The following is a 71085-nucleotide window of genomic DNA, read 5'->3' on the forward strand; positions in this document are numbered from 1 at the left end:
GAAATGAAGCCCTAGTGAGAAAATCAGGGTTTGTTCATTCAGCAAGGATGGATGGGAAGTAAAAAAAGCTTAAATCATCTGTGTACCCCAACAAACAGAGCTCTCTGCTCCTCCAAAAAAAAAAACCAAAACCAACCTTTTTTTAACCTCAGAGATCCTCAAGGTTTTGATTATTAGGTCTGCAACTTGAAATCTGATTTCTGCCAGTGTGCTGAATTTCCAGTGTTCCCTGGAATTAGGTCCTGATAAATTAACCCTAACCTGGCCAGTTCAAGACTGGGCATCAAAGCTGAATTTGGAAATCATATCCTGAAGTGTGGTATGCAACTTGTAAGGCTCTGTGCTCTTTGGCAGGAGAGGCAGAAAGTACTTACAGTCCCTCTGGAGCTGTACTGATGTGAGAGATGATGCTGAGTGTGTTACATGCGCCTGTGGTTTGGTTGGTGCAGCTGAGGAGAACGGATTCAACAGATCTTGACAGGTTTCTGCAAAAAATCTTGTCAAGAAAAGAAGACCCCTGAATCCCTAACTATTTTTTTGTCTTACAGGTGAGCCTTGAGGACACCTGGGTGACTATAGTTCCTGAATGCATGACTTTCCCCTGAGATTAGAAGAAAGCCATGGGGAAAGACAAGAAAAAAGAGGAGGCTGTCTTTCTGAGGAAAAAGATAACTTTGGTGAGGGCTTTCTCACTCCTCATCGGCAGCATGGTTGGCAGCGGCATCTTTATCTCCCCAAAAGGAGTACTGAAAAACTCTGGCAGCGTGGGTTTCTCCCTGGTTGTCTGGTTTGCCTGTGGGCTCCTCTCAATGTTCGGTGAGTTGTGGTGAGCTTTGCCAGCCTTTGCTTAAGCACCTGGGAGGTGAGGGAAGCCAGCACGTTTTTATGTATAAAAAGTTGAGAGCAGAATAGACCAAAATTTTCCCCTTCATACTGCAACAGAAACAAAGGTTTAAGAAACCTGGGGGGATCACCAGGGGTCTTTAGTTCAAATGATTCCCTTGTGGTGACCGAGAAAATCCCAGCACTTACGGTCTGTGAATATGAAATCTTGTGTGAGTCCGGGGCAGAGGAGTAACAATGACTGCAGATGGAGATAGCGTGGTCTCTGCCAGGAAACCTGGGAGAAGATGAGAGGGCTCATTCTGTGAGGTGGAAGGGAGACGTAGGCATCCAAAAAGCACTTGTGAGTCCGGGGGCTGTGCAGTGCTTTTCATAGACACTGTGAAAAGGGCAAGAAGTGACGGTCTTAACATGCCGTAAGGGACCTGTCAGGGAGGAGTATAGAGAAGTGCTAGAGCAGATTGCCTGGGGAGCTGCAGAGTGTCCACCAGCCAGGGGTGGGTGTCTGGATGTCTGTCAGAAATGTTTTGGATGTGCCTGATGCTGCCTTGAAGCAGGAGATGCAGCAGATCAGTTCAGCCCTGTTTTCTGTGTGTTACCCTTGGCTTGGTTTCTGGCATTAATACCAGTATTTTCTCACAAAGGGTGGACAGTTTGATGACAGTTTCATTCTAGTTCATCTAAAATAATGTAGCTTTTAAAGTTCCAATGGATAAAATGTATGGCTTTTAGTTTCCTTCATTAACTGTATAAAATCACCATCTCGGAAACACTCTAAAGGTGCTGTTAGGAGAATTGCAAGATCTCTCTGCACTGGGAAGAAATCTGATGTATATTTCAGTGGGTGACTTTAAAGTTCTTATTCTATATTGACTTAGGAACAAAAAAACAAGAAAGGAAAAATACTCCATGTGGGACAAAACACTTTGGCACTGTGACATGTACACACAAGCTTAGAAATCGAGGCATTACATTGTTAATATGGCAACAAGTGTGGTTCTTGCTTTTAGCATTTCACTGAATTTCACTGAATTTTTAGAGTTGGAAGGGACCATAAAGATCATCTAGTCCAACTCCCCTGCCGAAGCAGGATTGCCCAGAGCATGTTAGAGCATGTTACTCAGGACATGTATGTACTGATATTTCATGTTGCAGCCTATGTGTGGTGATTTGGCAAATTATGTACTCTTGCTTAAAGAAAGTATTAAAATATAATGTGACCATCGTGTTTCTTTTAACTGAGCAGAGCAATAAACGATGTGTGTGCTGATCACATAGCCCACGCTCTGCACTTGGAAAGGTTTCTCTCTCCATTGCATCCTTTGACAGATTCTGCTGGAAGGGCCTTGGGAGTCTCTTTATCAAGTTATTGTATTTTGCAGCCAATTTTTTTTGGTTTTTTCTTCCCTTTTATCAGCTTGATGACCTCCCCTGATCATTTCTCTGACACTTTTTTTGCAGTATATTAAAAAGGCCTGCTTTCTTATATGCTTTTTTTTTTTTTTCTTTCAAGTATGGCATTTATAGAAGTCCCCTACATGAGTTCAGCAAAGCGCTTAAACATATGCTTAAAGTATGCAAAGAGACCCACTGGAATAAATGGGACGAGGTGTCTGCCTGTATTAGACACTTTGAACAGGGATTCTGCACAAATTTGCCAACAGAGAGGCAGGAAAAATTGAGGTCCTCACCATCGGCATGACCTGAATATGGTACTATTGCCATGGGACTTGGAGGCATGGCCATATCACCACTGGGTTCCTCTGCACTCTCCCTTCACAGCCACCTGAGCTGGGCAAAGAAGTAGACAGCACAGCTAGAGATGGTCTTACCCCCCAGGGTCCCATCCCAACAGCGCTCAGCCCCGCTGCAAGGCGAGTTGTGCTCAAAAAAGTGAAGTGTTCTATGATTTCTTTTGGTGAACAAAGGATGTTTAACCTGGCAAGCAAATCCAGTGTAGACAGGGCTTAAGATTCATACTTAGACCCATTCAGACGGCATGATGAATTGCTCTATAGAGAAAGCACAGATGTAAAGATCTGTTTTTGGCACAGGAGGAGGTGTAAAGGTTTCTATCCATTTGCTTGAAAGTTTTAAACTGCCTTCTCCGGCACACCTCTCCCAGGGTTTCTCCTTGTGCCCTGGCTCAGGGTCAGGGAGGTGCAGAGGCGCTTGTCGAGGCAGGAGCAGGCAGTCCCCAGGCCTATCGGGGTACATGAACACGTGAGAAAAGACCAGCTGAGCCTCTCACACAGACGCTTCCTTTGCTCTGCACCATGGGAGCCATGTTTTCTCTGGTGGCAGGTCTTCCCTCTCAGAGGAGATGCCCTGCTAGGTCTTCTGTCTGGTGTCTTCGAATGAAGGAAAGGATTTATGTGAAGATGCAAGATAAGGACACAGAAACGTGGTCTGTAATAAAAAAATGTGATTGAAACGACCAGTTCAGTGATTGCCTGTTGGCTGAGCTGCTGTAACTGCCTTGTAAGCAGCATTTCACCAGTCTAACTGTGAGGAGAAGAGAGAACCCAAATCTCCAGGACGGTTTTTGAAGGAAACCTGTTGTAGCTTAGTGCAACATTTCTATCACACACCTTTTCACATAACTTCCATGGGAAAGTTGTGTCATTAACCAGAAAATGGAGAATTTCTTCCTGTCTGACAGAAAAGTCAATTACTTCAAAACTTAATTCAAAACACCGTAGCGCACAAAAATAGGGAATAGTGGTTCTGCTAAATCCCCTTTTCTTCCTCTAATTCATTACTTATTTTAAACAGATTCATTCAGTCCCTATACAGTCACACAGAAGAGAGAAAATCCATGGGACGATTTACACAGTGCTTTTCTACCTGAACTTTTCCAGGTGCCTTGTGTTATGCAGAGCTTGGAACAAGAATCACCAAGTCTGGAGGACATTATATCTACATTTTGGAGACATTAGGGCCTCTGCCAAGTTTCTTATTCCTGTGGGCAGAGTTTTTTGCTATCAGGTAAGGGCTTTTGTTTGTTTGCCTTTTGCTGGATGCTGTGACAATTTAAAAAAAAAGCAAGTTATGGTGCCAGGTAACAGTCTAAGCAGTTTGTAAAGGAAAGAGAAGAAACAATCTGAACAACTCCTAAAGATTTTCAGTGATAAAAGGAAGAAGGCACAATGACTAAATAGCTACACATGTTCAATGTGATCTGTACTTGAAGAATATCTCTCTTCTCCCTTGGCAGCTGGTATCTTCCAAGAGCCACAGTATTTTTCAGAGACTGACAATAGATGTCAGATTTATTTCAGATCTTCTGTTTTCATTGTGAAGCTTTTTCAGGTTCTCTTGTGTAGACAATTTTCTGGCTTATCCCTGAGTCAAATAATATTTTAGAAAATTGTGAATTATTTCTTTTTTAACTTTAAAAAAAAAGTCCTCACCTCTCAATAACCTGTGCTCTTCATATAAGCTGAGATGAAGCAGGACATATGAACCATTGCTTAGTACAATTAATCTCAACTTTTGCTTTCAAGTTGGGAATGAATCTTTTTTTGCAGCATGTGATTTTTAACCCATTTACTGAGAAAAGCCTGTGAAAAAGACTTTATGGGAAATTTATCATCTGCATGGGAGAGCAGGATTAAGCTGGGTGGGGAAAATTCCTCCCCTCCTGAGTTTTGTGCAGTTTTACATCATGCCATTTTTTGGCTGTCTGCAGACCCCAGTTTGTGCTCGGTTCCCCCTCCCAGGCCTGCCAACAGTGCTGTGGTTTCTTTGGCGTTTGGACGCTACATTCTGGAGCCGTTTTTTGCCCCCTGTGCAGCCCCTGTCCCTGCCGTGAAGCTGGTGTCCCTCCTGGGGTACTGTAAGTACTAACTTTTACTGGAATGCTGACCTCGGAGCCTCTCTGCCCTAGACCAGGGGCACTTACTGGGTGTTATCTTCTGGGATAACTATGGGATTGGAGCCCCATCTTACCTCCTTGGCTACCCAAAGCTTCCTGATCCAAGGCACTGGTTTGGAGCCATGATATTCTCCAAGAAGGTGCATGGGCCTCCCTGTTGAGCAGCTGGAGCCTTGGGGGTTGTGCCAAGTATGGGAGTAGAAACTCTTCATATATAATTGTGCAAATTCCACCTGGGTGGAGGGTGTAAGGCTCAAGCTTTTGAACTCCTTGCCTGCTGCCTGCAAAGCTGTTCTGCCTGCTCTGGGCTGGTGTGTGCTGGTACAGGGGCTGCTGTGAAGGGGGCTGCTGAGATGTCCTTGCAAACTCATACCTTCCTCCAGGCAAGTGTGGGTCACCCAACAGGAACCAGGCTCCTGGTCCCTCTTAGGAGCATAACTCAGCTCCCCCTTCAACCACTGTACGCTGGGCCACACCTGTAATATTTTCTGATATCTCTTGCCCCGGGCATCCTCTCTGTAAAGATGCAGCCTTCTCCCTGGCATCCCTAGAGCAGGGAGCACTGCTTAATTTTTTCCTGCATGTGTCGACCTGTAGCAGTGTGGTCTCCTCTCCAGACACAGTCCTCACCCTCAACTCCTGGAGCGTCACCTGGAGTGCCCGGCTGCAGACGGCTCTCTCCATCGTCAAACTCCTGGCTCTGGCACTCATCATCGTGCCCGGGATGATGCTGCTGGCCCAGGGTAGGTGTGCTGCTGGGTGACTGAGGGAGGGTGCTCGACATACTCACCTGTCACGGCCTTTTTATAGGTCCCTAGTGACAAGTGTGGTACTCCTTTAGCTGGCAGGATGTGAATTAGCTGGGAGCTGAGACCAGGGTAGTTGGCACTAAGCTGCATCATTGCACTGGGCCAATGCACCTGGCTCAGCTGCGATTTCTTCAAAACTGAGGGAGAGCCTTGGTGCTTGAGGTTTGAGCCTACCCAGGGTCATACAGGCACCTTCCTCTGTGGATGGTCTTTCTTTGGTATCAGACTTGCCTGATTCCAGCTTGGCTTGAAATCCTTCCAAAGCAGCACAAATTTGATGGACATCAGTGATGTGTGACAGCATCCCGTGGTGACCCAAACCAGTCACGGCTGTGCAATGTGTTACCAGCCCTCAGCTGAGCCCTGGTAACTGCATCTCTAACCGTTTTGTGGCTGAAGCTCATGTTTTTTACCTTCTAATAGAGATGGGCAGTAACTTAGACGTATGATGGACTCACACAGGATTGTATACTCACATCCAGAGTGGGGGAAAAAACCCCTGCTGGTAGTATCTTCTGGGAATGGTACAAGAGCGTTGGCTTTAATCCAAGCCTCAGTTTATAGAAAAACCCAAGGCATTCCCACTCAAGGGATGAAGCCTGTCCCCTTGTCATGCTACTACCTTCCTCTGCAGAGAAAACAACGCAGGCAGGAGGCTACACGTTCATGTTTCTTTTTGATGTCTGGAGCTGGCTCCTTTGAACGTGCGAAGATCCCCTCCGGCTGGCAGCACTTCTGAACTGAAGGACTGCCCTGCAGCTAGAAATCCTAAGCCATTATTGTTAGGAATGCCTTTAAATGATAATCTGGAGCCCTGGCACCCTTCCTCCAGTGAGGAGGATAAGTACTGGTGACATCTGGAGGGAGAATTCACCAAGAGACCCCAATATGACAGGTTGTATTTAATTTGACTCATGGGAGACTGTAAATCACTCATTAATGTATTGCAGACAATAAATCCTTTTTATGCGCCATCACTTATCAGCAATCATTTTAAAACATAAAAAGACTACCCTGATAGGCCCACTCCCATATTTTGGTTTAGTTTTCTTCAAATCTGATTTCTTTTTGACCTGTTTTTTGTGCTTAAAAATCAGTTTTGTGCTTTTAAATCAATTTGCCTGATTCCCTTGCCTTGTTCTACTTTCTCTGGTTATACTCTTGTCCTTTCCTCTGCCGTTACCTTCCCTTTGGCTCAGGTTTTTAGAGACTTGCTGGGCCAGGGTTGCAAACCCTAATGTCCAAATCTTGTCACAGAGCTCCTTGCAGAGGCAACTCCATAGAAGCGGCCTGACTTTCTCCATGTGTCTTGTGCCATTTCATCCCTTTCCTGGCAAAGCCCAACTAGGCAAGATATACTCCTTTTACTTTTAAAGATACTTTGACAGGGAGAACTGAATATAGATCTGGAACCAAACCTTGGGCCACCCAGATTTGGAAACGCTGGAAATGCAACTCCTTTTGACTGTGTTTCCTATTGGTCTTCCTTTGAATGAGAGGCCGTTAGGTGTTTCTCCCTTCCCTAGGTTTGTTTGATGTTTGATAAAATGTGGTTCATATCCAAAATCCTGACTTTGATTATTGTTTATTTGTTTGTTTGTGGGTTTGTGGTTTTTTTTCTGTTGTTATCTCAAGCAGAGAACTTCTAGGAAAATTGGGAGAGTTGGTAAAATGGCATCTTTATCTGAACCACCTCTACTTTTAAAATTTTATTTGCTTTTTCCTCTGTGTCCTCATTCCCTCCTCCTGCAGGTGAGTTGCAGTGGCTGGCAGGGATTGTGCCTGGAGTGGGGGCCAGGATGGCAGTCCCTGCTCCCTGTTCCCTCCTCTGTCCCAGTTCCCATGCTCCGACCAGCATGGGGCTGGGGTCAGCGCTCCAGCAGCGGGATTGGGAGGGAGCACAGCGAGAGCTGAATTAGCTGCCTCGTTGGCTGCACCACATCAAAGAGGAGTATTCATCCAGCTGCTCAGGGAGCTGGGAAGGGGAAAGAGGGGGGCCAAGTCAGCGAATTAATTTTGGGCCTAAAGAAAGGACAGGACAACTTGGGTCCTCTCGTCTCCACAATCTCCCGTTCCCACAGCAGGCTCTGTCTGAAACAGAACCAGCTGCTGCCGTTGCCCTTCCTGAAATGTCTCCCGTAGCTGGATGGGGGACAGATTTGTTCTGTCACTGTTTGTGAAGTAAATGCATCAGCACAGCAAAGCAAATTAAAGCAATGAAACAAATCTGAATACCTGGCTCCAGGGAAGTCACAAACATTCTTCCCAGGTCTGGGCAAGAGGTACAGGGGGTGTTATCCCGCAGGAAGGAAGCCCATCTCTGACATTTCCCTGCCCCGTGTCCATTTGTTTATCTCTTCTGCAGGCCACACCGAAAACTTCCAGGGTGCTTTTGACAGGCAGTCACTGGCTTTGGATAAGCTGCCTCTGGCTTTTTACGCAGGCATGTTCGCGTACTCAGGCTGGTAGGTGCGACAGGAGGGTGCTTCATGGGCCAGGAGGCTGGTGGCTGAGACATGGCTCAAACTCTATCCCTGTCTCTTCCCATCGTGCAGGTTTCAGACAAGCTTTGTGCGTGAAGAGTTGGTCAGACCAGAGCGGTAAGGCTGGGAAGAAGTCGGTTACCAGCATCTGGGGTACCGTGGCTTTCCCAAATGCAGTATGGGAGGAAATAAGTTTGTGTGTTCACCTAACCAACTGCAGTAATAGTGTGCATAACAAGGGATAACAGCTTGTTCTTTGTGTGCCCCTCTTCCTCTTTCTTGTAGAAATATCCCCCTGGCTGTCATCGTGTCTGTGATCACGGTAATTGTGGGGTACATGCTCACCAACATCTCCTATTACACGGTCCTGGGAACGCAAGACGTTCTGGCTTCTCCTGCTGTGGCTGTGGTGAGCCATCACCCCTACTGTTATCTTTCTTCAGTGTGGTCAGCTGAAGGGAGGGGCGGGGGGGTCACGGCAAGTGCTTTGGAGATGATTTTTCCAATAAAATGCTTTATTGCTTTGTCATTTCTCTGGATTACTGGGCAACAGTAACTTCTTCTACTCTTGCCTAAAAGATAATGAAAAATAACCTACAGATGACAATAGAAAAGGCAAGATTTATGATTTATACTTTACTCCTTTGATAGAGGAAGTTGTCTTTGTCTTGAATCTGATGTTTAGAGATCACCACGTTTTCCTAAAGTCACACTTGCTCTTCCTTCAGAGCTTTGTGCAGCGAGCCTTCAAAAGCCTGATCTCCGTGGTCCCTGTCCTTGTTGCGCTGTCCTGCTTTGGAACCATGAATGGAGGAATCTTCACGTTTTCAAGGTCATGTTCCTAAGAATTCATTGCTTACTGAATTGGAGGGGAGCATCAGCAACTTGTGCAACTGCCTACCCACGTGATGGCATTTTAGCCACTCTTGTGGGAAAAATAAGGCCTTTGACTCCCAGGATGTCCACTACAGGACAATCCCTGTAGGCTAAGAGATGACCCTTTCTATTTCTGGCTAGGTTCAGACTTTGGTACCTAGGGCTGGTCACAAACAAAGATTTTTATCTTCTTCCCCCTCTCCCCCTCCCTTTCAGTTTAAATCCCCAGTTTAAAGTGAAATGTCAATGCTTCTGGTAAACTAGAGGCTTTGTTGACGTTGGCAGCTACTCAGTGAGACCAAGTCTTCTTTCGCTGGGTTCACCCAGCTGCTCTGCTACAGGGCATGGGGCACCCTCTGTTGTGAGGATCTCTGGCCAAAGGCAAGCTCTCCCTTGAGGACTTTGCTTTAAGGTCAGTGAAATGTTATTAGGGACGGGCCATTCCTAAAGCAGTAGCTGAGGCTTAACAAGTCTGGTTGTAGCAATAATAAAAGCTTTGTTCCATGGAAAAATTATCTTGCCAGCTTCACTGGCTACTACACTGCATGTCTTTACGGGAGCCTTGAAATTGGAGAGGAGGGCAGAGCGTACGGAGAAGCACGTTGTGCTGGTCCCGAGGAGCTGAGTGAACTCTCTAGAGCTGGTTCTCTTTCACAGCTCTGATTGCAAAAGGAAAAATCAGTTGATATGAAAGGGATGTTTCATAGTGTGAAAGCTAATGCGTTATTTGATCCACTACCCTGAAGTCCTATATTAAATACAGGTGTGGAGAATCCTCCCCTTTAGCTCCTCTAGACAGTGGTTTTCTTTGAGGATGAGAAGTCCCTGGACAGCACAGAGTTTCTGCGTGTCCCTATCACTTTTCTCTCCCCAATCCTGGCACCATTAACATAATCACTGCAGAAAGGCCATATAAACAGTGATGGGGCCTCCCTGGCTGCTGGCCAGCCACACCCCTGCAAAACCACAGAGACAGCAATAAAACCAGTTTTACACTCATGCCCCAGCTGCTTTGGGCCCTGCTCCAGCCCAGCTGATGCTCTGGCATGGTTTGTTTGTGAATATTAAATTTATAAAATTGGATGCAGTGCCTTCTCCCTAATTGCCCTTTCATGAGTCAAAGGAGGGATGGAGGCAAGGAGCTCTCTGCTGTCATTTTGTAGCTGGTCTGGTGTGTAGCTGGCCTCTGGGCAGTACGCCAAAATATATTTTCCAACAGCTGGCCGAAGGATTGAAAATCCTCTATTATTTGAGGAAATTGCACTTTATTTTTTATATATACATATTTATATACATATATATGTGTATATATGCATATATATTTTTAATATATATACTTATATAAGTGTATATATATAAGTATATAGATATATATTAAAAAATATAGGCATCAAGACTGACAATCCACTTTCATTAACTCACCAGCCTGTCTTATAAAGAATCGAAGCTTGTGACCCTTCCACTTCCTACCGGAAAGATTAACCCCTTCTCTGATGGTTTCTTGCTTCTGTTTCCAACTTGAACTCATTCATGGTCACTTTGGACTTGCCCAAAGGTCTCTGCTAATAGGCTGCCCAAGGGGATGCTACCAGTGGTCCTGCTGGTGGGCTCTGCACTGTGTTGAACTAACTGGTCCTGGGAGAGCTATGGGAACTCAACATTGATTTTTTCTTCCATATGCCCCAAAAGTGCAGCTAAAGGCAGAACTGTGGCCTTGAATAGCAGACCTGTGCTGGGGAATGTGCCTTGCGGCCTCAGGTCAGTCCAGCAACTGATCTTCTAATTTCCAGTCTGGATGTGGGATACTAATGCATAGGGCTCCCTGTCTTTTCCTAGGACTCTGTTTGTGGCTTCCAGGGAAGGACAGTGGCCTCCTCTCTTCTCCATGATCCACATTCGAAGGCATACACCCCTTCCTGCTGTCATGTTAATGGTAAGGAGATCTGGCTGTGCGACATGCCCTCTTCTTGCAGTCTTGGTTTTCTTGCAAAGCCTGGAGAAGCTGAGGAGTGTTAAAGGGTGTTGAGACACTAAGTCAGCCTCTGAAAAATAAAGAGGGTGGAATACTGGAAATGGCTGCAAAGTATTAAGTCCCCTTGGGCCAGTAGTGGTATCCAAACCCACTACCTCAAAGTCCGTGCCTTATAGCCTTGGACATCTTTTTTTAAAAGTACTGTCCCTACCATCTGCCATGGCTGCTGCTCAGTATTGTCCTATGAAAACACCTCTGCCAGGCTTTGGCTATTTGGAAAACTGAAATCCCCAGGTGTGGTGGGAATGACTGTTTGCAGAGATGCTCTCAGTTTTTGTTTTGTTTTGTTTTGTTTTTTCCTCCGGCTATGGTCCAGCTCCATCCTAACTGTGCTGCAGTGCCTCTTGCAGGTCAGTCAAGCTGCTAAAAACTTAGCAGATAACTCTGTAGGTAGCCTTTGTAGTGACAGCACGGGCTTTTGGATCACACATGTTTTAATTGCCCTGCCCAGGACATAAAGCATCAAAGATGCTGTTGATCTTGAAAGGATTGCTCCTTCCTGTGGCACATCGTAATAGTGAGTTTAGGCCTTTTGCCTTCAGTCTGTGACACTGTTTTGTAAAGCTCACTGACCTCTGAAATGTTGGGGCTGTGAAGTAGCTGCCTGTGATTGCAGGGGGGCTGGAAGAGGTGATCCACATTACCCTTTCTTGTCCGAGGACCGTAGTAAGGCTTTAATGACTGTATTTCATCTTCACAATGCTCAGTTCCCTTTGGTTACTGCCATGGTGTGTATCGGAGATATCTACCATCTAATGAACTTCTTCAGCTTTTCCCGATGGCTCTTCATAGGATTAGCCACCCTTGGACTCATTGTCCATCGCCACCGACACCCGGAGCTGCACAGCCCATTCAAGGTAACGCGTGGCGTGTATCTAACAGCCAGGAATGTGCCGGCTTGTGATTTCTCTCTCTTACTTTCTAATAATTATAGCATTACATGGCCATGATTGCCTTTAGGCAGTCAGGGGTCTTGATCCCTATTCCTCAGTAAGGGATGCAGGGAGAGCCCCTGAAATGTGCCCAAACAGCCAGATGTGGCAAATCCTATATAGTCAGTTCTACATGGTGTCACCAGCCACATCTGTAAGAATGGCAGCCTGCTCCAGGGGACAAAATTTCAGGCTGGGAACTGGGATATGTGCAGAAGGCAGTTCCCACACGCATCTCATGGGCTGCAGGGAGAGACCCTTGCCTGGATGTTGTTTCAGTGGTAGGTTAAGTCTCAGCTCTAGCTGAGAACCAGCAGGGTGTAAGGCTTGGGGGAAAAGAGGATGGTCGGAGGGATCCTGGGAGCAAACCTGACTTACGGGGAATCATCTACTGGCACAAAAATACCATATAGTGTAAAGCAGCTCTTGTGCAACTATTGCTGCTGTAGGCCCTGAGGATGTGCACAGCACATGGATGTGTACCACAAAGTGTAGGACGCCTTGTCCTCTTGTGCCCTTCCCTAGCCTCCAGCAGTGGCTCTTCTCACGCAGCTGGGTGCTGGGATCTTCCTTGTGTTGATGGGGGACGTTGGAGTTGGTGCTGGAGCAGCTTTCTTGTGCTTGGAGCACCTTTCCCACTGCTGGGTAATGTGCAGAAGGTGCTAGGCTGGGGTGGTGCTTGAGGTGTACAGTTTGCTCCTGTCTCCAGTTGCTCCTGCCTGGTGCCTCCAGCCAGCTCCTGGGGAGGAGAGGGGACCTCTGAGGCCACAGGCACTGGGCAGCCGATCAGCGAGAAGCTCAGGGGATATAAACGCTTCCCATGGCTCCCAGGGCTCCTCCCTGAGCCACATGAGGCCCCATGGGAAGTTTGGGGTCATTTTTCTTCTCTGTCTTTGCTGGAGACTCTGTGTTTGGCAGAGAGCTTGAAGCTTCCCAGTTCGTTGGCTGGATGCACTTGTGTACTCACCCAGAACCAGATTTTAAATATGTTTTCTCTTTTTCTTTTAAACCAAGCTTCTCAGGGGAAGTTTATTGGTGGATAGCACTGGTGATGTTTTCAGCTGCTAAGATTTTGCCCCATTTTGATTTAGGCTTTTAACGGCTCCTAAAGGCAGAGTAGGTGAGGGAAGGAAATGCTGGGCTTTTGGTCAGTTTGGTTGATTTATTTTTTTTCCCTGGTCTCCCTAGTTTTTATAACCACTTCAAACCTGAAGCCCAGTTATCAGTAAGAGGGAAGGGCTGCGCGCAGGTGGTGTGGGCACGTGCTGCGCTCTAGTGGCCAGAGAGAGGTCGTCTTCTGCCACCAGTTTATGGAGAACAAATCGTACAATACATGTGATTATGCTGGTACTACTTCTCCCCAGTAGCATTTTGGGTTAGAAATAGTGAGAAAATACCAGGAAGAGGAGGAAGCCGTCCTCTTGCTCACCTCTCAAGCAGATGTGCAGCGTGAGTGCGTGCATGTAGGAGAGGCTGGCAGGGGATGCTCTGGCTGGAAAGACTGCAAGAACACATAAGTTTGGTGGCTGGAAGGCTGCCATCGCTAGAGCAACTGATGTCTTCCAGCTCGGCATGGTCCGCATCCAAAATAGGATCTGTTACCAGAAAATAGGATCTGTTACCAGAAAAGAGATTGTCACCCTAGGTGAGACCAGCAGCTCCTTCATCCTATCAGCCATGGTGAGGAGTAACTTGGCTGAGGTTGGATCCAAAGACTGAGGGAATGTTTCACAGTTTTATTGTTTATTGCAGTCTTCTGATTTACTCTCCAAATAACCCAGATGAATTGGCTCACCCAACAGGGTAAGGCTGAAGTGCTGACTGCTTCTTTGGTCTTTCATCAGGGTGTTGTTGAAGCTTATGTTCTTGATGTAGGTGCAATGGAGATAGGAAGTCTGGTTCATCCTATTTTGGCTGCTATAAGTCTCAGTCAAGTTGGAGGAAGGTCAGAATAAGCCATGAGTGTTACAACCAAAGAACACTTTAGTTCGAAGTGCTGCTTCTACTCTTGGCTTCAGATTTTCCACCACCAGTTGTGACAGGTGGCAAGTAGGTGCATGTGCGTGCACAGGACCGGTACATTCAGAGAGCAGTGGGGTATAAGTGACTTCTCCCCCTGCTTGGCTTCCAGTTGCAAGTGAAGTTTATATTTTGATGCACATGAATATAGGAGGCATGCCCCTCACAGGGCACACTGGGCTCTGAAGATGGTACAAGTCAATTTTTGCTATGTGCATTCTACTCATTCACAACTGATTGTACAGAAACACTGTGCAAGACAGCTGTATGGTTTTTCTCATCTTCTTTAAGATGGAGAAGTGAATACAGTGTGTGCCGGCATGTGTGGAGGCTGATTCGCTACAGCCGTCAGTTTTGCATGAGCGTCTTCTGTGCTCTTTTCCCCAGGTTCCCCTGTTCATTCCTATCTCTTTTACCATCATCTGCCTCTTCACAGTGGCAATGTCTTTCTACTCAGACCCTGTGAACATTAGCATTGGATGCACCATGGTTTTAAGTGGTTTTCCAGTCTACTACCTCATAATCCATGGGCAAATGTCAAGTCGTTGCCGTAGATCATTTTGTAAGTATGCGTTTTGAGTTTCAGTATTGTGGACCTACACAGGCTCAGGGCTGGGGATGTCAGTTTGTTCCCTGGGCTCATCTCTAACACAAATTGCTCCATGACCAACAGACCTCATGAAACCTAAATCATGACCCCTGCCACCCCTTCAATGGCTTTCCCAAGACACAGCCTCCGCAGCCAAAGAGACCAGGGGTAGGCTGTGCTGCGGGTGGTTGGCAGCCAGACACGGGCCGTGTCTGCCTGGCTTCTGAATATACTGATAAGCCAGCCTGATGCTTTGTTTTAAAAAAGACAGGGCTGAGGTCTGCCAACGGGGGTGGGGGAGAGGAACAGAGAGGGTCATTTTTGCACCCCAGCCCTGGTTTCTGCTAAACTTTATCACAACTTTGGGATCACCACCTCTCTCTCAAATTTGGCTGACAATGAGCAAGGAGATCAAAAGTTAGGATGGAGAGATTGACAGGCAGACACTGTAACCCTGTGCACAAACACACTTGCTGAAAGGCTGCGGGGAGGACTGGTGGGAGAAGATGGGACTACCTGAGGGCTATCTGTTTGGTGAAGAGGCCAGGATGGTTTTGGGCATAGATGTGGGTGTGTAAATGAAATACATCTCCACTCTATGCAATGTCTAGCACAGATTTCCTTTGGATGTGGCACAGTGGTTGCCCTAGTGGCACAATGATTTACTCAGAAACAAGAGCCTAATTTTGAGTTTAATTTATAATTTCAGTTATGAATCTTTTTTTCTTTTGATTTGATGTTGGGCTGAGGGGTGTATCAATAACCATTGAACAGAAGAAAATATACAGCAAGAAAGGAAAAGGTTACAGTGATCAGCTAATGTAGTGATCCAGCCATCACTGCTGATGGTCTGATTTTCAGCCATATCTCAAGATTTCCACTGGACTAAACTTTCCTCCTTTTCCTTCCCCCCTTTCAGATTATCTTACACACAAACTACAGTTACTGCTGGAAGTAGTCCAACAAGAAATCAAGACTTACTGAGAAAACCATCAGAACTCACAGGAGAAGATAAAATATACGTACTCCGTTTCTGATACCTTTGATCCTACCAAAGAGAGGCCATGCTCTTATTCTTTTAATCACTGCAAATGAGGATGAGCCTGAGCCAAAACCTTGCTGCAAGTGTTCCTAAGCCTGGCAATCGGGATCAGCATGAACGTGGCACATCTGTTTCTGCCCTTTTCTTCTTTAGCAGAACAAGCTAGTTCTCCACTCTGTAGGCAAAGCAAGCTCATTTTGTCTTCGAAACCAAGATCCTAATTTTGCAGCCTAGCCCAGTCCTAAGTAAAATTGTGTGTGTGTGTGTAAATATATATATATACATGCAATTTTTAAATTTCCTAACTTGACAAATAGAAGAAGGGAGTATGTTGCAGAACTTAAAGAGTCCAGTACATGGAAGCCAAACGCAGGTTTCAAACTGAAGTGTTGTAGTAGCCATGCTGTGGACAAGCGTTATGAAAGGAAGTGGGTGGGAAGAGCAAATTAGAAATAAGGTAGATGAACTGGAAGGAGGAGGCAGGGAGCTAAAAATTCATTCACCAGAAAGTGCAAATTCAGTTTAATGGGAAGATATTTTAAAACTCTTTGAAATTCAAATATTAACAAAGTCAAGTCAGAATGTTTTACTTTGATTATTATATAAGCAGAATAAGTTTATTCTCATTTGAAATAATATTTCAATTTTGAATTTTATTTTTCTGAAATGACATTTCAAAATGTACAAACACATTAAAAAAATTAGCTAAACATCAACAAGAATATGGCAAAATAGATCCTGATCCCTCCCTCAACTCCCCAGCCCTGCTCCTCACCTAGTCCTACCAGTGAAGTTGAAAATTTAGATTTCAGACCAAGTCCAGTGAAATACAATTTCTTCTTTAGTTAGACAAGATCACTGATGAGGGCAGATTCCTGAAAAAGTGCATCTTTTGGTGCTGTAAGAAGACATGAAAGACTTCATGTCAGAGCTTTAACTTTAAATCTGCAGTCAAATGACTTGCTGAATTGATATGTAAATGCTCATTTGAACTATTGACATAAGAAAGATTTCCATTACTGGATTGCTTTGGTTTACGTAGTGAATGTGGAAATGTTATGTCCACGTAAAACTGCAATTAACTTTTTCCAATCACTTAATTGTTAATCTTCTCCTAAAAGGTGGGAAGTAGTATGCTGAGACTCTAATGACCACTGGAGAGAGGAATCACAGAATGTGGTGCATGCTTTATCTTTTGTATTGAGCATTTATGTACTTGGAGTAAAACCAAAGTAACATTTACAAACCCAGTGTAATTTACCGAAACTTGTAAAATTCACCATAAAGATTTGGAAATAAATAAGTTGTTGGTTTTTGTTTTTTTTTTTCAAAGCAATTGACAGTTATTTTTCTTGTTATGACTGCTTCCTGTTCCTGCACTACATTAAGCTGGGATAGCAGCTGCGTGGTTGCAGGGTTCATTCCCCCCCCTCCCCTCCCACAGTTTAATTTACAAGCTGCTGGACATTGTCCAACAGGAAATCCAGTCTTACTGGGAAGACCATCACAACCTACAGGAGAAGGTACTGACTTTAAATGACAGTGTAGTTTCAGGTGAGATCTTGAAATGTTTCCAGCCTTCCAGACGTGGATCAGTCCCACCTTGTGCCAGGCTTTACTGAAGCTGAACCCCCTGGCACACCTTCCTGCAGCACCCTGCAGCCAGGCTCTGGTGTGGGTGGCTGAGGAACCAGCCCGCAGAAGACCTTGCAGAACCAGGTGAGCCCAATCACACCAATACAGCCTGAGTTCACCCCTTTAGGTCCTGGTTTGGGGCATTTTTCACACCTTGAGGTAGAAGCATGAGGTGCTGCCAGTGTGTTCCTGTACTGCAAGACCTCTGTGAACGTGATGTGCCCACACTGTAGCATCAGTACTTGCGCATCAAACCTTGGCGTGCTCTGAAATAGCAACAGAGCTGCTGTGTGTCCGCAGATAGACACACAGAGAGGGTGAAACATCACTTTTTTTTTTTGTCCATTTCCTCTGAAGAGAAAAAGGGAACAAGAATTGAATTTCCTGGGGGGAAAATAAGTAATCCTACCTGCTGGACCATGTTTTCTTTATACATGATAAATCATTTGACATATGCCAGGAAACCACACTTGGATGCTTCTGCTGACTCTGCAGGAATATGATCTCGCAGGGCTATATATAGGATGTCTGCTCCAAGACCTGTCAGATACTGGAAATGCAGACAGATATAGTACCACGGTTACATTGACAGTTAGAAATCAGAGGTTTAACAGCTCCACAGATGACATTGCAATTAAAAGTTATAAAAATAAAAGATATGGTGTTCAGAAGTGTCATTTTACAGTGAGCTCAAGTTTCCAGTTTGTGGTGAGTTGTTTGTTTTTAGAGAGGATGGTATGTTGCTCCCAGCAAAGCTATGTAATACCTTCTACTAAGCCAGAATGTTTTTCCTAGAGCTGACATCTTATGCCTACTGAAGCGCTTGGCTTCAGTTCAGAAGAGTATTTTACTAGAGAATTCACATATGCAAAAATGAACCTTCAGGACCTGATCCTATAAATCTCATCAGTCAAAGGGATGCATAAAAGTTGTGCAACTATGGAGATAAGAGCCAGATACTGTAAGGAAGGTCAAAAGACGCAGACAGGGAAGAAACAAAGTTCAACTTCATAATCACATTTGTGGTGTTTTGTTCATGTTTTTTTTCAATACTACATCTATAAAATGCACTCAGAGAGCAGCCTTTCCCAAAACTAAACCAGAGATTTATGTGTTTCAGCCACTACAGATCCAGTCTGACTAGATCATCAGGAAATAAAAATGTTCTGGGCAATTCAACTGAATGTAATTTGTGTAACAACTAAAAAAAAAGTTTGCATCTGAACAAGTTTATGTAGTTAGTACTACTTGACCTGTCGTTAAGCTTTATGCTTCGGAGCTCTGCTAGGAAATGCTCTCAGCCTTTTAGAGTGAAAGACTGGAGGTCAGACAGGAAAGCTCCTAACTCTTTGATTTCTGTGGGGAGTAACAGAGCGGAGGATCAGACTTCGAGGTAAAGGAATGCAGATCCTCATGCAGATCCTCGGGATGGCGTGGAGCTCTGCGTGGGCTGATGGAGCCTGCCCCCCAGGTCTCTGTGCTTGGTTTGCACTGGTTTGTACCGCAAACCCCCAAACAGCGTGATGACCAACACAGAGAGCTGTGTGTTGAGATTTGCACCCGCTTTCTGCATTGAGATTTGGGGTTTGCTTTGCAAGGCAATGTCAACTTCTGGCTTTCAAAGAATGATGTTCAGCAGAAGCTGCTCCTGGCAGGAATCTCGAAAGGAGAAGGTCCTGAATATCCCCAGTCACTGGAAGGATGGCAGGAATCGGCTCAAGGTAAGTGCTGGTGTGCGACAACAGGAACCAAGCAGTAGGGATAAACTATGCTGTTTTGTACAGATGTTGATTTTACTGATGCATCTGCCAAAAACATAAGCTGTCCCTGGCTGCTCTGCTCATGCCTGGCAGACGCGCGTGCGTGTGTGTGGCGCAATAACCAGAAGGAAGCGTTACGCTGCTCCGCTTCCTAAGGGCTAGCGGAGAGTCACCCGTGACGTCCTGCGGAGAGAGACTCCGAGAGAGGCAGCGAGGTACAGACGTGCCATTGGAAGTTCACAGGGAGCTCAGACAGGCCAGTCATATTTTATTTCTGAAGGGTTTACTGCAGCCACAGGACTTTTCCCATGCGGAGCAAGTCTTTGGGGGGCTCATCCCACCGGCGAGCAAGTGGCTGATGCCCTTGACTCCCGGGGGTGGTGGCTGGGCGGGACTGTAAGGGAGCCGGGGAGGTGGCATGTGCCGGGCTCTGACAGCTTTCCTGGGGTGCTGCTGAGCTGGGAGGGAGGAAGTTGGGCATTTCATGGTTTGTGGGCTTGGCTGTAAGGTCTGCTGGAAGGATAACCGCTTGCAGTCAGTCATACTGTAAGCTGTGTTTATGTCTTCATTAATTCACCCTTTTTTCCGCATGAGGAGGAAGTGTTTAAGAGAAAAGGTGGCATGAGGTTACGTTGTATTTGTAAAATTTCTTCTGTATAAAGCTATTCCTGTGGAGATACAAAAAGCGAATTTACAGGCTCTCTCTCAGTTGCACAAGACCACATAGCAAAATCTTCAGCAGAAGGTGAAGGATACTACCTGCCTTGCCAGCGAAATATTTCCATCTGCTTTACTAAGTGTTTCACCTCAGTTTCTTTATAGTTGTGGTTAGTTGGTGAGTGGAAAATCCCTGCAACGGGCAGAAACGCTTGGAAGTGAAAGTGAAAGTAGGGCACAACTGGACATTTTGGAGAGCTGATGGGGTTAGGGCTAACTGGGAGCCCTGGATCTCCACAGGGAAGCCTGCAGGAGTTAGCATTCATTTGTGGTGTGGGGAGAGAGGGAACAGGGATGGGGGGAGCAATGGAGAAAAGCTGCCTGGAAACATCATCCCACCCCACTCCTTTGCTTTCATCTCCATTTCCCCTCCTCTCCCTCAAATCCCACACTTCAAATCCACAAACTTCAAATCCTTCTGCTGTGGCAGCAGTAGCAGCACACTGCTGTGCAGAGGGGAGAAAAGGGACAGCCACATACAAAAAAAAAAAAAAAAATCTCCCGGGAGTGCTGGATGTTATGAATCTCCTGCAATGGGACTTGAGAGAAAATGAATTGGGAGCATTTTTCTAGGAACAGGCCTGGCTGGTGTTACTGTGTACAAAGAGCAGCTGTGGTCTGAAGACAGCACTGGAACAAGCTAAGGCTGCGAAGGAGACTTGAGTCCTTCCTCGCGCTTTGTCCTGGCAGTTCAAGGGCTGCCAAGCCTTTGTTTGTGGACCTTTGTACTGTAACCAGCTCTATAAGGGAGCTCCTCCTATGATGATTTCCTCTGGTCAGCCTGCTCTGAATACCCATGATCCCTGCCAAAGCATGAAGGATGTCAGAGCTGGATAAATGATCATTTCCAGTTTCTCTGAATAGTGTGTTCTTTGGGCCAGCCACGGACCCTTGCAAACTCCACGGCAGGCAGGTGGGCAGCTCTCGGCTGTGTGTATGTGCTCCACAATGGGGTAATGTTGTAGGAGCAGCAAAGTGATGAGATGTATAGAAAAACGTTGGCTGGGTCCAAAACAATCAAAGGAGGGTGAAGCACAGCAGCAAGTAAAGTAAAATCCTCCGAATTTGAATTATTGGTGGCTACATGTTTCAGCTTGTTCTCTTTGCAGGTGCTGTGTCTTCAGGGTAGAGCACAGAGCAGAGACTTTGCTGGTAAGTGATATTTTTTGTCTGGGGTTTTTCGCCCTCCAAAGAATTTGACCTTGGCTGGCTGCCAGAGGCCCACCCAGCCGCTCTCTCACTCCCCCTCCTCAATAGGACCTGGGGGAGAAAATAAGATGGAAAAGTTGATGGTTTGCGATAAAAACAGGGAGATCACTTACCAATTACTGTCATGGGCAAAATAGCCTTGACTTGGGGAAAGTTAATTTATTGCCAATTAAAACAGATTTGGATGGTGAGAAACAAACACAAAAATTAGAACACCTTCCCGCCACCCCCTTCTTCCCAGGCTCAACTTCACTCCTTCATTACTAACATTCTTTCACCTCCCCCTGCCCCAAGTGTTGCAGGGGGGAAGGGGAATCGGTGCTGACCTCAGTCCACAGGAGTTGCCCTCTGCCACTCCATCACCCTGAAAAATTTCCCGTGCACCAGTGTGGCTCCTTCCCTTGGGCTGCAGTCCTTCAGGATAAGCCTGTTCTGGCATGGGCTCCTCTCCATGCATTGCAGCTTCCTTCAGGGCATGTCCATGTCCTGCAGCGTGGGGTCCTCCACAGGCTGCAGTGCAGATATCTGCTTCACCATGGTCTTCTCTATGAGCTTCAGAGGAATCTCTGCTCTGGTGCCTGGAGCACCTTCTGCCCCTCCTTCTTCACTGACCTTGATGTCTGCAGGGCTGTTTCTCTCATGTTTTCCTCATTTCTCGCTGCTGGACAGCTTTCTTAAAGGTGCCACTAGCTTGGCTGATGGGCTCACCTGTGTCCTGCAGTGGGGCACCTCCTGGTCTCTTCTCACAGAGGCCACCCCTCTGCCAGCACCAGGCATCTGTGACCTGCAGCAGAGTGGCAGAGCTTGGTGCACAGGGGGTTTTCCTGAGGCAAGAAAGTGTCAGGGCAGCGGAGAGACCCGCTGGGAGCTGGCAGCTCTGGCAGGAGATGCTGACAAGGCCTGGGCCTTCCTAGGGCAACCATGAGCACCCGCAGGACCATGAAGAACAGCCTGGGGAGCGCTAGCAACCACAGCCTGGTGCAGAAGTTTGTGCAGAAAGGTCTCAGTCACCGTCAAGGGAGAAGTGCTGTTCGTGGTTGTCACCCTCTCAGAAGGAGCACAGCTATGGTATCAAACTGCAGAAAGCCATGTCCTCCGCACTCAGCAGAACAGATGTGGTAACCCAGATAGAGCTCCCACAGAAGCAGGCAGCCACCGAGGTCTCAAGCTGCAGGGAGGGCCAGAGACTTTTGCTGGTAAGGGGTGGAAGTAGTGAGAAGAGCTGTGTGAGGTGTGACCAGGTGGACGATCTGTTCAGCCTGGTGGCAGAGCTACGAGAGGGAGGAGAAAGGTTAAGGAGCTTCAGGAAGGCTGAGAAAGAGATAGGCCGGTGGAACCATGCTCTACCCTCCCTGAGACAGATGCAGGAACAGCCACCAGAAAAAAACCCCAACAAGATCAAGGGTATACTGTATCCTCCCCCCCACCAGGCTGAAAGCAGTAGCTTAAAGGAGAAGAGCGAATGGAGACAACTCCATACTCAGAGTGGCAGGTGAACCCCATCCTTGCCACCCACCCTCCCCTGGTGCCTCTGTACAACAGGTATGAGGCTCTGGATATGGAAGGCCAGTCAATGGATGATGTGGATGACGGTTCATCTACACTACAGGTGCTACAAAGGTCAGAAAGGCCTACCCCCCCGATATCATGACCACTTCCACAAAGAAGAAAAGACGGGTTATAGTTGTAGGTGACTCCCTTCTGAGGGGAACAGAGGATCCAATATGCTGGACAGACCCTCTTCTTAGGGAAGTCTGCTGCCTCCCTTGGTCCCAGGTTAAGGCCATCACTAGGAAACTTCCTAGCCTGGTATGCCCCTTGGACTATTGGCCATTACTGTTTTTCTGTGTGGGTGGTGATGAAGCTGCAATGTATAGTCCAAGGGTGATCAAAAGAGACTTCAGGGTATTGGGACAGTTGGTAAGGGAATCTGTAGCACAGGATAGTTTTTCATCTCTCCTTCCAGTGGTGGGCAGCGACACTGGAAGAAACAGATGGTTCCAATCTATTAACACGTGGCTCCATGGCTGGTGTCACTGACACAATTTTGTTTTTTTCAATAATGGGGTGGCCTACATGGCGCCAGGCTTGCTGATGTCAGATGGGATTCATCTTTCTCAAAAGGGGAAGAGAGTCTTTGCTCATAAGCTAGCAGGGCTCATTGACAGAAGTTTATACTAGTCTTGAAGGTGGAGGGGGAATAATATCAGACTTGCCTGTGACAAGCTGTGGGATGACAAGGTTAGAGAGACAGGGTGCTAGCGAGGACCCTCAGCCTGTTGCTCTGAGATGTGCTGGGCTACACTGCAGCAGACTTGAAGTCTTAGAGAGATGAGCAAGGGGGTCCTGAGGTAACAGGATCCAACATGGAAACACCAGTGAAATACCTCAAAGGAATTAAGAGGTGTTCCTCTAAGAAGGTGACACAGCCAACAGCCCAGCTGAAGTGCCTCTACACCAACGCATGCAGCATGGGCAACAAACAGGAGGGGCTGGAAGCCATTGTGCAGCAGGAAAACTACAATAGTTGCCATTACTGAAACTTGGTGGGACAAATCCCATGACCGGAGTGTAGCTATTGATGGCTACAGGCTGTTCAGAAGGGACGGGCAAGGGAGGAGAGGTGGTGGGGTAGCCCTGTATGTTAGGGAGTATTTTGATTGTCTAGGGGTTAATGATGGTGACGATAGGGTTGAGTGTTTATGGGTAAGAGTCAGGGGGAAATCCAACAAGGTAGATATCATGGTGGAAGTCTGTTATAGCCCACCCAACCAGGATGAAGAGGTAGATGAAATATTCTATAAGTAGCTGGAAGAAGTCTCACAATTGCGAACCTTTGATCTCGTGGGGCACTTCAACTTGCCAGATGTCTGCTGAAAATACAATACAGCAGAGAAGAAACAGTCTAGGAGATTCCTGGATTGTGTGGAAGATAATTTCTTGACACAGCTGGTGAGTGAGCCAACTAGGGAAGGCACCCTGCTGGACCAGTTGTTTGTGAATGGAGAAGGCTTGTGGATAAAGCGATGGTTGGAGGCTGTCTTGGGCATAGTCATCACAAAATGATAGTTTTTGATTCTTGGAGAAGTAAAAAGGGGGGTCAGCAGAACTGCTACCTTGGACTTCCAGAGGACAGACTTTGGCCTGTTTAGGAGGCTGGTTGACAGAGTCCCTTGGGAGGCAGTCCTGAAGAGCAAAGGAGTGCAGCAAGGATGGACATTCTTCAAGAAGGAAATCCTAAAGACACAGAAGCAGGCTGTCCTCATGTACCAAAAGATGAGCTGACAAGGAAGAAGACCAGCCTGGCTGAACAGAGTACTTTGGCTGGAACTCAGGGGAAAAAAGAGTTTATGGTCTTTGGAAGAAGGGGCAGGCAACTGAGGAGCACTACAAGGATGTCATGAGGTTATGCAGAGAGAAAATTAGAAGGGCCAAAGCCCAACTAGAACTTAATCTGGCTACTGCCATAAAAGACAATAAAAAACGTTTCTAGAAATACATTAGCAAGAAGAGGAGGGCAAAGGACAATCTCCATCCGCTATTGTATGTGAGGGTGGTGGTGCAAGCTCCCCCTCCCCCCTACTTTAGGCCACTCAGTGTTTGGTGTGATTCACACACATAGCTGGGCCATGTAATAATATCATGGACCAGAACGTTCCTTGAGATACATAATGGTCCAGCATAAAAAGAAAGAGAAAAACGTGAAGGGTGATGGACCAGAATGCTATGGCAACCCCTTAGCGCACCTGACTCCCATGACTCCTATTGCTTGGGAAGAATAACAGTAATGTATCACTCCTGACAATACATGGACTGTGGCCCGAATAGGTGGGTGATACCAGAACTTCAAGATCTAGCAAGTTCTGGGCTTGCGCAGCTGGTGGAAAGTACCAGAATATCCCATTGTCTGAGTAGGGCTGCAGTAGAAAAGTACCTGATGAAAGTCAATTATCTCAGACCCTGTAAGTAGTGATTCTAGTGAGACCCTTTGAGCTTTTCTGGATTGCAGCGGGTTGTGGCCAGCATCTCTCCTGAGTTGGGATGCTGTTCAGGCAGACACCTTGAGGTTTAAAAGGCCAGGACGAGTCAGCCCTCCCTCTCATCTTAGTTATTGCCAGCTGAGGAATGTCGATGCATTGTCATTATTGACTCCAAACTCGAGAAAAGGGAAATTTTAACTATAGGCTGGCTTCTCTTTCATCCACCTCCTCTGTATGTGCATCTGTAATATACACATTAGATCTTAGGAGTGTGGGTGTTCTTATATTTTATTGGATCCAAATACTTTCCATTTGTCTGTGCCTGTCTAAAGAGTCAAAAGGGACCTTTGGTCCTAGCAGTCAAAGAGTTTTGTGTGTGTGTGCGCGCGCAACCCCTTGAGTGGTGTATGTTTGTGCTCATGAGCATATGTATTGATTTAGGATGCCTAATAGTAAGTTAGTGTGAATCTTGTCAATTTTGAATCTGCAATTAAGTTGTTGTTCAATTATTTTGTTAAATCATCTTGTAAATCCTTAAATCGGTTAATGGTTAAGTGCTGCTAAAATTCAACATCTTGACCTACCTCAAATCATTAATAAATTGTGAATTGCCACTGAACCATAACCATGTCAAATATTTCCATCTGCAACAGAAACATAGTGACGAAGGATGACTGAAGGCACTCTGACGTCTGCAGCTGATCACACGCTGCCTATAGAAGCTATATCTTACCCCCCGTTAGACAGGTGGCACCACTGGCCTTCACGTAACGAGCTGAGTTTGTCATGTCAAGTGGTATTTTCTTGCAATGTGTATTTTAGAATGATTTATTTTAGAGAAAAACAGTCACCCAGGACCAAGCCAGAGAGGTCAAGGTCATTTCTGTGATGCTTACCATGCCCCATAATTGTATAAGCATCAGTTCCTCAGTTCTGGGCTGAACCTGCACTTCCCAGCTGGAGGGGTCGCCCTTTCTGAGAAGTGATTAGGCTTCTGACCCGACCAAGGATATCACATAGTTTGACAGCTTTGGGAAAGACCCATACTTTAATCTGGATTTCTCTTCTGATGTTAGGGCCGAGCAAGCAGCCAGGCATCGGTCAGCTCTTCTGCACCTGTGGTGTCTTCTGTCTCATCCGTCTGCTCCCGAAATGGAGTACGCCTGGTATTGGCTTGATGATTCTGGGCAGTGGATTGAGTATGGGGAAGAGGTGAGATCCATCTGCTGTTGATGCCAAAAGCTCTTGTTAAGCCATCTTTGGGGAGTTATTTAGGGCAAGTTGTTCTGCAGCTGATGTGTTTCACGTATGCCACTGGGTGCCCTTGCAGTGTTGCTCTGACGCCCTGGTAGATTTGTCTTATTAATTGTCCCTCAAAGCAGTACTTCTGCTCTGTGAAAGCTTTCAAAGGACTGGCTTTGAAAGTGGGTACATTTTCCAGGGATGATGTATGTCTTTTAGCTGAAGCTGACCACACAGGCTGAAGGCTGCTTTGTTGCTGTTGTTACAAGCAGCTGTTCTCTGTGGCATACCCTTCCGTCGCTGAAGAACAAAATGTTTGAAGCCTTAGAGACTTATTTCAAAATGGTAGCCTGGAATAGGGCCCTGAGGAAACACTGGTATTTCACCAGTGTCACCCAAACCAAAGACTGGTTTCTAACAGGTTTCCTTGTTCTTTCTATAGCATCCGGATCACTGCTCTGCCACAGTGAAATCTGCAGATCTGGAGAAGAAGTTTCTAGCTGACCAGAAAGGTGTTGTGTTCTTCAGGGCTGGTTCTCAGAAGTATGAATTAAGCTTTGAAGGTGAAGTATCTCCTTGTTTTAAGTTCATTACACAGTGTAGCTGGCTCTACGGTACCCTTCTTCATGTGGATTTGTCACCCTGTGTCTGGGTTTCTTTGAACAGGTCTTTTTCCTCCTGTAAGTTTTCTCCAAGCAGAACTTGATCAATATGTGCATTTCTATTTCTCTGCAGCTTTGAGATGCCCCACTTGAGCTTCTAGACTTGTGCATCTATAGTCTAAAAAGCATCTCTGACAATATTGTGTATTCAGAGTAAGAGCTGAGAGTAAATGTTCCATGGCATCTGGCTTATGCATTTGGGTTTATACAACTAAAGAGGAGAAATTAGAAAGGAAAAAAAACAGGCACTGAAAAGCCAAATGGTGAAGAAGTCAGCCCATGGTAGACATCTTGCAAGCTAGTCATGGGGAGAGAAAGCACACAGTGCAGCAAAGGAAAATTTAGGGCTGGTTGCACAGAGAGAGAATGGGAAAATGAGAAATGCTTTTCTGTTTCTAATTTATTTACCCAACTTAAAATTCCTCTTAGCTTTCCAAACTTTAAATCTGTTTCCTGTCATGAATAAAGAGAGTGGTGCTTAAAGGGGGAAACAATGGATAATTAGCCACGTCACACAGCATGTGCTCTGTGATATTGTTACAGGACCAAGAAGAGAGGACAGACTTTCCTCTTAGCACCACATAGCTTTCCCGGCAGTGCGGGATTGTTAGATTTATGGCCTCCATCATATTGAAAACTCTTCCCTGCTGTAGGCCTGACATCAGATGTGGTTTTCTCTGGCCAACAGCCTGGATGTGAATGCGTGTGCAGGTGCAGTTGGTGGTTGATTGCCTTTGAGTGTCACAACCTATGCTAGCAGGTGGTTGACCTTGCTGTGGTCCAAGTGGGAATGGTTTAGAGGTATGGAGTGGGGTAGGTGTGGTAGAGAGAGCACCATGATGTGGTATTCAAGGCTACCTCCTTTTTTATTTTTTCTAAACACATAAGAGTGTGTCCCTGGACAATAAATTGTCTAATTAAGGAGTCGTTGTGTTTTTCTTTCAAGACATGGTCCAAACAAATTTGGTCTTTGAAACTCAAAGAAAAGTTGCCCGACTGCCAAAATTTCTGTCCTCTCAAGGTGGACAAGACAGAAGGTAATATACATTAATTATTTATTAATGTCTCTAGATGACAGCACCTTTCTGCTAAGAAGCTCCTCCTACCTGTCTAGAATTCATTTTTTAGATTTCTTAAATTAATTTTTTGGATATCTTTTGTTTACTGGTTTGATGGCAAATTTTGTGGTGACAGTATTTGTAAATTATGCAACACTTCTGTAAAGTGTGCTGGAGGGATATTTGGTGGCAGTCTCTGGCAGCTGTGAGAGACCCCTAGAGTAGATTTGTTCTCTCTGTGAAAGCAAAGCCACATAGGACTGACACAACGGTGCCAGGAATTTTTATTCCTTGATTTATGGCTCAACAATACTAAATAAACTGTGCACAGGGTAGGAGCAAGGGACTGCCTGTCCCAAGAACTGTGCAGCAGATAGATGCCATCCCCTGGAAAGTTGAGGATAAAATAATGAAGTGAACTGGATGCACTTATTTGGGATACCCTGTCTGACAGCATTTTTAAAGGAAGTTCAGCTTGACAGAATTTGAGCATGTCTGCTGTAAAAGTTAGTTGTGCTACTGCTTTATTTTGAAAAGAGCCTTTTCTGCTTCAGAAACTCACCAAGCAGACAGTGCATTTGAAACCAAGGGTTCAATTTAAGGGTTGGTTCAACAAAGTGGGGATTGATTCAAAAAGAAAAACAAACTGTAGCTCCTGAATGGATGTTAGTGCTCCTATTGCCTGGGTTAAAACATGCATACCAGGAGGCCATTAATGCTGGAAGTTGTGAAGCACTGACTGATGCAGCAGTGCCTCTGCAGGGCACAACTGTCCACCCACAGCATCCTGACAGGCTTGGTCCTGGGGACAGGTAGGGGCAGGCCACCCATTTGGCTGTCGATTTAGAGATGAGTAGCCACATGGAGGGAGAGGGCTCACACTCTGGTTTCCTAGAGATTCAAGCAACACGTGGGGAGGGCTAGCTGGGAGCAGTTGTATAAACCACCTGGCTAGGAGCATGTTACTTCTCGTTTGAAGCTCTCCTACCGGTGTCTTGACCTACCAAGAGATGCATTAGGGCCACTAGGATGTGTATGGAAATCTAAATTGGAGAAAGGGATAATGGTTATGTGGAAAGTAAAACAAAAATAAAATTCCAGGGATACCCGAAGGCTGCCATAGAGCCAGCGGCTGGATTCCTCAGAAGGGGGATTTGGTTAGGAGTATTATGGACTCACTCGCTCCTTTTTTCTTTCCTGCAGCCAAAACATGACTCTCTCACGTTCTGTCTGTCCTCCACAATGGGACCAGTCTGCACTGCCTGATGTTGGGTACAAGGTACCTCTTTCCAGCTCTCCGATGGGCAGGGAAAACTGTGTCCTGTACTGTTTTTTCTGAGAACATGACCCAAGGCACTTGAGATGTTCCCAGCTTTTAAGCATGTCTTATAAAATAAGCAACTATGAGGGGAAACAAGACTGACAGTTTCACATTCAGAACAGACCTGTGTCTCCTGAGGAGGCTCTCTGAGACCCCCTACATACACCATGCAGGATAAGAAAGGTCTTTTTGGCCATTACCGGTTTGACCTGTCCTTTGCGTTCTCCCAAGGCACCTGATCCTCTGATAAAACTGAATGAACTGCATCTTAAAGGGGTGTTGTAGTACTTCCCCCATCGATTAGAGGCAAAATGTTATTTGCTGTGGTAAAACGAGGGCTTAGCCCTGTAGGGAAGGAGCTAGGGTGTCAAATTAAGTGAAACTGATATTCACTCTTCTCCAGCTTGAATACTGCTGTGCATTTCATCTTTAGGTTACTCTGGAGTAAAAATAATCTAGATGTGGAGGTATATCCACCAAAGGAAGCGCACATGGGATTGTATTAATTTCCCTCAGTCAGTGCCTGTGCTTCCGTGTGGGGAGTGGGGGTGAAGGTAGGGAGAGAATGGTTGACTGGAAAGACAGGAGAAGCTTGTGATTTTAATGGCAGGGCTTTTCCTCTGATGTGAGGAGGTCGATGAGTCCTTTGAAAGAAATGACAGTTGTTACTGTCAGTAATACTTTATTTTTGGTGTTTTTAAAATTTTCAGTTGGTACAGCTTAGCTACACTTCCAGTGAATATGGAAAAATTAAGAGGCTGTTTGAGAAGACCATGAAAGATTACTACATCCACCAACTGCAGAGGATCCAGAACCCAGCACTTTGGCAAGTTTTTCAGTGGTTTGTATCTATTTTATTTCATTACCTTTAGGGTAGGAGAGGACTGGTATTTCCTGGTCTCTTGTCTCCTCCATAGTCTGCATTAGGATTTGCCAAATTCAGCAGTCCAGCAGAGGTGAGACTGCCACGTATCCACCTGGTAGCAAGGTTCAGAACAAGTTCCCAGTAGGCACACACACACGAACACACGCATACACGCAAAATGTACGAATATGCTCACAACTCCTCACGAAAACCAACACAGGAGTCATGCAATCATAAACAGCACCAACGGTCTCATCCTCTTCCCTTCCTTTGGCTGATGGGATTGAAAGCCTGTTACTGTAACATATGTAAGTGTATGGGTCCCTCCAGGACCTGATCTTAGACAGCCTACCCATGTGCTGGCCCTTGGGTCCTCTTGTCTCCAGTTATGTTTGGCATCGACACACACACATGCAAATGGGTCTCTATAGACTTCACAGTGTCTTCAGTGGTTGACCCTGACCTCCTGGTCCCCCCAGTAAGCAAGGTCAGACCTTCTGGTCTCTCCAGCATCTGGCCCAGACTTATGAGTGCTCCGAAACCTGACTCTCAGGCCAGCTACCCTCCTCACTGGCTGTCAAGCTTGATATTGGCTAGTAATCACACACTGACACACACCTTGCTTGCTGCAGTTGGTGGTGCTGTGAACATGTAGCTCCTGTGACTCAGGGTCTCACTCCAGTTGCTGCACCCAGACCCCCATATTAGTGCGTGCAGACTTGGAGAGTCTCCTACCTACAGTTCCTCTGTTAAACATCCCATTATAAGTCCTGTGCAATCCTCAAATGCTCTTCCCAGCTGTCACATAATGAGTTCCATACTCTCGTATGTGGGACCCCACTTCTGTCCATGAGCTGCTCCAGAGCCTTTCCACTGCTCATGGTGCTGGGTGTCCCCTGGTGTCTGGGGCTGAGGTTCCCCTGGGGCAGCCCTGGGAGGGGCCAGGGCTGGGGCTTCTCTCTCTGGGATCAGGTTATAGGGGTTGTCTGTGTGCTCTTTTTTGTCACTAACCTAGCAGGTTCTGTGTGGGGCTCTTGCTAGTGTTATTCAAAAAGAAAGTTCTTTTCCTTTACCGTGACTAAGCTATGGTGTCTCAAATTTATCCTTTTCATTTCTTAGTCTCTTCCATATAGGATTTTTAAAAAATCGGGAATTTTTATGTGATCAAGAATAGGGGTAGAGATTATACGGTCTTCACTGTGGCTTCACAGAGCTCAGTTTTATAACCATATTTATGCATTCAGGATTTATGTAACCTGGGAACTGACCAATTCCCAGTCAAGAGATGTTTGTCTCTTTACTCTCTCATGTGGTATGAAGTTGTGGGTGACGCAGTCCATAGCGATGCTGAGAACTTTTTGTTTTGCTGGGAGGAGCCAGCTGTGCAGCAGGGTACCAACAGAAGTGCAAAGCAGGCAGTAACCCCACTGAGAGTGGTTTGTGTCGCTGTTTCTCCATGACCCAAAAGTAGGAGGACTTGAGTTGGGAAACTGTCCTTGTTTCAACCAAGGTAACATTCTTTTTTTTTGTCTTTAGGCAAAAGGAGCAGATGAAGAAGCTCAGTAAATCAAAATGGGTGGATGAGCGGCTCCTGTTCCACGGGACAAGTCCATCCCATGTGTCTGCCATCTGTGAGCAGAACTTTGACTGGAGGATCTGTGGGACTCATGGGACAATGTATGGAAAAGGTACAAGTGCAGAAGTGTGGGTTCAGGGGCCATAAAAGCATGGGCTGCAGACCCTGACCACCCTGTGTGAGTGCAAGTTGACTGATTGTCCCTGACCCCAATTAGGCCACTCTCACCTGTGTGTATCTGCATTGCTGCAGGCAGCATCAGCAGCAATCCCCTTTCAGGAGGAGCTAAAACCACCCCTCTTTTCCTCAGGTACCTGCTGTTCAGCAAAGCTCTTAGATAGGTGGGACTGGGAGGTTGATGGTGAAATGTGGCTAGAGTCTACTGATGCTTTAAAATAAGCCAATGTGGAAAAACTTGACAAAGATGCATGTAGAGCTACCTGGGGTTGTTGAATCACTGGCTGCTATAGTGCTGATAGCAGATGTTTGTTCCTTGGTTGATGTATTGTCTTACCCGTGGCTTTTTCTGATCCCTAGGAAGCTACTTTGCCAGAGACGCCAGCTATTCTCACATGTACTGTTCCTCTCCCAGTGGTCGCTACAGCATGTTTGTAGCTCACGTTCTTGTTGGAGACTTTGTTCAGGGAAATCCCAAATACCTTCGCCCTCCACCCAGGCACAGCAAATCAAACAGACTTTACGACAGCTGTGTGGATGACCTGACAGACCCTTCCATATTTGTCATCTTTGAGAAGCACCAGATTTACCCTGCCTATATCTTGGAGTACAGCACCGGGGGCCAATGTATGATCCTGTAATGAACGGTGGAAACTCCTTTGAATTTACACCGAATAAATTACACTTTAGTACATCTGTTTTTTTAATGTTTGTTCAATTTTAGTAGTAGCTTTAGAACATTTTGTAATGCAGCAAACTAGTATCAATCCCCTGAAAAATTTTCGGTCATAGTTTTGGTTTTTTTCCTTTTGTAGGGGCTATTCCTTTACCAGCAGAGAGTGCTAAACTTTAACCTCCACTTTATCTCCAGCCTGGGATGGGGATGTACCTGCCTTGTGTACTCTGATACAGTGACACCTGCTGCTGCTGCAAGCGGCACTGCTGAGTATACAGTTAACTTGATCCACTGATACAGGCAGGAATCATCCCTACGTGACTATGACGATGCTGATATGCCAAAGGGAGGCTGGGTGGGGAATGCAGAAGGAGGAAAAGTGAAAGTACCTACATCATGGTGCACGGGACAGGAGTCATGACCTGTCCTTCCAGGAAATGGCAGGAAGCTCCTGCATCGTGGAGGCTTTGTAATTAATGCTGGCAATGAACTTTGCTTTGTTTCCTGGTTGCATTGCTGACAGCTCTTCCCACACAGTTCTCCTATGTCAAGTCTGCCTGTCCCTATGGCACCCTGTCCTTGCTCTTTCCCCCCTGGGTTTAGGTCAAGAGAAGCAGCTGCTGAAGTTAAATCCCCACCACACCATGACAATAACAGCAAGGAATTCTGTGGTGAGCTGAATAATGGTGCATGGTGGTGTCCCACCGGCGCTGCAGAGCCAGTGCTTGCAGCAGTGAGGCAAAGGAGCTTTGTGAGGGACAGCCACCCTGCTTCCCACCCTGCAGACTGAAACTGGTGGTGGCTATTTTGAATTGTTGTGCTGCTGCCTGGCACTTCTCCAGGAGATTGAGAAGTGCTCCATCAGTGTGTTCTCTGACCGGGATGGATGACGGACGTGGTACTTGGAACTTGGGGGATGGTGAGACAACATTCAGGGTGACTGATAGCATGGGAACAAAAATTAATGGTTTATTTAAAAACAGTTTTGCTGTATAAGCTGTTGTAATTCAGCAAAGGAGTCACAAACGGTTCAGTTGTGCCTGCCACAAGTGGGACGAACCAAGAGCAGGGATGCGTGTAGGATCTCATCAGCTTTCCTAAAGCCTGCTATCTTCAGGTACAATCAGTGCCCTCAGAAATCATCAGAAAGGCAGCTGACTGCAACAAGTCCCTGAGCTGCCATATTTAGTGCACTTCCATGTCCCACCTCTTTTGCAGGAGCCTAAAGGTTGTTCTTTTGCAAATTAGTGACCTGATCTTGTCAGCCACAGGTAAGCAGAGAGTTTTATTCATACCCAGGAAGTAAAAGTGAAAGTGACTTAAATTGACTTTTTCCTGAATATATGACATTTTTTAATTAAAAAACAAATAAATAAAAGAAAAGCAAATGGCAGCAGGTTATCTGCCACATACCTTTCTCAATAAGGTAAGTGGTGTACAACAGTTAATTGCTTTCCTGTGCTATCAATACCACTGCATTGGAAAACTGCAGTGATTTTGGAGAGCTTTTTGCCTAGGATTTGTCAGTTGTTGTAGATCTGCATCCTGTGCTTTGCATAAACATGAATCTGAGCATTTTTTGTACACGCAATAGAAGAAAGTCTGTTTTAAGCTGTTAATTTTATAAATAAGTGGGATTATACAGACATCTTTCTTGGTATACAGACTTGCTGCCTGGCTGTGGCACCCAGTGGGTGCCATGCATGGGCAGACTTTACCCCACAGTTACCTTCCCATTCTTCCCTCCGAGCTGCAGGCTTGGGAGGTGGGAAAGGAGTGAATAGTGGACATTTTCAGCTGTCACCCTGTCTTGGTCCTTGCAACATTGCATAAATTTTCTCCATGGTTTCATGGGGGGTTGCGTATGTGGCCTTTGGTCAGGACAGGGGCTGGGAGATAGAGGGTTTGGGAAGAGTTTTCCTATTAGAGAAAATGCTCTGTGAAATAATGCCCTTGTACAAACCATCTTCCTCCATTCTTCTTCACCATGACAGAAGAAACCATCCATCATGTTGGGAGAAAGCTGTTTCCAGCAAGGTGGGCTTTGGGCTGTGATTGCCAACCTCCTTGAGGGCAGGAGAAGAGAAGGGAGAGCCTGCTGAGGGGCAGGTCAGTCACTGAAAAGGGGGAAACCAGGCAGAGAAGAGAGGACAAGTGCAAGCATGCAGAGTTTGGAGGAAAAGGAGATTTTTCCAATGAGTGAAAACTATTTCTGGCTGCAGGGAGAGCCTCCAACCATTAGGTGCTGGGTATTACATTGAGAAGATCAGGCAGGGGGCTGGCGTGCACAGCTGTAGCCGTGTCCTGCAGCATGGGGCTGCTGAGGTGTAGCTGCTGTTGGCTTTGTAGGTTGGAGTACCAGATCTGAAGTGGAAGCACTCCTTGAGGAGCCCACACTATTTCAGGGTCACTCTCTGAAGTCTCAGTTTGTGCTGCTGCCACAAACAGCAGTCCCACCTCCAGGTGTATGTTGCTGCTGCTTTACCTATGTCAGTACCAGTGACTGTACTGGGGTGGGGAGGATCAGATGCAGAGTATTCACCTACTTGAAAAACTGACTTAGCCCAAAACCCAAACCTGAAATATGGTGTTCAGCAAGAACAGTTCCTGATTCTGCTTGTGTCAACACCGATAAAGAAGAGGAGGTGCTGCAGGATAGATTTTGACTGGCATAAGACGATACTGAGTCTGTAATCCAAGCAGAGCTCAGAATGGTAAAAGATTTGGGAATATTTTGGTCAGTGAGGCACTGAGAGCGTGAAAGTGAAAAGCAACTTAATATGTGAATGCTTCTTCATGGGATTTTTGTTCAGTATTATAAATGTGCTAAAAATCTTTCCAGACCTGAACCTTCTGCTACCTCTGGAGTGCCTGGCTGCCTCCAAAGCACCGAGCAGAAAGCATTCCTAGGCCACCTTTTTAGAGGAGAAATGCTTGCAAACCATCAGCAGCACATGCAATTGTTGGCAAGCACTAAGTATGGATCGGATCTGTGGTCTTTTCTTTTTTCTTTTTTTCTTTTTCCCCCTCCTGAAAATAAGTGTTTGAAGAGCTCCCTACCCTGTTGAGAAAGGGTTAAATGATTTCTGACTCAGATGCATGGGGCTGACAGTTGCAGTCTGGTGGTGGAAAAGGCCTGACGTGAGGAATGGTGTGAGTAGCCAAGCTGGTTTCTGTGGCGTTTGCTGCCTTCCCTGCCAGCCGAGCTGGTGCCAGACAGGCAGGTGTCGGGGTGGGCTTGTCCTGTAGCCTCCACGGTTCACCAAGCTCCGTCTGCCCAAGGGTAGGGAGTAAGGCTGCCCTCAACATAAGATGGAATGTTCAGTTGATATCTTGGCTAGTTACTTCTCTACCTTTTGAATATGGTCCCTGATAGCTTGGTGCTGTGGAAGCACTTCATCTGTGCCACCATGGGGAGGTTCTTCAGGAGCGTGGCAGCTGCAGGAGACCAGAGGGAAAGGACTCTGCTGCGAGCCCAGCTACCTCCACGAGAGTCCCCACATGCAAAGCTGTTAGCTCAAGTCATGTTTTCAGTGTAATGCATTTCTAATTAATTTTCTTGTGGTGCTCTTAGGACTTCACTGTGTCCCTGGTTTTAATGCTGTTGTTACATATTCATGCACCTGTCTGGACTTTCTATCAAAAAACACCCCAGCAAGTTTTCAGGCTTTCTTTTAATTTACTGGTGGCAAATTTGACTTTTCAGCATTTTTAAGAACCCTTTTTAACAATTTTGACAGAATTTATTACAGGATGATTAAACTGTAGAAACTTAATGCTTGATTGAGCACACTGAATGGCATGTTATTTTCCAAAACATTTAAACTCCTAAAAATCAACCTGAGCCCCATAACCTGGCACTAACACTGTATGAGTGCCAGGTGAAGAAAACACAGATATTGTTCTTGGCATGACACGCTCGATGATTGCGCTATTTAACAAGACTCTTTTGGGATCGAGGGAATAACGATCACAAATCAATGTGTAGCTCTGGTAATGATGGGGGGGCTGAGGGTTTGGGGGAGGGCAGGGCTCCTCAGCTAGGGGCTGCAGGAGACAGATCTGTAGGAATCAGACTTCTACTGCCCAGGGAACAACATTTTTCTATGTGTTCCTGTTCTTTTTCAGTCCTGTTTCTTTTGATGAAGCCTATTGTCTGGCGTGGCGAGTCCTAGACACCCTTTCCCAAAATGACTCAAACCATCTTTCCAAGATTACTTACATATTTAGCTTACAAATAGGAGCAATAGGAAAGGCTGATCTGGTTCTTATCCATCTGTTCTTAATAAGCTTAGATTTTCTTTCCAGATGCTTTACTGCAATGTCAGAGGACCCATTAGTCGGTGTGCCAGTGCTCAACCTGTAAATAGTCGGGAAGCGGCTACACATGATATCCCCACCACTGAAGGAAGCTGTGTCTTTACCCAATCCCAAAGAGAAGCTTTATTTCCCTGTGTATTCTCTGAATCCTTTTTCTTGGGCTCTATCTTCAGCTTTGGTCTCATTAATTATTCTTTTTTTTGAAATGGTTTTCCCTTTACTAAGTCCAAAGGAGCTGTTAGAAGTTGCATTGGTCTCTGCTTTCTTTAACACCTTGTACACTCTTTCACTCTTGCTTCTTGCAGACTCTTTCTGACTGCATTTTGCAGATGGCCCCTTGTATCCTCCAGTTTATTTTCCTTTTGAAAGTTACTGTAGGTTTATGATTTTTTTACCTATACTGTGCAGGTATTCCCCAGGGCTCAGTATATGTTCTCTTTAATATCTTTATCAATGATTTGGACGAGGGGATCGAGGGCACCCTCAGTAAGTTTGCAGATAACACCAAGTTCGGCAGGAGTGATGATCTGCTTGAGGGTGGGAAGGCTGTACAGAGGGATCTAGACAGGCTGGATCAATGGGCTGAGGCAATGGCATGAGATTCAATAAGGCCAAGTGTCGGGTCCTGCATTTGGGTCACAACAAACTCATGCAACGCTACAGGCTCAGGGAAGAGTGGCTGGAAAGGTGCCCAGCAGAAAAGGACCTGGGGTTGTTGATCAACAGCCACCTGAATATGAGCCAGGAGTGTGCCAAGGCGGCCAACAGCATCCTGGCTTGTATCAGAAATAGTGTGGCCAGCAGGACTAGGGAAGTGATCGTCCCCCTGTGCTTGGCACTGGTGAGGCTGCACCTTGAGTACTGTGTTCAGTTTGCACCCCTCACTAGAAGAGGGACATTGAGGTGCTGGAGCATGTCCAGAGAAGGGCAACGAAGCTGCTGAGGAGTTGGTCTCTTCTGCCAGGTAACAGGTGGTAGGACAATAGGAAACGGCCTCAAGATTAGATTGGATATTAGGAAAAATTTCTTCACCAAAAGGGTTGTCAAACATTGGAAAAACTGCCCTGAAGGTATTTAAAAGGTGTGTAGATGTGGTGCTGAGGGACATGGTTTAGTGGTAACTTGGCAGTACTAGGTTAATGGTTGGACTTGATCTTAAAGGTCTTTTCCAGCCAAAATGATTCTATGATCTGTCTGAAGCTGTGATCTGCTTTTCTGTCCTGGAGGCCAGCTGACCTTCATTTTGCCTCTCAGCTCAAGCAGGTTCCTCTAAAAGTCTTCTCCACATCCTTTTTCCTCTTGGATCCTCATACAACCTGACCTCATATTAATGACTAAACAACCTCTCCCTTCACAGATCTCATTTGACTAAAAGTCCTCGTATCCATCATAATGTCTTTAAAAATGCCTCTTTTTTTTTTTTTATTTTTGTTGACTCAGCAATTGAAATTCCTTACTAACAGAACGGCCTCTTAACATTTCTTTAGTATAGTCTGAGATGTGTTTAGTTTCACTGCATGAAGCTCTAGGCTACTAACCAAACCTGAACTTTGTGACAGTACTATCAAAAATACATTTTTCCCATCAGGACCTCCTCCAGCTGCTGCTATTTCTGCATAGTCTGAGTAACTCCATGGTATGTCCCATTCAAAGCAGCACCTCCACAGCTTTCCTCCCAGTGTGTCACACCTTGGTGCTTGCCCATGGTCAGTACCTAACACCTCTGGTACTGGCTGGATGACACTACCCAGAGGCAGGTATACGGGGAGGCAATAAGCACCTCTTCCCTCCCTGCCTGTGTGCTGACCATCCCCCAGGGGCTGCCATTGCTTTTGCCATTCGTAATCAGTGCCTTTCATGCATGTCTCAGGTCTTGCCTCAGTGCCTCCCCATGGCACATGTGCATTTTGATGTATTTGGCAGCCTCTCATAATTTTACTTCCATCGCTCAGGACCCTGAGTGAGGTCGAGGTCTGAACACTGTTTATTTTCTTGGCCAAACCAGAGCCTTTCAAAATTGCTTTAAGCTAAACAATTTTTATGCTGCGTGTGCATCTGTGAGGAGAGTGCTCTTTCCTTTTGGAAATCCTAATAACTCACTGCAGAAGAGTGCCAGAAAGCTACTCCATGCGCTGATAAGGAACAATAGTGAAACATGACCATTTCAAGAGCCGAGGTGATGTTCTCCAATCCTATGTGGAAGGCCTGAGGAGAGGGCGGCAAGTACCACAGACTGCAGGGATGGACAGGACTCTGGGGATACACCACCCCACCAGACCTCATCTGTGCATTCTGTAATGAGGAGGAAGCAGTGTCCAGCAAACAGCTCTGGTGGGAGGTGGGAGAGGGCAGGGGTACGCTGGAAAACTCTAAGTCATAGACAATTAATTACCCCTGGTTAAAAAATAAATTTTTTTAACTTTTGCAGGCCCTTTAAGCCAAAACTTTTTTTCTGGTGGATAATTCCCATCCTCTTTCTAGAGGACCTGGTCTAGTTGGGGGTGTCCCTGCTGACTGCGGGGTGGTCGGACCAGATGACCTTTGGAGGTCCCTTCCGGCCTGGACCAATCTATGAATCTTTCTAGTGTCCAAACCACTGTGCTGCCACTGTAACCTTAACTCAGGTGGAGAAGGCATTTCAGACTGACCAGAAAAGCACTCCAGTTTCAAGCAAGTTCTCAGCAGTGTGAGATCAACTTTAAAGGTGAAATATCTGTTTGTTTGATGTCTAATGCAGGTGGGATGCAACTGGCACTGCAATGCAGTGTGTCCTGGGAGAAGGCAGGCGGGAGCACAAGAAGGATGAGAAGGGCTTTGTGAATTGTAAGCAGTTGGTGCTACAGCAGCATGAAGGGGAGGAGGGGAAGAAAGGGATCCTCCTCTGAGCAGGCACAAGGACATGTGGAGATGTTGGTGCAAGGAAGGATACAGCCCCAGCCTAAGCAGAGGGAGCAGGAAGGGGTGGGAGCTGAGGGTGGATAGGGTACAGGACCCACACTGTGCCAAGTCTCTTGATCTTTTAGTCAGGGTAACTCCAAGAAAAAAAGTGCTCCTTGAAACAGGGCAAACCCAGGTGACAATCTGTTCTTCAGCTGTCAGATAGATCTTCAGACATAGAATCATATATTAGTTAGAGTTGGAAGGGACCTTAAAGATCATGTAGTTCCACACACACTTCTGCCATGGGCACAGGCACCTTCCACTGACCACTCAAAGCCCCATCCAACCTGGCCTTGAACATGTCCAGGGATGGGGCATCCACAACTTCTCTGTGCAACCCGTTCCAGTGTTTCACCACCCTCACAGTAAAGAATTTCTTCCTAATATCTAACCTAAATCTACCCTCTTCCAGTTTAAAACCATTACTGCTCGTTCTATCACTACACTCCCTGATAAAGTGTTCCTCCCCATCTCTCCTGTAGGCCCCCTTTAGGTACTGGAAGGCTGCTGTAAGGTCTCCCTGGAGCCTTCTCTTCTCCAGGCTGTGTGTGCACAGTCATTGAGATTGACACTGAAAATGGAAATGGCACAGAATAAATGGGGAAAGAAAAATTGAGAGTACCCCAAAAGGAATGTTACCCAAACTTTCATGCTTTGCTGCCTGTGGCAGGCAGAGGAGGGGTTCAAGGCACGCTGCAAGGATCGCTCCTTTTCTCACAGCCAACATACCTCCATGCCAAAATCAGGGCTTCTCATTCTGCATGCCTTCATGTTTTCATTCAAGCCATACTCCAGAGGAACTGGCCCACACGCAGGCGACGAGGCAGATCTGCCGGTGGCCCCGCGGGAGGGCGGCGGGGTGTCGCAGCCTTCTGCTGTCGGGTCCCTAGGTGGCAGTGCCCGTCCAGCTCTGGGGACCTGCCGGGATCCCCCGCTGACCGGACAGCCCGGGAAAAGCCAGCCTGCCTCCGGGATCCCCTCTGCGTGGAGAGCTGGTCGAGTGCGGGGAGCTGTAGGCTGCTACAGAGGAGGAGGACGATGTAGGACCATGCAGGATTGGAGTAGGGTGAGAGGGCAGTGGGAGAGCTGAGGGTGGTCGTGATGAGGTGTGGGGCTGAGGGAGAGCTGGGAGGTATTGCACAAGTCCACCATTAACAGTCAGCAGCTAGTGGGATCTGCTGGGTCCTGTTATTCATGAGCATCAGCATCACAAACAGGTAACTTCCACCCCCCCACCCCCCCCCCAAATCACAGTTTAATCGCAGCTGCTGAGCACCAAGTGCAGATTAGCACAGATTTTGACCCACAGCAGGAGGAGGTGGAAGAGGATGTAAGAGACAGGGTGTGCAGCAGAGCACACTGAAGGGCTGCAGATTTATTGCAGATGCTTTTGCGACTGCCAGAAACTGATGTGCCTTTTTTATTGCCCATGGTCATCTTTCTACACTATCTGTTGATCACGGATGCCCGCTCCAGGGGCAGGATGGAAAGCTGCTGGTATTGGCTGGATGGGCACAACCATTGGGCTGAATATGGGAAGCAGGTGAGCATGTCCCTCTTATGCCCAGCACCCTATGTCAGTCACTGTACTCTTGCTGTCTCCTTCCCTCAAGGTGTAGGAAAGGGTTGAGCATGCCAGGACAAGAGGTGCCAGAGCCCGTCTCATCATTGGATGACGCAGGTGCCCATAGGAAATTATAAGGTCAAGGTACACATGTAGTGATATTTTCCCAAAATGCTCTCCCTGTCTCCAGCAATTCTTGGCTTGGGGATCTTCTGCGTCAGAGTTGATATCTATATATGTAATAACCCTGGATGTATTATTCTTTTAGTAATTATTCCATCACTTTTTAAATCTGTATATACTATTAGCATTGACATCATCTTGGGGCAAGCATTCCCACAGCTGAACTGAAAGTTGCTTGAGGGAAGCTCTCCTTTTCCTTGCTTTGAACTTAGCACCTGCTGGCTTTATTTAATAAATGTGACACATATTCTCCCAGTGCTTTCTTGATCATCTCACACACTTCTGTCATTTTTGCTGATTTTCCTCAATGCTCCCAGTTAATCCAGCTCCGAAAACAGGCTGCCTTTACAGGTGGCTGGGGAATTTGTTGAAAACTCATGTTAATTTGAAAATTCTGTGGATGCGAGAAGGGTTCGCTTTCTGTGTACTTCTGAAAAACAAGTCCCTGAAAACCACCTGCTTTTCCCATCAAGGCCCCTGGGAAACATTCCCATCTTTAAGCTCATTTGGAAATAATTCTGGAGCCTGGAATAGTGGCTCTTCCTTCTAGGGACCCTCTATTTCTTCCTCCCAGGCCAGTCAGAAGAGGGTGAAGCGCTTCGGGGAGCAAGGAGGGTGGCACTGCGCAAGGACGGTGAAGGGAGGTGACAGGCACAGGTAATCAGACTTCACTGCAGCCACCCGCAGAGGTCCTGTGTGGGGGACACAGAGAGAAGGGATGGACAGGAGAGAACCCCTCCAATCTGCAGTGGTGCAGGGACTGGCAAAGACAGCAGAGAGACCCTGAGATGAGTCTATGACCTTACTAGTTTAAATCACTGGCTTTTCCCCATGACTTGTACAGGTGCTAGATCCAGCTCTGTGAAGTGTGTGACAGCCCCATGGCCCATTGCTAACAAATATCCCTATCCTTTGTGGCATCCAGAATAAGGTGCTGCTCCTATAACTTTGGCAGATGTGGAGCTGTGGCTTCAAAATCATCAGTGCACTTGTGAATTTGAAGTTGGTTCGCAGAAATGAGACAGATTTCAAAGGTAAAAGACCTGTGTGTTTACCTCCCGACACACTTATGGGGGAAATAACTGTCATGCAGCTTCTTTTCCAAAATGTCATTGAAAATCCTTTTCTGCTTGGATGTGAGAGCAGTGAGGGAACATTTCACAGAGTACAAGCAGCACCTCTTCACACAGTAAGAAGGGGAAGAAAGAAGTGAAACATGAAATAGAGAAAATGAAAACGTTTTTTGCAGACTAATCAAAACTGGAGCTGGGTCTGGTCTGAACAGAGAGACATTTTAGAGTAGTGTCTCTGTCTCCTTGATGTTACACTATGCTGAGCTAAGGTTGTAAATATGGGAACCTTTCTTATGTGTTTACAATTGGAAAGTCAAGGGCTGAAATAAGGATGCGAGTATGTTGAAGGGAAAGATAGTGACTAATTCATCATGGATATGTTGTCCTTCTTTTGCATACACAGTGTAGGTGGTTGTTGCATGCATTGTAATTTGACTTTCTATAAGAATCCAGTTTACCATGGTGCACAGTGAGCGTGACGTGTTGGTGACTCCGCTTTTCCTTGGCTGTGAATGTGCCATACGGCTAAGGCTTTTCAAAGCAGAAAAAAAGCAACCCCAAACAGCTGTGGCCGTTGCCTTGTGGGAGAGGAACAGGGAAAAAGAAAGGTCAGGGGCACCACAGTGTAAGCTAATTGTGAACTGTATTTGGGTTTCTATGATATATATACATTCTGTGCAGAGCTTAAAAAGAAATTGTGTGCAGTGACAGTTGCTCAAGATGTATCATATTTGAAGGAGGCTGTAAGCTGTGGAAGACAGCCTTGGTTAAAATATTAAAAAATGTGTATATCTTTCTGCCGAGAGGAGGTGGCGTGCATCGTCTTATGGTATCTTCCAAATTAGCCTGAGGGTGCAAGAGGTAAGTAGGATGTTCCCTTCTCCTGTCTGGGGCTAGAAAAAGAGCATGGCTTCTCTGGTGGCCTTCTTGAACAGCTGGAAAAAGAGAGAAGTTTGTTCAAGACCTCTGCAGGGCAAGTGAGCTGTAAGCAGGCTGGTGAATTATCACCCAGACAGTGGCTGAGCACCACCCTGGTAGCTCCTTCTGGGTTTTATCTTTTCAGAGCTCTGCTCCATTACTGTGCTCTTGTAAGTGAGTGTGTGGAGTCGTTATCCTTACATCTTCCCCAGTGATAAAGCTGAGTCTGAGGCATCTGACACAATCTGAGCACGTCACTGCGTAGGGGCTGGTGAATCCAGCGTTCACCGGAGAAGCTGCCAGGCTTTTGGGGTGTCTGCGCTCAGCAGGCTCTGGGCTTCCGCAAGCTCCAAGGGAGGCATAGTCCTTTTCTGAGCTGCCAGGGCCTTGTCTGGTGTGGGCAGCACCAGCTGCCAGGTTGTGAGGAGCGGTAGGAATTACCCGGAGCATCTCCAGCAAAACAGTGAAAGCGCCTGGGACGGGGAGCTCAATGTGAGGCACTGTGACACACTGGTGGACAACAGAAAAGATGTAGTATGACTAAAGTGGAGTCTGGATCCCCAGAGAAGGACTACGTAGTTCAGAGGCCTGTTTTTGGGATAGAGATCATACTACTATAAATGGAATGAGAAGTTTGATGGGTATCACCACGCTTTGACCACTTGGAGTGAGGCACAGTCAAAAAGATGTCCACAAACCTCCCCAAAACTTTCACAGGCAGCACTTCAGGTGCCTGTGAGTGTTTTTCCTGTGCTATCACCATGAGTTCAGAGAAGGAGAGGGTCCCTTCTTTCAACAACACAAGAAGAGCTGGTGCTGGTTGGAAGACAGGTCATCAGCCCCCTAAGTCTTGGTGGCTTTGGAGACAGAATCGATGTGAGGGGAAGAAAACATGACATTGGGTGATGGTGACAGTCAGCTTCTCAGTCAGCCACTACAGCTTGAACCGTCTGCACAGATCCCTTCCTACTGACAGCAAAATGCCTGACGCAGAAGTGGCAGGGAGCAGAGGAGGGGCTGGGTGCAGGAGCAGCATGAGCGAGGCTAATCCCACTATGTTGCACAATGACGTCTGCTCTCCTGGGCAGCATTCCTAGATGGCAAAAACCTCCTTTCTCATTTGTGGTGCACTTGTCTTCTCTCTCAAGAAACAGTCCACAGAAATCTGAATCCTCAGACTGTGATAAAAATCTGCAGAAGTCCTAGTGCTGCAACGAGTGGCAATAGGAAACAGGACAAGGAAAGGTATGGGATGTTATGCTCATTATTTTCCCCCTGTGGAAAATAATATCTGTTTATTTATTAAGTCCTCTCCTGCTTCAGGATGACTCATTTATCTGCTGCTGTAGACTTTGTGCAGGTAGACTGGGCGGTGGGTTTGACAGGGTTGGCAGGCTGTGACTGTGACAGGCGTGCTGCAAGGGGAGTGCACCCAGGAGAAATCCCAGCAGCCTGGAGACTGCCAGGACAATTTCCCACTTTCTCCTGGTGGGAAGTTACATGGCTGGGGGTGTTCAAATGAATCTGATGGAGACAGAAAAACTCTACCGTAATGGAGTTTCTAGAGTGGTGTTTTATGTTCTTCTATCAAGGCTGATACTGGTGACAATGTGCGACAGCCAGTCCAACTCAGACGTGAATAGCCATATAGCCTGGGGAAAACATACTTTTGGTTTGGAGCAGGAGGAAGAGTGGGACTGGACCAATTAGGGGAAATTTGTGCAGTGTTGTTGACGCAGGTGCCGGTAGAATCTTATAGCAGTCAGAGGAGGTAAGAGAAATGGGAAGAAAGTGACTGTTCTCATTGGAAGAAAAGGCAGATGTTAATAATCAGATAATCTGGCATGGGTTTGGTGGGCTTTTCCTTCTCTGATTCCTCTCCCAATGGGTTGAATTGCATGCTTCTGCTCTGCAATTCAGGAAGAGGATAGTTTTAATAATTTCTTAGGGTCTCAACAGGCATTGTGTGAACTGTTCATGCCACTGCATTTTATTTTTTTTTTTGATAGCTAACTGCCAGAAGAGGCCAATATGGCCTTGTGGTAAGAAGAAGTGATGGAGCACTCATACTTGAAGAGCTGTTTGTACTTTCTTTAGACAGGACTAGGTCATGATATTATTAAGCATGCTTATAATCACGTAGCCAGGCAAGGAAGGAAAAGGTTACGCAACTGAAAGCATTATGTGACGCATCTTGCTGCAAAGCATCACTATAAGATACATAGACATTCTCTACTTGTAGCTTGCATTAGTAAGAGAGAAGAGTTTATATGGAATATAAAGTCAGAATGTTTTCTGAGGCAGTCCCTAAACATGACCAGGAGACTGTCTTGTGGAAACCCCTTGAGTTTGTTAATCTTGGTCAAGCTTGTTTTAAACAGGCAATTGGATGCCGTTCACTTACGTCATGTTTCCTTCAGACTGGAGCCATTCAGCACTGCCTGAAATAGGATATCAGGTATATATCTGTTCACATCTGCTCATTACTTTGGGCAAAGTTATAGTCTGTAATGGCTTACATCAAGCAAATCTAAAATACGTGCCTGAGTCTAAGGACTGGTTTTGTTAGTTTTCAGCTTGCAAATGTGTTACTCCAAAATGTACAGCTACAAGAGGGACAAGGATGGCTTTGAGGAAGACGTTTGCAGGGGACACAGGGATGTCTATTCACACCATGACATTGTACATCTAAATGGCTAGAATGCACAGAAATGTTGATTTATCCATTGTGCTTTTGGTTTGACTGAGATGACAGCTGATGATCTGGAGGTTGAACCTCAGTGCTCCCTATTCACAGGACTGTTTCTCCTTTAAAAATTAGTGGCACTCTAGAATTTCAAATTAAAGCATGCACATAAGGGGGACCATCAGCTCATTTAGTATTGTTATAATGAGATTTAGGTCTTGTGTGTTTTTGAAACATAAGGCAGCGTGATTATCAATAAAGCTGCTTTGTTGATTCACAAAAGTAACACCGGGGCTTGTCTATAAAGATCAGTTGGTGCGCAAGAAAGATAAATATGCACTTGATATAGAACAATGATTTCACTTTCTCTTTTCTAGCTGGACACCTATTCCAAACCCCCAGTGTCTTTGCACAGTTTCGTTTTAGCTTGCTTAGGACTGCAGATACTCTCTGGGCAGAAGAAATGTGCTCCACAGAGAGCAATAGCTCCTTTGTATTACGGACAAGCTCTCAGAGTAGTAGTTTAGAGCACACTGGGACAGGAGTAAGAGTGAGGAAAGCACCATGAATAACTGAGAAAGGGCTCTGAAAAATCCCAGGCCACGATTGCACTCGCAGTGGTGGTGCTAGGTCCTTTGGGAGGGACCGGGGAGGTGTAACCGAAAGTGCCGTAACATGTTGGGTCTGTGTTGCGTTAACTTTTTTCCAGCTAGTAGAAGTCAGCTGCGCTGACAGCAAATACAGGGAAACTGAGAACCTATTTCAGCAGACAATGAAGAATTACAGCATCCACAGGCTCCGGAGGACTCGGAGCCCGATGCTTTGGCAACATTTCCAGTGGTTTGTATCCGCTTTACTTCATTCCCCTGGTGGCAGCGGAGCCGTTCAGATAATGGCTGGGGCCCCATCCCGTCCTCCCAGCGTGTGGGTGGTTCCCCCTTGGCAAAGGGCAAACTGCCTCCCTTTCCACACGGCCCAGTATCCCAGCCCTCGTGGGCTCAGGCACATTCCTCGTGAGCGGACTGCTCCGATTCTCTGATTTATGGTGGAAAAATAACCAAATCCAAAAATGGGAGGGTGGATGACAAAAAGGTTGGGGCCCTGTGGGATTAGACCTGGTGTTTATAGGAAATTTATGTTTTGAATAGGAAAACCCAGCAACTTAAAAGATTTTTATTATAAAGATGGCTTTTATAAACCTGGGGTTAAGATTTGGGGTGCATACAAATCTTATTTTGTAAGCCTGGCTTTGCATAAGCCATTTTTAAAACTATCAGATTCTATGACCTTTTTTAGAAAAAAAAAAACCAAACAAACAACAAACCCAGGCAATTTAAGTTGTAGTTGTACATACCCTCCCTGTTGGTAGAATAACAGGATTTGGCAAAACATTTTCTTTACTGTTTGGCTTCTCACAACTGCAATGTTCTCATTCAAAATGGAGACTGCTAGTTTTTTATTTTTTCATGAAATCTGAGAGTTTGATTAACCCCAGCCAGAGGAGTGGGTGGACTGTTTCCCCAGGATATGGGAGACCTACATTTAATCCTACACTGGAACTGAACCTAAGGCTCCCTGTTTTGGGTGCTTGCCCCATCATTTCACAAATGGAGCACGGGATAGTGTCACTTGTGCTCGAGTATAGTAACCAGAGATGCCAGCCTGGGTCTGAAGTTTTCCAAGGAAAAAACAGCACAAAACCTGAATGTTCCTGGAGGAAAAAAAAAAAAAGTGGTTCCAGTTGGCATGAGCATTTTCCACAAATTCAGCAAAAACATTTAGTCAAAACTCTGGTGGAGTGGGTTCTTTGTTTTGTAGGTGTGTGAGTAGTTTTACACATTTCCTAGTTTCAAACTTGGCTGTGACTGAACAGAGCATGAGAAATTAGTAGGTTTGATTTAAAGGCCAGTGAGGGGACAGATTAAATTAATTTTACCCCTCTGATAGAGAGAGGAACTGAAAATGTTTTAATACATCTAAACTAGTAACTACTTAGTTCTTCTCTGAGAAGAACAGATATACTGAATTTGTAGAAAATGTGCTCTGCTTGCTGGCCAGTGTTTTATGAGAAAAATTGAGGTCTAAGACCAAAACTTAAAGTACTAATTCTATCAAGAATTAGAGTTCAAGGCTGCAGAGGAAGTGTGAGAGAGCACTGTTTGGCCTGCGATCTGTTGTCTTTGTCCCTGTATGAGGTGTGAATAGCAGCTATTTGCTATATATCAGAAACTCAGCTTTCTCGTTTTGGTTCTCTTATCCCCCATCAAGACAATTTTGTATTTCTGAAATATCTCCTGTTATACTAGCAAAGTTTCTTTTAAAAATATCTGAAGCGCAGTGGGATTTTTTGCATTTGAGGTGACACAGGGATTCCTCTTAGCTCCAGCTTGAAGTTCCTTTGTTTCTTTTGCTGATTTTGCAGGGAAGAAGCTCTAAAACACTTTCGCTAGGATGGTGGCCAGGGAAGGAGAAAACATGACTGAGGAAGACCACCTGACACACATTAGTTATCTTCGCCTTCCTGGTACTGATATGAAAAGGAAAGAAGAAAACTCTTTTTGAAGCCCAGCTAAGGATCAAGCCTTCTCTTCAGCCATGCCATCGATTCCAGTCATCTAGCTCAGTATTCTGTCAGACCATAGTTTGCTGTGATCAGATCTAACACCATGAAAAGAAAAGGTTGTTTTTCTTTTTCCCTCAGCCACATACCCTTGTTTTCTCTTCAGGGATTTTTGCAAAGGCAATGCTGAACAGAGAGTAGCTGTGTGCACTGGCATACCTGCCTTCTCATGGCATGCAGAAAACCACCACCAGCCATTTGATTTCAGGTGGAAGGCTTTGTCTTGATGTCATGGTTTAATCCCAGCTGGCAACTAGGGCCACGCAGGTACTTGCTTAATCCCCAAGTTGCTATAAGGGAGAGAATCAGAAGTGTAAAAATGAGAAAAAAATCATGGGTTGAGATAAAGACAGTTTGATAAGTAAAGCAAAAGCTGCACATGCAAGGAAAGCAAAACAAGGAATTAATTCACTGCTTCCCATCGGCAACAAGGTACAGCTGGCCCCAAGATACAAGTGCCTGAGCTGGACCCGCATCAAAATGCTTGGGGTGTTTCCAGAGTGCAGCGAAGAGCACAGTACAAGCTGTGCGGGCCTGATCCTGCCTCCATAGGCCTTTTGTAACCAGTAAAGCAACAAAAAGCAATGTTGAAGTCACCAGATCAACCCCATCTGCTGATGCCTTAAAATGAACTCATGTGGAAGCACCTGGCAAAGATGTGCTTGGAGCTACCTGGAGTAGGTAAGAAAAGGAGATGCTTGTTGAGGAGCTGGCTGCCAGAGTGCAGATAGCAGATCTATGTTACTTCGGTTTATGCATTTTCTTACCCGTGATTTTTTCTGGTCCCTAGAAAGCTCCTTTGACAGAGACGCTAGTTATTCTCATCAATGCTGTCCATCCAGCACAGACCACCATGGCATATTTGTAGCTCAAGTTCTCGTTGGAGACTTTGTTCAGGGAAACCAAGTCTACCTTCACCCTCTAACCAGACCTGGGAGTTCAAACAGACTTTTGGACAGCTGTGTAGATAATAGAAAAAAATGCTTCCATGTTTGTCATCTTTGAGAAGCACAAGATTTACCCAGCCTATATCTTGGAGTATACACGTTCACTCCGATAAAGATGATGTCAGAGGTAACAATATCTTGTCTGAAAATAACTCTTTACAGTTTGATGTTTTTGAACTCTGCCTTGCACGTTAAGAACCTCGTAGCTGACGTTCAGCTATACTTCAGCTCTGTTTCAGTTACAGGAGTGAAACTACAAGTATAGTAACTTTTGGAATGGCTGGGTCCTCTATGAGAGTTGTTTTCCTCCTAAACAGACTGGTGACAGTTAAATTGTAGTAAATAATATAACCATGACAATGTGATGATGATTTGGATGCAAGTGCAATGTAGACTTAAATGTCCATTATGATTAATTTATAAAACTAATTGCTTCCATGTAAAATATGGTACATAAGTAGATGTTGTTTAGGACATAGTTGGGGAAATGAATACTGAAAATGGGGAAATGGAGTATAAAAAACATGTTTGAGGGGTGACTCTTTGGAGTTGTTTTTCCATGGAGTGAAGATCATCAGCATCTTGTCAGTGTAAGAAAAGTAGACAATGGGCTCTGAGCTGTTTTTGTCCTGTGGTTTGGCTGCTTTGAGTTTTGTGGCAAGAAAAGGCTTTTAGATCATATCTTAAAGGACTGTTACACCATGTTCCCTAATTTCTCTGCTGGTCCCATTTGGTTATCTTGCAATAAGAGTCAGAAGGGCTCCAATTCAGATGGAAAAAAAAATATTCCTGGATAACAAAGCAGCAAATGACTCATTAGTCTTCCTCAATCTGCCACTGATGATGTGCTGAAGTCAGAGTAGACAACACAGTGGACAGCTAGTGAAGGGACCCATCTTCACTTAACCCCTCTGAGAGAATAGATAGCATAGATACCACAGGCTATACTGCAGCCCAGTCATACCACAAATCAAAACAACAGTAATTTCTTGCTCTTCTAGGAAGAGCTAAGTTGTTATTTTGGGCTGTCTGCTCCCTCCTGGGCTGCAGGCTGGGATAAGATCTTGCTTTAAAGGCGATCATGCAACCTCACTCCCAAAACTTGAAGAACGAGTGTGAAACATTCTTTGGGTTCACACCAAGATATTGTAGCGGGTTTCTACCAGGTGTTGCCATGTAGGTGTGCAGCAGCCAGCTGTGTGCCTGGCCTTCCTGTGCTGAGGGCAACTCCAGCACATTCAGATGTTAAACTGGAGCTGGGGGAGGGGGGGAAGCAGAGTGGTGGTGCCATTGTAGGCAGCTGTTGCCCAGGTTTTGCTCTTATAGAATCATAGAATTGTCTAGGTTGCAAGGGACCTTTAACCGTTTAAAGGTTGGACTTTAATCTAGTCCAACCATCAACCTAACTCTGATAAAAACCATCACTAAACCATGTCTCTAAGCACTATGTCTACCCATCTTTTAAATACCCCCAGGGATGGTGCCTCAACCACTTCCCTGGGCAGCCCATTCCAATGCTTAATATGCTTCCAACACAATTTGTGAAGGAAGAGCAGGCTCTCCTGTACTCCCTTGAGGATCAGTCTAGTCCATGTACCAGCTGGAAGCAGCTCCTTTGCACTCTTCCCTGGTGCAAGCCCTTACACTCAGCCATCCTCTGTGAGGAGTCTCAGCCACTGCAGGACTAAGATTGCTTCAGCAGGCCCATAAAGGGGCTGAGGGCGCCAGGCACCATGGCTGTTTTGAACTATCTCCTCTCCATGGGGATGCTGTCTCCCACTTTTGCCCAGGGCTGAGTTTGGGGTCATAACATTGCAAACATCAGAGTGCTGGTGGCCCCGTCTCAGGCGGCCACCAGGAAGCACTGTAAGGAGAAGTCCCGCAGCCTCTGCCAGCGGGAAACCCCCAGGGTGTAGGAAACTGATGCTATAAAACATCCTGGGAGCCCCATAACTAATGCTAGGAATGTGTTTTTCTTTGTTTCCTGATCACATCACTGTCAGCATCACTTCTCACCCTATTCTTCTATGTCAAGGCTGCCCATCCCACTGGTGACACCCTGTCCCCACGCTGTCCCCAGTGGGTGACTCCCTGCTCCACAGCAGAGCTCCCTGTGTTTAGGTCAGGAGAAGGAGGCATATTTGAGCTGCTGAAGTTAAATCCTCACCACACCATGACACTAACAGTGAGGAAGTCCATAGTGAGCTGAATAATGGCGCATGGCGGTGTCCCACCGGTGCTGCAGAGCCAGTGCTTGCAGCAGCGAGCGCTGAGGCAAAGGTGCTTGTGAGGGACCACAGCTGGCCCAGCCACCCCGCTTCCCACCCTGCAGACTGAAGTTGGTGGAGGCTATTTTGAATTGTTGTGCTGCTGCCTGGCACTTCTCCGGGCGACTGAGAAGTGCTCCAGCAGTGTGTGCTCTGACTGGGATGGACAGGGGATTATTCTGCTGTCTCAGCTCGCAGCTCATGTCTGTAGGAAATCCCCTAAGCAAATTAGCTCCCGGAATGAGCTGCTGCATTTGGTTTATTTCCACCTTCTTACCCTTCTGCAGGAAGTTGAGGGATTTGACCAGAAACCGAAGGTTTTTCTTAAGCAAACTAGTGAGCGCATGAGGAGCTTTGTGGATCCAGTGGATGTGAATTTTGTTAGCCATGGCTAAGCACAGGGCTTTTGATGAAAGCAGGAGCTAAAGGATGCTTTGGAAGGGGTGATATTTGGTAGAAAACATTTTCAGTTGGTGATAAGACTGTTCTTTTAACTCTGTCTCTCTAATAATCAGCATACCAAATCCAAGTCTGTTCTTGCTCCCCAAAACCGCCTGCCCTGCTAGGTGTTGTTGGGGCTTGCTGGGATGTAGGTGTTTTTCATTGCAGGTTTATCAAACCTCATATGCCTACCCCTGAAGTGTTCCTGTCTCTTCAGATAGTGCACACTTCACCTCTGTATAACAACCCGAGGACCCCATTTTACTGAATCACTAGTTGCCCATTCAGGGCTTGAGGTGCACGTCTGTGGGTGCCTGAGATGGACTTTTGCTATTACTGGGTACAAATATTTCCTCTGCAGTGCAGAAAACTGCTAAGAGTTTCAAATGAACTACTTCCTGTGACTGACTGCACACATACACGGGCGTCTGCTGCTATGCTTTTTATGGAAGCCACATTTCAGATGCCCAGTTTAACAAAAACATCCTGCATCGGCATGCTTGTAACAGCAAGTGCTGGTAGTTAAATCACACACAGGCAAACAGCTCATTTCCTTCCTGCTCTGTTGTTAAACCTTGTAACTCAAAATCCAGCCATCGCACTTCATGTTTTTTTGAAGGTGAGGAGGGAGATGACTATACTTTAATTTCACAAAATGCTATTGCTTAGAGTATATTGTATTTTTGAAGGTTCAAAGACCTCTTTGCTGGAGTGTAAAATGCTGGAGAACTGAGTGTAATATCGTGCTGTTCACTGTGCATCTTCCTCACTCTCTGGCGAGCTTTCACATGAGGGGTACTACACCATTAGAGCACACTGTCCCTTTACATGGTCAAGCCCCAAAGGCAAAGCACCCCAGAGCAGCATTATAAATTTACTCTTATATTTTGATTCAATTGTTGCATGATAAAGGGAAACAGTGACTTCTGTCCATTGAGGTGCAGGAGGAAATGAAGGAGATGGACTTTGATTCGTACTGGGGAATACCTACTGGCCACAGAGGGCACAGCTGGTTCCAGTGTATTCATTGGAAAAGGATTTGGTGTCTGCCAAGTAGATAAGTTATTGTCTAGCTACCCAGAAAGCCCCATGTGGCTTAAACTGATTACTTATTTACCCCCTGTACATAGGGAGGTGAGTGTGATAAATGTAGCTATTTTCGCTGCCAGGGATTTATATTTCACGTGGGAAATAATGGCTTTTGGTTGCTGCAGGTCTAGATAAGGTTCATAGAAAATGCCCCAGTTTAGTATTGGTAATGGCAGGGTGTTCTGGCAGTAGGAAGCAAAGTCTAATTAGTACAGAAGATGGTTGCAGAACGGCTGCTGGCAGTCATGTCATTCTCCTGTACGTCAGAGTCTGCTCCCTCTGCTTGGAAAAAACTTTCCTATTTCTGTATTAACTCTTGGGATGAGGGCTGTCCAGGGGGTTTCTTTCTTGCACAAAACTTTTCCCAGTGAGGCTTCTAACAGAATCACAGAACAAATAGTAGCTGTAATATATTTTTCCTTAGGAAAGTTTAATGCAGTAGGATAGGAGGATTTTCTCTGTAAGGGAAAAGTGTTTGAAAGAAATGCTGTTGAAAGGCATGTTAAGCGCTGGCTACTACATCAATGTGGAGAGCAGGATGATAGCTTTTCCCTGGAAAAGGATCAGATCTCTTTGAGGGTAACTCACAGATGTCATATGGAAAGGGAGGAACAGGAGTATTTAAGGAAGAATGAAAGGAAGAATTCATTTGGGTTTCGACTTAGAAACCCGAGGAGGATATGAGCCTGAGGGCAAGGCTAGGGCTGCAGCTCTGGTCAGGTACTCATCCAGAAAGCCAAACCATTCTAAGGCAGGCAATATCCCTTGGGATCACAGAGGGCTTACGGCAGGAAATGTGGACAAGGCTTTTCTCCTAATCAGTGACTCACAGAATGAACTTCTTGACTGTGCTCTTTTCCCAGCCCAATAGGATTGTGTTACTTTCTACAGAGCAGTGCAGTTCCCATAGGTGGGATGCCAGTCTGCCCTTCTGCAGGCATTTGATGGCTTTAAAATGAAGGAAAGATTGCTTCTCAGTTGGGTATTAAGTTCTGGTTTTAAAACTGTTTCTGGGATAGTAGAAAGCTTAATTACAGTTGCATCCCTTCATTCGTTGCCGTATGTGTCCTGTCTTTGGCCTCAAAGCAGCAGAAGTCAGTGCCCACCCAGAGCTGTGGGTACCCGCTGCCTTCCAGTCAGGTCACACACCCAGCAGCTCAAATTGCTTCTGTCTCCTCAAATACTGCTTGGGATGGCTTAAGCTACAAACCCCAACGTTTTCAGCCTACTTCTGGCCCTGAGAAGAATCTTCCCAGGTCCACAGACCATCACAGGCTTCTATAAATTGAAAGAGCTCTGTCCTTTTGCAAGCTGGTACACAAAGCATTAACCTCTAACGTAGAGAACTGCCAGATCATTTAGGACCTTCGAATCCAATGTCCACTCACAACATTACAGCTAGAAAATCTATCAGTGTGATGACCAGGAAAGACCTCTGTTGATACCTGAACACCAGCTCCTGAGTCTACTCAGTCACAGTGACAGAAATGCGGCACATTCAAATCCTCGGGTGAGAAAAATGTGACTCAGGAACAGTCAACTGGCAGCCAATAGTAAAGGCTGCCTACATGCCATGGCCAAACCCCAGTGAAGAGGAACTAGAAAACAAGGCAGAAAGAGGAAGAAAACCACTGGGCGTCCCGTGGATTTCAGAATTCAGTTTTGACTCTTCAAATTGTCTTAATTTCTTTTTGTATAACACAGCCCCAAAGCCACATAATCAACAGTTCTCCAGTCATCTGCTATAGTCAGGTGGCAGCCAGAGCAAGGTTAAGTTAATTTAATATTATCAGTTTCTAATTTCATTACGATTCATTATCAAATACTTTGTTGCTTAAAACAGGACCACAGCTCCAGTCCATCTTTTTCTCTCAGAGGGAGTTAACTGTTCACTGTGAAATTAAGCTTCACTGATTGAGTTTGGTATTTTACATTAAACCACAATAGAAATCCATTAACATTATACAGGAAGGAACAATGCTAAAGCACCTCAACCTTCTGCCCTCTCAAAATTACCAGCTGGTTAGAAAGCCGACTGAAATGTTGGATTTGTCACAGAAAGCTGACTCAGGTGAAATTGCTAAAGGCCAAAGCCTTTGTCAGGATACCATCTGCATGAACAGTACTAATTAGATGTGGTATCTTGTGTGTTACTCAACTTCTCATTTGCCAGTATTAAAATGTAGGTCTTGAGATGGCCATCACTGATACCAATGTGGAAGGTTCTTTGAAGATAAAGGCTGGATCTGCAAAACTGAAATTTACATGAGCAAATTTTAGATTTTCAACAACCCTCCTGAGTTTTCAGGAAACCAGAAATGAAGCTTTTTAAGGCCTAAATTGAATAGGGAAAAAAAAAAAAAGTTTTCTTGAATTAGCCAGAAGCATTCATTTGCACTGTGCCTTGATGCTTAGTATTTACATCTGGTCCCCTTCAAAGGATCTTGGAGATAACAAAGCAAATTTGTATAAAACAACCAGAATAACATATTAATGAATGTGCTTGATGTACCTCAGAGTCCAGCTCACATTCAGCTGCTATCAGAAAAGTTTCTCATGTGGACATATTGTAATATGAAGAGAAAAAAACACCTATTTCTCAGGAGGTGCAAGGACTATAAAGGCAAGCACCTAAGATAAGTTAAACAAGATAATCTAAATGTCAATATTTAGACTCTGGAAAATGAAACTCCTTCAAATACATCAGACTATGGCAAATACTCATTCAAAACATCAAATATGCCAACACAGTATAGTTCTCTGAAGTGCACCCCTTTATCTGTACTGTTGTTCAGGTAGGTTCATTGTACAGAAATCCCTGAATATTCCCTGGAGCAGAGGCTGTGATTCAATTGACCATTGTGCAGGAAGGAGCACAAGATCTATATAAATCTCAAAACCCTCTAATATATCTGGGATCTAATAATGTTTAGTTTTCTTTAGTATATAAATTTAATTTTCTTCTCCCATTTGTTCCAGTAAGTTTCTCTGTCCTTAGTGTGAATTTCTTCTGTATCTTGTTTCTTTCTTGTATGGGTTACAAATGTGGAATCCTTACAAGACTTTTACTACACCATGGTTGTTATCAGAAGGAAAGAGAAGGATATTTAAACACACCAAAAAGAAACCAATTGTTTTTTGCAAAAGATATTTGAACATGTTGCAAAAACACTGCAATTAATTATGAATTAATTCTAAACAAATTTTATTTAATAAATTCTGAAATTACTTTAGTTTCACAGTAGCATTCATAAGCATGTGAAATTCTTTAACCCTGACAGAACAATATACCTTCTATCTGAAGAAATCAGTCATTCAGTGTTTTTTTTTCCCCATTCTTGTAATCAAGTCTTTGACAACATGCAGGCCTTAATAAATGACAAACACGAACATCTGTCCTTAAATAGCAGCAATTCCATCTGTCAATAAAAATATTTCTGTTCCCCCACATTGGGCCTTGAGTTCACAACGCACAGGCTGGGTGAGCAGATGACAGCAGACTGAAAGACTCCCTTTTATTGAGACTGGGGATTACCATCTGGTTTTCTGCTCCTGCTACAAACTGAGCCCTAAGAAGGAGTGTGCGTGCTCAAAACGCAGAAACAACACAATGTCCTTTCTCCAGCTGAACGGGTCTTTAATTTTTATTTTTTTTTTAAATAGTGTTTTTGAATACTCAATTCCTTTTAGGAGCATGTATGTTCTTTGCCTTATTAATTGCTCTTATTTTGCAAAGTTAAGTGAGAACAAGTCCTACGGCTTAGGTCACACTCAGCTGGATCTTATTTACTAATGCTCCTGGCAAACAAATTACCCCCCTTACTGAATGAATTAAATGAGGATTCCCAGTTCACTACACATTTATTGAGCTAATGGTTATGTTTGCTTTGGGTTTCTTAATGTGGGCAAGGCTCCCAAAAGTGATACTGCTGATCTGAATTCTCCTGTGTGCTGTGGAAATGATGCTTTGGCCACTTCACTTACCATTTGTTTCAGCTGCTTAGCAACAGTGACAGTGGTCCAGCAAATAGCTGGTATCTCCGAAGGGTATTGAAAAATCAGTAGTCCATGCTTGATGACCATACCAGACACACTTTAGTACCTGCTGGTGCCTTTCTAGTCGCAATGTCCTTTAAAAATAAGCAAGATATTATTTTTGTGTTTCAAAAAGTCTAACCTGTAGTGCACTTAGTGTATCTTCCAGGGGTGCGTTTTGGATTTTAGCATCTCAGCCCAGTTGCTTTTCTTTTAGCTCCTTTCTGATCTCTAAAATCAGAGACTTTGTTACCTCTCTCCTTCCCTCCAACTCACCATGGTTTTAATTTCTCTATTTCCTGACCATTAAAAATATTAATTTTACCAGATTGATTCTAAAGTTTTGTATCCAGTGGTAGGCATTATTTTTCCTGTACAGCTTTAAGCAAACTTGTATATAGGTATGCACGCACACGGTGTGAATGTGGGTACATATTAACACAAATTTTTATTTTATCCAAAGGAAACCTGAGCGTTTTTGATTTGCAGTTTCATTAGTGAAGAATGCATTTACTGATATAATGTTAGGATTTTACTTTTCTGTGTGAATGAACTGGAAGAATACATGAGAACTTAGGATAAATCTTGAGATAAGGGGATAAGACAAAACACAGAGGGTAGCTTATTTCCTTTAAAACCTAGAAGGGATGAATGAGTATCCTAATGTGAGTAAAGGGACTGTGACATTTACTTAGCTTGGTTTGGGAAACAGAAAGTTTCTGCTTAGAGGTTGGGATCATCAAAGGCGTATTTTCCACCCAAGGTCCGCCCTTTGCTCCTTCATCTTTCTCAGAGAATGGTGGGAGAAGAAATTTGTATTTGTAACTGTGGAGCAACTCTCACAAGGCAGCCACATCCCTTCAGCTGATTTCCTTGGTCAGAGGCTGAGGATGATCCATTCTCTCTTTCACAGCGAAGCAGGAGCTCTGTTTGCCACCATCCCCCTCCGTAGCAGTCTGGTGGGAGCAACTGGTTTCTGGAGAAAACTCAGTGGTGCAAGCAAGGCTGTCCAGGTGAAACCAAGGCTGCCCACCTGTGGGGGTGTGGAGCAGTGTGGCAGATGGACCTTGACTCTCCTTGCCTGCCAGGGGCAGCAAATGCAGTGGCCACATTAAGGGAGGACTCTGGGCTGGACTTTCTTCTGGAAAATAAACACAAAAGACCAAGCCACTATCAAACAACCCTCCTCTTACTTTAGGCACATTAAAAAAAAAAAACAACCCAGCTGCAAGGGTCAATTGGGCTCCTACCCAGGTTCCCCTCCTAGGAAACGTGCCCCAAGTGTTTTCTGCTGGACCATGGTGCTGTTCTCACTGCCTGCAGGGAACCAACCCCTTGGGTTTGGGAGCTATTTTAATGAAATAGCTGAGGAAGGCTGGTTGTTCCCATACACTGTTGTATGGTCCATAACTCTGGTATGCATATCAGAGGACAGAAATCACCCCTGTGGCCTTCCTTCTGTGCAAGTCCCCTGCTGCTTCCCCAGCCTCTCTGCAGCCACAGGTTTGCATCCTGGAAGCAGGAGAAGAGAGCACACCAAGGGGTTGTCCTACTGCAGTGTTTCTGAGAGAAAAAGAAGAATAAGACAAACCAGACAACAATAATTGCAAAATAGCCTTGCTCTGAAATCAGGCAAACTGCCAGAGAGCTCTTATGCAAAAAAAAAAAAAAAAAAAAAAAGCTGGAGATTCAGCTCTCCCACGTAAACAGCTTCATTTCAAAGTCAGAGTCTGGTGCATACAAGCACACATGCATATACATGCTACTCTTCTTCAGCAGGCTTTAGAAATCAAATGTGTGCCACCTATTCAGTGTTAGCATTGTCATTGTCACAGTCTCAGGCAGCACCACCAAACAGTGCAATCTTGGAATTTGGCACCTTGGGGAGATCTGTTTGGTTTGTTTGGTTTGGGTCATTAATTCATCTTCCCAGGTTCTGTCCTCTCATGCAGGAGGAAAGGAAATTTTATCAGAAGGTGGTGCCTGCTGGAGCACAGGGTGCCCTCTGGCCAGCAGGACCTCGTCTCCACCAAACATCCCCACGCCCTCAGAACAGAAAACTTCATGTTCTGTATTCTTATGGCTTGGAACAAGCAAATATTTCATCACAAGCTGTGTGTTTCTAAACTGATCTGTCTTGCACAACATCACTATGCATTCAGGCGGTTCACTCTAATTATCGCTTTATAGCATTTTGGCATCTGCTTCTGTTAAGGCTCTGAAGCTGCTAGTATGTTTTCTTGAGTTGTTTTATTTTAAAATAAATTGATTTGGTGTCTGGCTGTCAAAAGCTGCACTCTTCATTTTATGCATTTTATATTCATTTTCTGCAGTATGTCCTGATACTGCAGCTCAGCTTCAATCTTGAACCCACAGAAATCCTTCAACAGGCTGCCGATTAGGCTTGCAGGTCATCCACTGTTCCAGGTTTTTCCCCAGATTCATGAAATTTGTTCTTGAATAACAAATAATACAATTTAAGCTCTCAAAAAAGTGTGGCAACTGTTAGGGCCTTCTATAAGGTTTCCTCAGTGTGCCCAAGAGCTCTCCAGCCTCAGCCAGAAGCAGGCTGGTACACGTGGGTGAAATGTTTGACTCCTCAGAGTTAGCTGGCATCACCCACTACATCATTTACTCTAGCAGCAGCAGAGCCTGCCAGCTCTGGGTGGTGTTTCAGATGATAACCTTGTTAACATCTAACCTTGACCAGTGTTAGGCTTGGCATTATCAGTAGCTCAAAGTAGGGTACATAGACAAGGAGGTGGATCAGGGTTAAAACTCACAAGCTAGGGACTAAAATGCAGGGCTTGGTATTTGAGCACTCTGGTTCTTGGCACAGTGTGAAATCCCAAACAACAAGTTTATTGTAGATTCCATCCCAATTGGAGTAAAATAATGAAAGACTGAAGAAATCATTGAATAAAAATATGGTACTTTAAAAAAAAGTATCCTTGTATGCTTATTTTTATGATTCCAAATTGGATGCATTTTCTAAGAAATGTTTTGATCATTTCTTAAAATAACAGTGTCAGTATCCAATAGACAAACTGTTGTCTAATATATCTCTGCGGCAAGATCTACTGAAAACAGTTTACTGAAAAGTTTCTGATGTTAATATTCATAGATAGTTTCCTGGTTTCTTTCTCCCTCTGGTTCATCAGCTCATTTTCTTAAGAGTGAATTTGTTATTTCTAGTGTTGTTTGTTTTTTTCTCTAAGTTGTACCAATAATAATTTAAGATGGCACTACACCATGTTCTACATTGCCACAAACCTGGGCTGGATGGCATCTTCTAACAGTGACATACAGTAAAACAGGTATTAAGTGGATGAGGATGCTTGTATGCTCTGTCATTCTTTGGTTGGTATTTAACAGCATTCAAGACAGTAATTAAGTAATTAGATAGACATCAATATTTGCTTAGTACAGTCTTCCTGAAGAAATACACGGGCACTGTCAGTTTGGACAAAACTCAGAGATCTAAACATTTCAGGTGGAAAAGTTGAAGTTTGTATATCTGAAACACTGGAGTTCTCATATGTTGATATGTGTGACAGTGTTATGCTGACAGTAACAGCAGTTGTTTGTCAGCAGTCAGCACTGTTACAATACTCTAAGTAGTGAGGCATAAGCAAACCACCAGCAATGTATACTGTCTGTAGTAATTTTCAGTTCCAAGCAGGACACAGGCACCTCAATTTTAAGATTTGGATTTGGTAAAGTATGATTTTGAGACTGGAAAACAACAAAGGCATATGTTGTTGTATATGGGTGGGATTCCATGTTTTTCATGACTATGCAGGTGACAAAGTGTGCCCTGTCCCCGACAGCTGTTGTGTCAGGAAGGCTGTGATGGTGCGTGTCTCTGGGGCAGCAAGGGTTAAGCCGTGTAGACCGCCACTTTGAACAAAGGCTCATGTGTTCATGTGTTTTCTTCCTTGAAGGGAGCGAGAGAAAGAAACATAAGTAAAATATAGCAAAAGCTGTTGTGAAACAAGCCTGTTGCTGTTCTCTGAAAAACAAGCATGTGAGGATTCATTTTTAGAGCAGCAGGGGAACCGGAGGGTGGCCGCAGCCACTCTTCCTCCAGGGGCTGTCGCTGCCCTGTGAACGCCAAGGACTAAAATCGGCCGGCTTCTTAGAAGAGGACGTGGTGGTGACCATGTGCCACAAAAAATGTCTGCTGTACAAAACCACAAGCTATTTCCCACTCTAAAGCAAAATCTTTAATAGTAGCTGTTCTTCAGTAATTGGAAAAGTTATTCTGATTGCCTTTTTATCTGGAAAAAATATGCCTAGTTGAAACTTATGCTCTTGAAGAACAGTTTGAAAATCAGTCCAGCTGATCTAGAAAGACTCAAAATCCATTGGAATAAAACTTTTTCATTGATTACTCAGCTGGAATCACAATAACACGGTCTAATACTGAGTGCTGATTAGTGAAAAATCAAATTAATTCAATTGTTCTTATTTATTGCGCTCAGAGATGTTATTGGTGACTTCTATTCCAAGGGTTTCTCCTTCACCAATGATACTAAGTGAAACAAACAGTCATGTTAAGGCTGACATAAGGAACATTATAAACTGGTGTGACTAGACAAGAAGCACAGTGAGATATTATATCTGTAGTCAGTGTGTGAATTAAACTATGAGTAACTCTTAAAAGACTGCCTACGTGCAGCAACAGATCCACCATCATCTGAAGTCTTATGTAGTCATCCACAGCAGTGGAAAAATAGATGTGTCTATGACATAGCTCTAACAAATTACCATTACCAGTAAGACGTGGTAACACCTCCACGGTCCCCTGGGAAGGTGAGGTTTCCGCTGTGCTTGGCCAAAGAGGTATGTGCAGGAGCTTTCCTGTACCAATCTACAGCAGAATTGTGTCACTGATGCACTGCAGCATGTTGGATGGTATTTGGCCAAATCATCCAGTCTCTCTGCGTTCCAGCTTTTATGAGTGCTATGAACATGAAGTTGGGAATTGGCACTTCCTTTGACAACGTGCATGAGCTGAGGCACCGGGGACCATGCTGAAGGGCAGGAAGGATGGGAAGCATTGACCGGATGTCAGCACTCACCGGGGTTCAGACACTGCAGAAGAACCCCAAGCCTCAAAGTCTGGGGAGGTGAGTCTCCACAGGCTATGAAGGTGGCACGTGAATGAGACAGAAGGTGTAACACAGCAACCATAAAGTTTTCCAACAGTATCTTCTGATAGTGGACACAGTCAAGGATTGATTTACAAGGATTGATGCCCACTCCAGATGTGCACTCACCTTCAAGTAGTCAGGTATGCGGACACAAACAGACGCTACAGGGGTTACACTGACTTGGTGGATGACTGCTGTGCAAAGAGGACTCCTTCCTGTCGGGGTGTCTGTAATCTCAGACAGGTGTCTGCCCATGAAAATGAACTTCGTTTCATGGCAAACCGAAAGGTCAGATTTCAGCTGACAATTGAATGTATAAAAATACATAATAGCAAATGCATCTATAGAAAACAACTGATAATATGCTTCTATGGTTCATAGCAGTGGTGACAAATTTTACCGCAGACAATGAGTTTATTGAGCTTGGCAGCACTCCTTGACCATCAAGAAAGTAGTTATTATAGAAATTTTTGGCATTGATTTATTAAGAATTGGTTATTTAATATTTTGTCATTCCGTAGTTCAAATACTCAGAAAAGCGTAGAACTGCACTTCTTGCAACTGAAGGAACGGTATGGGATTGCAGTGTATTGCTCATACCTGCCTACACAGTTGTTAATGCACGCATCTTAGCATACAGATCCAGCGGTTTCTTGCAACTGCATTGGAATATGCTTCTAAATGAAGTCAAGAAGCAATAATTATAAATTTCAAATAGTCCTAAGTAAGATTACAAAAAAAAAATTTGGAACATACAGAGCTGTGGACTTCATGTTTTCGTATATATACGTATGCAGGTATATATATATGTATGTATCATTGAAAGTTACTATATGAAATTACACTTAAGTAGGCTAAATTCTGTAAGAACAGAGGACTACATGTCTTCATATTTTGTGAAAATGTAGTTGTGAGAATACTACATTACAACTTTTAAAATGACTTTTATTCTGAAACTGCCAAAACCCATTAACCTCAAATAAGACTTTTCAAAACAGGATTCAACCTTTTCAATCCAATTGCAACATGTTTTATTTAAATACATACACTGAAAAATAAAATGATGACTATAATTATTCCTGGAAGGTATTAAAAAGTTGATCTGTATGCATAAATTGAATTATGGCTCTGGCAAAGGTGCATTACAAGCAAATAGAGGCAGTATAAACACTTCATACTCCTCTAGCATCTACTGCCAAGATCCTCTAAACATTTTAAATCAGTTCAGACTGTTGCTGAGAGATAGCCTGCCTGTACTCGATTACATACGCACAAAAATCAGAAGATCAAAGAAATTGTTGAGAGTACAAAAGTGTTTTCTTGAAAAAGTTAGCAAGGGAAGGCTAGAAGTGAAGGTAGTGGAGGCTGCACAAGCTGCAGTCCCGAGGACTGGCTGTTCAAATGCCTGAGCAACACAGGGAAACCATAGGGGAGGTCAGCTGCCAAGAAGTCTAAAGGCATTTCAACAGCACATTTGTGAAGTGTAATTTTGCAAAGACTTATAAACTGACCAAATTGGGCAGGTTTTCCTGGGATTAGCAAAAGACATGGCCTTGCCCTGAAAACTGTTGCTCTGCCAAACTTGATGTTCTGCTATGAAGTGTACTTTTCCTCATGGAATAAATGTTATAATGTTCCTTGGATATTAATGTTGTTAAATAACAACAATAGCCACACAGAAGCAGCTCTCTAACATGGAAAATTTCAGTATTTACACAGAGCAAAGCTAGCTGCGGTGAAAATCAAGGTGTTAGGAGGGATGAGGCAACCCGGCAGTAGTTGGTGTTATGTCCTCCACCCACTGCATGGACATACAAGTGTGTATGTTTTGTTGCTATGCCAGCTACAAGTCAGCACGGAAAACTCACTGTCCATCTACAACTATATGCTTCAAGTAAAAATTAAAAAAATAATTTTTTTTAGTTTTACAATAATTTTTAAAAAATTTTTAAACAATTAAAAAAACAAAATGGAAAGGTATATCCAAGCAAGAGTTTCTTGGTTACTACTTCACTGAAGAAGCAGTCGGAGACTGTCACCTAAAAAAAGTCTTCATTTTTTCTTAACCTCCCCATGATCTCCTCCTTCGTAACACAGTATGAGCATTGCGGCTCTGGTCCCACGCCAGTCTCAGGGTGCTGAACTGTATGAGCAGGACCTCAGCATGCTATGGACCTGTGGTCATGACAGTGGGAGCTGGGGAAGCCTGGCAGAAACATGGAGACCTATGTATTTGCCCAGGTTGCTCTGGTCTTTATTCTCTCTGGCGTTCAGTTCCCAGCCCATAAAGTGGGATCACTGCTTTGACCCAGATAAATGCAGTGGGGGTAAATGCATTCAAGCCTGGAACATACATCCATCTTGCGGTAACGAGGAACCATCAAAAACAGTGAGAGTCACCAGGACTGTCAAAGCCTCCTTGCCTCTGTAAAGGTGACTGTGGCACGTAAATGAATGCTAACCTTTTTGCAGGACTAAAGGACTTCATCAGAAAAGAGGGACACGCCCCCACATGTTGAATTTAAATAACATGATGATCAGTTTGTGAAGAACAAGTTAAATAATCTAATACAACTTTTTACCTTAGGTCTGGACGAGGTTTACCTAGGGTGCAAGAAGATGCTGGCAGCAAATGTAGAATGAATTGTGAAGCTCCTGAGCCGGGGAAAGGGCTTTATCTCTCTAGGACATCCTCCACAAACCATGTCCAGAGTGCCAACTGCATGAAGAAGAAGTGGGACACTCAGAAACCATATGCAGATGACTGAACCAGTGAGGAAAAACAGGAGAGAGAGCATGGACAGCCTAGGCAGGTGATGGAGCATGTGCTCTACAAATCCAGACTGCCTTAAGCCAAAGCAAACAAAGCAATCTGGGGAAAGTTACAATGGTTTAGATTTTCTAAATACAATAATTTTTGTTTTATTTTGAAACAATTTTCCTTAAGGAATGTTGTTTGATTTTAATTTGCAGAAGGTTGACAACTGATGCAATTAATTTTTTTCCCTTTTGCTGGAAAGATTTATTACTTTTTTTTGCTAATCCAAAACAATATTTTCCCCTCTCATATTCATCAACCACCTTTCCGTATAACTCCCTCACCTTTTCAAGGCATGACCCAGCCCAGAACCTGATGGGTATTCAGAATAAAATTTCTCCTATGGACAGATTTTCCCACAGTTGTTCTCTTATTATTTTTGCTAGATGACCTGATCTGATCTGATGTGGCAGTTTGTGTGTTTTGGGAACATAGCTTTCTCAAGTGGTCTGACGACATGAAATGGAAATGGAGTCTAACTTGAGCCACTCAGCACCAAAACATAGTGCTGGAAGGAGATGGGCAAGTCATTGAGACCCATCCCCCTTTGCTAGCAAGCTGTAGATGTTTAGTTCAAAAGTTTTATTATAATAAAAAGCTACCAAGGCTCTCAAGACAACTTGGAGGTCTGTGGTAAAATACCCAGTCCTTCAACTGTCGCGTGTTATTTGATGGAAACAGGAGAGAGTGAAGGCACCCCCACCAGGGGGGCTGAGTCCTTGTTGTGAAAGGCAGCAAGGGAGGATTTGGTTTAGACTTAGGTAAAATGCTTTGTACCGATAAGGACAATGTAGCCTTGCTACAGATTGCTGTGGAAAGTGAGGATCGCATTCAGGAAAGTCTTTAAGGCTATCTGTCAAAATGGTGTGGTTGCTTCATCCTGGGGCTGGATGGCCTTCTGTGGTCCTGTCCAGATTCCTTTCCTTTTTTTTTCCTATAGATTACAAAACATTTATTAGCTGTTTCTTCCTCTCCTACTATGGTTTATCTACAGAAATCACTTCTGAACCATTTCCTCTGAAACAGCATTCCCTGACTGTTGTACATAGTGTGCTCAGTAACTGAAGGAAAAAATAACAGCTGGAACATCACCTATCTAAGATCTTATCCACAGGCACAAGAAATCCTTAGAAATTACAGGGACCCTGGCCATCTCCTGAAACTATGGTTTCCAAAGACTTTACCTGGATCATGACTTCACACCTCATCTTTCTAACTACCTCAAACTAGTCTGGGGGCCACCTTACCCGTTTCTAAGAGTAAATCCATCCCACATATGCTCGAACCTATCCCACTATCCACACATAGATTCTCCAAAAGCTTGCATTGATTAGCAATTCTTATAAAAGTGGGTACTCTCTGTGATATCTGATCCAGGACTCTTTGTTTGCTAATGGGCATAAGGTCAATGCACAGGGACCCATGAGTGCCAATGACACAGGAACAGCTTCAAGAGGATGCTGACATCCACACAGAGGTGTGGGTCGGCGCACGCAGTGCACTGACATCGGCTGCAGCCCTGAGAGCCTTGCAGGAGCATTACAGTGTTTTACTCTTCTGACATTGGTAAAATGAATCACTCTGGTAAAGCTAGAGATCCGTTTGTGCATATAGCTGGGAACAGGAAGAGGAGCTAGTAAATAAGACTGGATGTGTTATGGCTAGCTGTCTTTTGTTCCATTTGATCACTTGAACAGACAGAGAACTGCTTACTTTAGGCTATCAGGCATGTTTGCTATACATAAGGATTCATGGACTTTCAGCTACGTGGTGTTTTTTTTAACTTGCTAGAATTATACCAAGTATAATTAAAATTCCAGGGTTCTGCTTGATGGGGAATAACGATAGCACTAAGTATCAAGGCACCGTGTAAATGCACTGCTCCCTCTTCTGTGCTAATATAATGCTTCTTTTTATTAAAAGACAACACAACCTCACAGAAATGTGGATAAATAAAGTGTTAAACAGAATGGTAAATCTAAGTATAAGCATATACATAAAGGAATAAAATTTTATCACTTTATTATACATATATTACAAAAGCTGAAATATTTCCAGAGGAAAGTTTTTCTGTTGGAGGAAAAGATTCTTCTGTGGAGCTGTTACAACATAACAACAACCTCTACACCTTGTTTGGAAGAGGAAAGTTTTATTAAAATACTGAAGGCCAAGTAATTTTATTCCATGAATTACTAGAAATGCAGAAAATAACTAAGTGTGGGCAAGTCTTGAGAACTGGGCTATCTCAGAGCTTGTTCGAGAAATGGTCTGAACTAATTTATTCACAGCAGTTTCATGCTGAGCTTCACACTCAGTAACTAGCAAAATACGATTTTTAATGATGATCACTTAAAATATAGAAAAAGAAAAACAGATCAGTGACAGGAAAAAAAAAGAGGTCACTTTGCACATAAATCTCTTTTGCATAGCTCTCTGTCAAGAGCTTTCAACAAGGGGCAGCTTGGAGGGGGACTGATCCCAGCAGGAATGCACCCTTCGGGAAATTAGACTAAAGTATACGGTTCCCCAGATGGTTGGAAAGTCCCATCTTAATGCATCATAGAAGTTACAATTAGGCAAAAGCAATTGCTCGTAGGATCCTGGGAGGGATCTTTGGGTTTCCTGTTATAAACAGTAGGCAGTTAAAGACAAGCAAACTTTAACCCTCCCAATGAGCTGAAGCACCGAACTCAGTTGCTCAGAAGGCTCCAAGAATTCTCCAGCAGAGATTGTTGTGATCTACCTAAACTCACCACATAACCTGAAAGAGCTGTGGGAACACAGATTCAGCAGATCTCCTGAAACCTTGTGCTAGGACGCTTCCCTCAAAAATGTCAAGGGAAGCAAATATTTTAGGGTCAAAAAGTGATGAAAATCAAGGTCTTCTATGGCCTTGCTTAATGCTCTGCTTATTGACTGGAGAACCAAGCTGGTTAAAGGGTGGTAGGAATTCCTTTTGTTCTTCTCATTGAGCTTCTGAAAGGTGAAATATTTATCCTCTGGGTTTTCAGAAGGAAAACCTTCATGCTTTTCTCCAGGAGGGAGGTAAATTGGAGATGGGAGCCTTCCTACAAGAAAAACATTAGTGTTTAATTCCCTCTGGAATTAAGTGGAGGCTTACATCTCCTCTCCGACTTTATCTTTCTTCTGACACCCCTGCCCCTTGCAGGTTGTCTGGGGTCCACCAAAGCCCCAGATGCAACCTCAGAGTCACAAATGTGCGACAAAAAGTCAGTCCTGCAGTGGTTGGCACTGCACCATCCAAGGTCCTCACCCTGCAAATCAAACCAGATTGTAACAGATCTCCTTCCACCTATTGCTCTCCCACATTGGGTAGGATGACTCCCAAAATCGTATCAGGAAGCCCCAGTGCAAAGCATGGATTCCAGCCCCCTAGACCGACACGTAGGAGGAATTTGGAGTGTTAAATGTTATTTATCTCAAGCTTCTTTTTTTGCCTTTTCTTACCTGCCTCCTTTAATTTTCAAGATCTAAGGAAATTGAAAATACAAAGGCATCCCAGCCCCAGAAGCAGGGGATGTGTGTGAGGTGTACCTCTTACAGGCATGGATTCACCCACTGTCTCCTGGTGCTGTGGGGACACGTCCAGGCCTCTTGCCATGCAGGGGGGGATGACGCAGCCCACGAGCACAAGCTGCCCCTACATGCAGGCAGCAGCAGAGCTGTGCACAGGTTGCTTTCCTTCAAAGCTGCCTGGTGAGACAGTTCAATGGTCAAAGCACGCTCACTGGGGCTGCTGTAAACTTTGGCTTCCTTGACTTGGGAAATACGGGAAAGTCAAGGGGGAGGGAGTTATTTCGCAGCAATGGCCACAAAGAGCGTGATTCTTTTATTTATTTTTCTGTGAACACCCTAGCTAGATGACTAAGATCTGCAGACTGATGACCCAGAAACAGTAGAGATAAATTTCATATGTAGAGGAAAGGAAAAATAAGTTCAAAGCCATACACAGACTGTTATTTTCCCAAGTTCAGTGGTTTACCTCACAACCCGAGCCCTAACCAACACCAAGAATATAGCACAGAGATCTGGTCAGGGCCTTTTTTACTACCTCTTCCCCCTCTCAGGGTAGGCTAACTGAGATTAGCTGCACCTGTGACTTCTCAAATTAGCAGCACATAAACTCCTCATAACTTCTGGGTCTCTTAGATGTGAAGGTTAGGGTGGCTTGTTTCTTTTCCTGGTTCTAGTTGAAGCTGCTGAGGTGGGGCCTGCTGGTTTTACTGCACCTTTTCCTTCCTTCAGGTAAGACGTTTGCACTTGCAGCCGGGGTGGAAAAGAAAAAGGAAGAAAGCATCAGGTGAAGTAAGTCTGCTCTGTTATCTTGGGGTGCTGAGCTCTTCCTGAGGTGGCAGGAGCAAGGTTTACAAGGTGGGATAGTGCAGTGATTTCTGAGGAACTGAAGAAAGACTGGGTGAGCGTAGGGGGGGGGAAAGTGCTTCTTTGTTTTGCTTCAGGCCTGTTTGAGAAACCTTTCTGTAAAAAGAGTGTTAAGCTATGAAGCAAAGTGGTGTGAGGCAACCTGCTTGCAGGCTAACTGGTTAAATTGTGGCTAATACTGACCTGGTGCTAAGCTAACCTAAAGGACTTCAGTATTTTGTTTTATGTTTTAGACCCCAGTGATATTCCCTGGGAGGCTCTATCTGTGGTGCAAGTGTTGGGTTTAGGCTGTTGTGTTGCTCTCAGCCTGTGATTCCCTAGTGCCAGTGAAGTGCTGTATGTACAGCTGTAGCAGACGACGTGCTCTGGGTGCCTATGGAGGCTGATGTGCCTCATCCCAGCACCTCGCCATGGAAATATACGGCAGGATTCTGCAGAGGACAAGATTCCCAGCCTGTGTGTGTGCATGACCATGTAAGCCTGCAATCATAAATACACTCACCCTCCTGACTGAAAATCTCCAAATATCTCTGTTTTCTAGCCTTCCTCTTGGACTACTGGTGTCACTTTTTGAAAAAAGTTGCTTTTATTGAATATGACTTGAAAGTATTAAGCGCCAAACAGTGTGTTATACTGGCACCAGACAAATCCCTTTTGAGTTCTTAGTCATATAATCCTGTGAGCAGCATGCAGGGCGAGGTGGGAAAGTTCTCCTCTTTCCATCACGTTCCTGTCCAGCTAGCTAGGCAGCATCTGACCCAGAGGTATTATCCACCGGCCATGATATAAGCCATTAGGTTCAAACCCCAACATCCTTGTTTGTCCCTTCAATGGCTGTAGCTATGAATTCCAGAGAGTGGCCCTGCATGGTTAAAAACTCATATCTTGACCAATCTTATGCTCTTTGATTTCTTTGACTATTTCCTCATTCCTTTACCGTGATGTAAGCTGTAAATGTAGAGGTTAATGCATGTCCCTTATAACATGGTTTGCAACAGTAGAATATTTCTTCTCTCCATACCTCTCTTAACAGTCTCTATAACCCAGCAGCTGGCTTCTTTGGCTTCTGCACCACGATTTCTACTATTTTCTGGTCTTGACTATGTCAGAGGCTTCATTCTGTGGGGCACATCAAGCCTTTATTCCACGCAAAGTTCATAATCCTTCACAGGGTCAAAATTACTGAAAGACATATAAGGTTGTTTCTTCATGCTTTCTCTCTCCTAATTAGTTTTGGTTTGTAATTC

General features: G+C 44.9%; 2 protein-coding genes across 2 annotated transcripts; both read left to right on the forward strand.

Annotated features, from left to right (window-relative positions):
• Positions 1-620: 620 nt before the first annotated feature.
• On the forward strand, positions 621-15444 carry LOC141479205 (cystine/glutamate transporter-like). The gene is made up of 12 exons (XM_074168265.1): positions 621-816; positions 3705-3831; positions 4566-4681; positions 5338-5463; positions 7895-7994; positions 8085-8129; positions 8298-8421; positions 8741-8844; positions 10725-10821; positions 11628-11777; positions 14259-14433; positions 15380-15444. Exons 1-12 carry the CDS (start codon positions 621-623, stop codon positions 15442-15444), a joined length of 1425 nt encoding a protein of 474 aa, XP_074024366.1.
• Positions 15445-19087: 3643 nt separating this feature from the next.
• Positions 19088-32397, forward strand: LOC141479766 (protein mono-ADP-ribosyltransferase PARP12-like). Its single transcript, XM_074169072.1, has 9 exons — positions 19088-19153; positions 20724-20766; positions 25880-26015; positions 26488-26608; positions 27654-27744; positions 28969-29044; positions 29797-29927; positions 31488-31639; positions 32065-32397. The coding sequence occupies exons 3-9, from the start codon at positions 25956-25958 to the stop codon at positions 32343-32345; spliced, it is 912 nt and encodes a 303-aa protein (XP_074025173.1). The 5' UTR covers positions 19088-19153; positions 20724-20766; positions 25880-25955; the 3' UTR covers positions 32346-32397.
• Positions 32398-71085: the final 38688 nt, after the last annotated feature.

This window comes from Numenius arquata, chromosome 2 (assembly GCF_964106895.1).
Source record: "Numenius arquata chromosome 2, bNumArq3.hap1.1, whole genome shotgun sequence".
NCBI classification, from domain to species: Eukaryota; Metazoa; Chordata; class Aves; order Charadriiformes; family Scolopacidae; genus Numenius; species Numenius arquata.

Bases quoted from the DNA above. Each gene is read 5' to 3' on its own strand.
- LOC141479205 (XM_074168265.1), top strand. From the start codon at position 621: ATGGGGAAAGACAAGAAAAAAGAGGAGGCTGTCTTTCTGAGGAAAAAG. The intron at 7,995-8,084 runs GTAGGTGCGACA...CCCATCGTGCAG, and splicing joins ATGTTCGCGTACTCAGGCTG to GTTTCAGACAAGCTTTGTGC. The intron at 8,845-10,724 runs GTCATGTTCCTA...GTCTTTTCCTAG, and splicing joins GGAATCTTCACGTTTTCAAG to GACTCTGTTTGTGGCTTCCA.
- LOC141479766 (XM_074169072.1), top strand. From the start codon at position 25,956: ATGGAGTACGCCTGGTATTGGCTTGATGATTCTGGGCAGTGGATTGAG. The intron at 27,745-28,968 runs GTAATATACATT...TCTTTCCTGCAG, and splicing joins CAAGGTGGACAAGACAGAAG to CCAAAACATGACTCTCTCAC. The intron at 31,640-32,064 runs GTACAAGTGCAG...TCTGATCCCTAG, and splicing joins TGGGACAATGTATGGAAAAG to GAAGCTACTTTGCCAGAGAC.